Source organism: Pelodiscus sinensis, chromosome 3 (assembly GCF_049634645.1).
Source record: "Pelodiscus sinensis isolate JC-2024 chromosome 3, ASM4963464v1, whole genome shotgun sequence".
Taxonomy (NCBI): domain Eukaryota; kingdom Metazoa; phylum Chordata; order Testudines; family Trionychidae; genus Pelodiscus; species Pelodiscus sinensis.
This window is the reverse complement of record NC_134713.1, coordinates 162037753-162109841: the sequence shown is the minus strand read 5'-3', so window position 1 is coordinate 162109841 and position 72089 is coordinate 162037753. Positions and strand designations below refer to the sequence as shown.

The window sequence follows — 72089 nt, the reverse complement described above, 5'->3', positions numbered from 1 at the left end:
TCACCACATCCAGCTGCAGGCTGAGCTGCTTGGCCAGTCTCTAGCTTCTTGCGTTGCTTCTCTGTTCCTTTTGGCTCTCTGAGCACTGCCAGTCTGCTGCTCAACACAGGGTCTGCGCTCCTTGAGCAGTGTGTATCTGGTTCAGCTGCTGCAAAACCTACCCCTCAGCACACAGCTTGCACTCCTTGGGCTGTCTCTCAGCTCTCTGTTTGCTCAGAGAGAGCCAGAACAATCCCAGCTCACAGGGAGGATGGGGCCTGGCCTCTCCCCTTCCTCACTGGCCTGTCCAACCTGTCGATCAGGCTGAGCTGGAGTGTTGGCTGCTTTCCATTGTCTCTGGAGTCTGTCAGCCTCATGAACCCTTCCCCTTCTGAAACTGGGAGCTGGCAAACCAAACACTCCCACAGAGTTTTAGTAAGGGGTAACAGTCCCCTTACATACGCTGTAGTTGGGAGGTGAGATTCCCAGCTGAGGTAGTCAGACTAGCTCAAGCTAATATGCTAAAAATAGTAGCTGGGCATCATGGTACAGGGGGCAACTCAAACCTGCCGTCCCAAACTCCAACAGGCTTGCGTGCAGGAAGCTAGCCAAAATAGTCACCTGTGAAGTGGTGGTCTGCCCATTGGCTTGAGCTGAGCTAGTGCACATCTGTCCACCCATGCTGGGAATCTCACTTTCCAGAAGCTGTGTAAACATATCCTAAGGTTGGCCATGTGAGCCTAGTTCAAATGCAAGGCTTCCTGGCCATTCTTCTGCCCTCCCAGATCAAGACACCCTCTCTGCTGCAAACACTCCCCCACCCCCAACCAGGGATTGCATGGGGATAAAGTAGGAGATGGCTATGCTAGCTCTACACCTGTTGTGGGGGATCCCTAGCAGGGGTACAAGAGTGGAGCTGTATTCCCTTTGGACCACTGGGGCAGCACACAGAGGGCAGAGTAGACCAAGGATTCTGACCTGTTAGAAAGAATAATTAAACTCTACTGCTAACCAACTTTCATCTTGGGTAATTCCATTCCATTCCCCTCAATTCTCCAGGGCCTTCAATGGAAGAAGTTACTTTTTTCTTCCTACAGAAGTGTTGCTGGTACATTATGCCCTAGAGGTGACTATATTTCAGTGGTAGCTGAGCGATTCCATTACATACAGCTTAGGGTTCTTTCCAGATGAAAGATGCTGTATCAAGGCACGTTATGTATTTCAGTAATATGCACTTAAGTGTAAGTTCTGCATTGCTAGAAATGATTCCCGTCTCCAGCCAGCTGCTCCAAGTTACTAAACTGATAGTCAGCAAGGGCAATTCTGTACTGGGCTTATTTCAGAGACCCCAACTTCTCCCAGCAAACTGTACTTTGTCAGACAAAAAGCCTGCCTAGCTACAGTACCTCAACATTATCATAAGGCTGTCGACAGCTTGTCTATTCCATGGTGCGCAACTGCTGTGAGTGGCAGGGTAGTTTTAACATCCCTCGCAGTGACAGGGAAACTCAACCCTTGTTTTGGAATCACTATGAGAAGACAACTACATACAAAAAAAAAAAAAAAAAAAAAGACACACACTGGGAGGGAAGCCAGCAAGCAAGAGCCCTCATCACCTTTGGTTAATCTCTAACAAAAACCTTTGGTTTCCTTGTTTGGTGGGCTCTATCTCACTGTCTGGAAGCGGGTGACCTCCTTCATCTGAGAAGCTATCCCAGGGGCTTGCGCTAATGATCTTTTGGAAAGTCTGCAGTGCTGGAGCATCAATGAGCTGGCTGTCATATTTTAACTCTCGCTCCCTCTTCCCCTTCAGTTTAGAAACCTGGGAGCTGTGGGAAAAAAACTGAGCTAACTTCCTGTGGTCTCCAGGATACAATACTTGCAGCTGGAGAAAGCAAACCAGCAGCTACTTATAGCCCCAAGAGTTGCTGCTTGGTCAGCAGCTATAGTGATGTGTTCTTGGTTGAGTGGTTAATTTATTGGCTGTCAGAAATTACAAAATAAAACAATAATCCCAGCTGTGTTGGTGACACCGCTCTGTTCTAATTCAGTTGTGTCTACTGCAGAGATGGTCATTAACGTGATTTAGTGGGGCTTGTCAGTTGGTGGATTCATTTAGGACAGGAAACAGTTCACAGGAGATGCAGGTGATGCAGCAAGAGCATACCAGAGAGCAAGTGGAACTTGGAATTTTTTTATTATGAACCAGAGCGGAAGCTATTCACTCTGGTTACATCTACCCTACGTGCTTTACCGGAAGAGGCAATGCAAATGAAGCACAGATTAGCATTTTCTCATGCTTCATTTGCATAATATTTTCCAATCTGTTTTTGCGCAAGAGGTTTTTGCAAGTAAGCAGTGTGGATGTTTCCTTTCTGTGCAAAAACCCCTTTTTGCGCAAGATCCTTATGCCTCAAAAAAGGAGATAAGGATCTTGTGCAAAAACGGTTTTTTGCGCAAAAAGGTAACGTCCACACTGCTTGTTTTTGTGCAAAAACTCTTCCGATCCATTTTTGTGCAAGATCTTATGCAAATGAAGCACGTGAAAATGCTACTCCATGCTTCATTTGCATTGCCTCTTCCAGCAAAACCCGTAGTGTAGACATAGCCTCTGGGAATCACACTGTCTGCTGCTTTGTTTACGGAAGCTTCCAAGTCATAACACCCTTTTTAATATTTTACAGGGACTTCCAGACCAAGGAAAATCTCATCTGTTGTTTGTGGGAAGATTTTGTAATCTAGGTGCTGGCGAGAGATGAGTCTGTCCATAACAAGAGCGACATAGTAAAGGATCCTTCTCCAATGGAGGTATTCCTGAAACTGTAGCTGTTTGCCATTGTGTGGCAAACTACTTCTCAGTTCTCATTTGCTTTATCACCATCTGCTACAACAGTGCTAGGGCATCTAGGAAGATTTTACAAAGTCCCCTTGGACAGCCATCCGTTCAATAGGCTTTGTTTTTTTCCCCATGCATTTAGCAGTGTTTTGTAATTCTTCCTCTGCATAGAGCAGTGATGGGCAACCACGAAGTGTGTGGGCTGCAGGAATGGCCCTCCTTCACCTCAATGGGCTGCAGCAGCAGCCGCCCATGGCCCACTGGATTTCTACTTGCAGCCCTGCAGGCACCCTGTCTATCCCCTCCCCCACATACCTCTCCCGCACTGGGCACGTGCCTCTTTGTCTGCTCCTTTTCCCCACGTGCCTCTCCCACACTGGGAATTCCTACACTTCCTATTCCACCATCTCCCTCCCAGTGCTTTCGGAGCATGCAAATCACCTGTTCCACACTTCATCTCCGCTCATGCTTCTCCCTTCCAGAGCTTGAACAGCCATGACCAGCTGATTTACGGTGTTCCACATCTGGGAGGGAGGGAGAGGAGTGGGGACGGAGTGTGAATCAGCAGAGTCACAGTGCTCTGCAAGTGCTGGGAGGAAGGGAGAGGAGTAGGAAGTGCCCCAGTGCATGGGAGGCACATGGGGAAAAGGAGCAGACAGAGAGTTTGGGGGCCACAGGTTGGCCCATCACTGTCTTAGGTTTAATGAGATGATCCTTCTATTCATTTGCCAGTTTTAACGTGTGGGGGGACGTCTCATTTAAATATGTGACCGACCAGCCATCCAGAGTGTGGTGTATCTGTCACTGGCTCAGAGGAATGTTTATAATGTTCCTAGAGTGACTGTATTGTATAAAGAGAAAAAAAAATCTATAATTAGAACAGGAATGAAAGGCACTAATTTAAAGGACTACCACACTAAACAATTAATTTAATGTAAAGGGATACAACACTGAGCAAGATATTGATAATAGATTCCACAGTTTTTATACACTACAAGACATAAAGCTCCTAAACTAAATGATACATAATTTGGGGATAGCATGGGAAGATTAGTCCTTTAATGTCAAGCAACTTAACACAGACAATATGCCAGGAACTAATAGGCACCTGACCACCTTCTACAATTAATTTAAACTAATATCTTAAATAAAACATTTTCTGGAAGCACTTAATCCTGGCTTTACCACCCTGCACTCTGGAAGAAACCTCACACCAGATCTCCCGCTAGCTTAAATTGATGTTGCTTCATTGAAGTCAATGCTGGTTTACATCAGAGGATGATCTGGCACAAATTATATTTTTCAAATCAGATCACTGGGATAATTTTCTTAAATTCAAATGCCAAAAATAATTGCCAGAATCCTAGCACTGCAACATAGAAGGTCATTTGTTATTCGTTAAGATGAATGAACGTTCTTGCAGTATAAGAATGGGTGAGGACCCTTTTTAACTGGATGTTTGCATATTGCCTAGCACAGCAGTTCTCAAACTTTTTGGGCTCCGGAGCCCATTACATGTGTAAAAATTTATGTGGTGCCCCAGCGGACCACTGATTGTATGTGTTGTACCTATCGATGTTTCCAGTTTGTCAACTTCGCTGAGCCCCTGGAGAGGTCTCATGGAGCTCTGGCTCTGGGGAGAACAGTTTGAGAAACACAGGCCTAGCACAACAAAGACCCATTGTATGGCTGTTGAAGTCCCACCATCTATGCAGGATCACATTTTGGAAAGGATTCACAAAGCACTGGAAGCAAACGCAAATGCTGTGCATAGGCCTGGCATAAAATGCAAGTTGGAATCATACCATCTAGTATATGGAAACTCAATGGCAGTAGTGGTCTCAACTTCCTAACCATGAAAAAAAAATGAACACCCCTGGTACCCCTTCTCTGAGGCCCTACCGCTGGTTGCTCCATTGTTCCACCCTCCATAACTCTCTCCCGCCCTCACTTTCACTAGGGTGGTACACGGGTTTGAAGTACGAGAGGGAAACGAGGGCTCCAGATTGGGGTGTGGATTCTGGGTTGGGATTGGGGATGAAGGGGTTGTGGGTACATGCGGGGGCTCAACACCAGAATAGGCAGTTTGAGGTGTGGGGGTTAGGATGTTCTTACTGTGGTTCACAGAAAGTCAATGGACCTAGGTACCACAAGCATGGCTAGGAAGACTCTATGGCCACTTTTGAGCCACATGGTGCCAGGACTGGTAGGGAGCCTGTCTTACCTCTGTGCTACCGATCAAACTTTTAACAGCCTGGTCAGTGGTGCCAACCGGAACCATCAGAGCCCCTTTTTTGATTGGACACGTTAGTCGAAAACATGAATCCTGGCAACCTTCTATGTCAGGAAGCTGCAGTCAGAAACATCCAATTTGGTAAAAGGCATATTTTTAAGAATAAGTGTAAATAACTTCTGGAAAAGATGACATAAGGATGGATCACTGGACATCTTTCAATCAAAACTGGATGTCTTTCTAAAAGAGAGGCAATAGTTCAAGCACACATTGTTTTGCTCAGTGTAAGCATCACTATGAAATTCTACAGCATGGGTTGGGTCAGAGACAAGACTAGATTACCATAATGCAGTGGCGTAGCTAAGACAGGAAAAGTGGGTGAGGACCAGCTGGCAGGTAGGTGGGCAGTGACAGGAGGCCAGGGTAGAAGGGATGCAGGACCCTGCGGTCGGTGGGCAGGCAGGATCAGGTACGCAAGAGGGATTCTGTGCCTGGAAAAAGGAGATGGGGGAGTAACAGCCTGTCTCGCCCCCACCATTCCCCCTTATCACTCAGCAGGCATGTGGACTGCTCCCATGGGGCAGAGGGTGGCCCCACTAGGTTTGAGCTCCATCCGTCTCTCCCAACCCCGGCTTGGTGTCTGTCAGCCTGGTCATATCCCCTTCCTGACAGTGCCAAATGGTGCTGCCCCAGCTAGGGTTGACAGGTGACTGGTTTTGAACCGGACAGTCTAGTATTTGAACTTTCTGTTTGGGAAACAAATTGAGAAAATATAAATGAGAAAATAGAAATGTCTGGTATTTTCTAAATAAGATGTAATGTAGATTGTGATGTCATGTCAAGTGTGTCCGGTATTTTTGTTGAAACCATCTGGCAACCCTAGCCCCAGCACTGCTGCCATCTGAAACCTGCTCCCACATGCACACCCCTGTGGAGTTAGTGTCGGGGCTGGAGACCGAGGCAGCAGCATAGCACCAGCTGGGCTAACAGACACCGAGCCGGGGTTGGGAGTCCCAGCCTGTGGATGAGAGGAGTTCTGGCCTGATGAGGGAGGGCCTGGATCCACAGTGCACTCAGGCTCATCCGTGGCTATGCTGTGCCAGAATGGTCCTTTTGGCATCAATATCTACAGATATTGCAGGCTGACAAGAAAGACTTAAGCCAAAGACCCTGTAATATCCCCATCAGTACCCAACAGGCCTTAGAGAAGAACAGTGCTGCACTTGTTTAATAAAAAGCGACACTGGTGCTTGGTAATGTGAGGATGAAAAGGTTTGGGATCAAGGGTGTTATTAAAACTTCCTTTTGATCTGACAGCATTAAATTGTGGTTTCAGGTTTGTATTATGGGACTCTGGCCTGCTTGTACCATTGTCACCGCATTGTAGAAATCCTTGAGATTTATTAAGTATACATGAAAAACAAGCAAAGCAGAAGCATAATGATACTCGCAATTCAAAGTTAAATGGTTCTTCAGTTTGCAAAAGCTCCCTTTACTTCCATTTACATTCAGCAAAGTCCCTCAGAGGGAACAATATGGTACCAAAAGCTTATCCTGGGGAAAAAGAAGGAGCTGATTCTCATTTACACTGCTCTATGAGGGAAAAGCAGGTCTTAAAGATGCAAAATACATGTTAGTTTATTTTAAGGGCCCTTTAGACCACCACAGCTATATACAAGGGACTTTGAGTAAATGAGAGCTGGGTCCAAAGAGCTGTCTACTGATGGATTTTGACTGGATGAATTTTGCTAAGATAATCTGGGCTTTTGAGACAAACTTGACAAAATGCACATCTACTGTATATTTTAGAGAGTTTGTCTGTCTGTTTAAGAACTCCTCCTAAACAGTAAGAGCTAGGAACACCAGATTTGGTATGCAGCTTCCTTTTTTCATAACTTAAAGCAAGATAAGGGTTTGGTTGTGCCAGGAAACAGGGTATGCTCAGAATGGGATTGCTTCTCATAAAACCACACAGAAAAGAGACAGAATCATCAGGCAGGTGAAAGGGGCTGGCAGGCGGTGGTGCCTAGTTGGGGACTGCTCCAATTCCGAGCTGATTTGTACAGGAACATTGCTGGCTGTTTCGCTTTATTGCTCCAAGGGAACGAGTACACAAACTTAATTGAGATAAGTACTGTGTAACATTACATCTACACTGCTGGTTTTGCCGGCAGTGAGTATGCAAATGAGGCATGGATTAGTACATTGCAGTGCCTCATTTGCATAATTTATGCAATGTGTTTTTGCCCAAAGGGTTTCTGAGGAAAAAAAAAAAGCAGTCTGGACATTTTCTTTTTGCACAAAAACCCCTTTTCCCACCAGATCCTTATTCCCCAAAAAAGGAGGTTTACTGATCTGGCAGGAAAAGAGGTTTCTGAGCAAAAAGAAAATGTCCACAGTAGGTTTTTTTCCTGGAAAAAAAAATACCTTGCATAAATTATGCAAATGAGATGTAACAATATGCTAATGTGTGTCTCATTTGCATACTCGCTGCCAGCAAAACCGGCAGTGCAGACATAGTGCCAATGTGCTAGTAAGGGGAAAAAAATCAAAAGACAGTTAATAGTTCACTAATGTGACTGTTCATGTTCTACAGAGGGGGCACTTTAAATATCCTGTTCCCATGTTCAGTCTGAGCCAGCACCTGCCTGACTTGCTCTAGCCTCCACTCACTACTTCTGCATGCTGAAGCAAAGCTTGCTTGTGCCTCAACTGCTCATGTTGGCGGTATTGCGAAGCTCAGTGAATTCCAAAGCTGGCCACTACTCCTCTTGTGCCTTTTGTGAATCAGTTAGACAAAAGGCACAAGAGGAGGATGGTAAAGAGAGAACACAGCACATAAGGAAAGGGAGAACAGGAATCTTACATTTTAAACCCCATAGGTAGCCCATCATTCAGATGGTATCACTGTGATTAGCTGGACGTTCTCATTGGTACCAATGTGGCCTAGATGCATCAGAATGTTCCCCCATAGTCCACAAGTCAAGATGGAATCCCTAAATAAACAGTGTACAACCCAAACCCTCCACATTCCCTCCTGTGGGTGAGGATTCTGACCTACCTTGGTCATAACTCCCTTCTAGAACATGCATGCTCTCCTTTATTCCTCCTCCAGGTCAGAATCCTCTCCTGCGCCCACACCCCCTCCCTGGCCCTGCACCCCCTCCTGAGCCCCTATCCCCTACCCCAGGACATGACTCCCCCCACACCCAAACTCCCTCTCAGATACCACACCACTTCCTGCATCTCATCCCCTACTTTGAGCTCCTTTCTGCACTCAGCCTCCATCCTAGACCCTATATCCCCTCCATAGAAAAGTGCAGCCTTTTGACCACTTACCAAATTTTTGGAGAGGCCTGCCCATCAAAAATCAATGCCCGTCCCTGTTCTAATCCAACCTCTTGCATAATATAGGCCATATAATTTCACCAAGTAGTTCCTGTGTAAGCAGGGGCTGAATTGCTGCTTGTTATCAGCCAGCTAAAAGGAGGGGTGGGTGTGCCCACTACAGTTGTTTAGCTCTGCAAGGTAATTAACTGTTAACTGTTGACATGTAAATACTGCTCAGGAAAGAATCCGAGGTGTGGCTATATAAATCCCATACAGCCAGGGCTGATGGAAGGTCAGTGTTGGAATGGAATGTGGAGAATTGTATATAATTTGGGACTGTTGTGGGGGTAACTAATCATGCTACTCCTAAATGTGGGAACTGTAAAACATGCCACCAGTGCTTGCAGGAGAGACACCACCATCATGGGAAGAGGTCTCGGAAGAACAAGCTTCCCCCCCGTCCAGAGTTGAGTGAACTGAGCTGGGGGAAAGGGCTTGAATCAGCCTGCTTCACACCTGCTAGGTATGAGCTATAAGACTAGCCCAGCCTGCACCTTTCCCCCTTTGTTTTAAGGACAGACCTAAAGCAAACTCCCTGAGGAGTCTTTTCTTTTGCTAGTCCAGTGAAAGCTGGATTCATTTGGCAGTCCAGCTGGTGGCTAAAGAGTTGAAATCACTGAAGACTGAAATCACTGGTTTGGCTGAGAGCCAGACCTATTGCAGCCAGTGAAGTGGCAGGCGAGGAGAGGCCATCAGCGGCGTGGCGTGGAGCGGTGGCAGGTGCCCAGCGGACCAGGATGAGACAGCTGGTGGAGTGTGGCGGAGTTTCGTATAAGGTGCCCCCTATCTATCCTCTCACCACCATTTCTACCCAGGTTGGGAGGTGAAACCCTGCGGGTGAACTTTGAGACTCTGGGTGGCATGGATCAGGGACAGAGACTTTTGGGGTGTCAGACTCTTTGGACTCGGGCGATTCTTGGCTGGGGTGGGGGCTTGGCTCATGTTTGGGTTATGAACTCTGTTTGTGGTGTTTTCCCCAAGTTAATGCTGTATGAATTCTCTCTGTTTCATTAAATGTTTCTTTCCTACACTCAGACTCAGTGCTTGCGAGTGGGGAAGCATTGCCTCTCAGAGGCACCCAGGGGTGCATTGCCTCTCAGAGGCACCCAGGGGTGCGTGAATTTCCCAGATTACTGGGAGGGGGCTCGAGCCGGTTCTTTGTGAGATTGACCCCAAGATATTGAACCCAGCCCTGGTTACTGCCAGGCCTACCCGGCAGAAGGGTTACACCTGTATGAAACTCATCACAGATAACTAAGTCACACCATATATTTTTACAAAGATATCCTCCTCTTGATTTAAAGACTGCAGTGGTGGTGATGGAGAATCCACTGTAGCCCTAATTAAGTTGTTCCCAATGTTAATTTTATTTTTATATTAGCTGGAGTTACCCGGTGTTGCTCAGGGCGGGCGATGGGATCCTGCCAGGGGTGCCCCATGTAAGAGGTAGAAGGGGGCAAGCATGAGACCTAGGGTGAGCGGGGCAGCCCAGCTCACACCCGGGGCTGCAGGTGCCGTGGGGGCAATGACCCCACTGCCCACCCCAAAATTTTCACCCCACTACCTGCTGCACCATGGGGCTGTGCCGGGGGCTCCCATCTCCCATGGGCTGCGGTGAGCAAGTGCCGGGCTCCCCGCCACATGACCAGAAAGCTGCGCTAGACCCCGGGCTGCTTCCAGCACTGCCGATGCCACCAACTCCACCTCCCAACTGGGCTCGCCCCACTGTGCCCGCAACTGCCTCCTAGCAGCGGCCGCGAGTTCCAACCCACCACTCGGCAACCCTCGGCCACCGCTGGAGGGGAGGGGCCTGGGCCGAGTGACATCATGGGCGGAAGGGAGGAGAGGTCTTCCCCACCCCGGACGTGCCTGCGCAATGGAACGGTCTGGTAGAGTTGAGTTCAGCAGCTGCCGCTCGGAGCACCGCCCCTTCCCTCGTGCCTCCGCTACCGGACTTAGTGAGTGACTGTCCCTGCTGCTTCCCCTAGGAAGCTGCTTCTCCCCACACTGCCAAAAGTACCTTAAAACCTTCTCCTGGAGGAAAGGTTACCCCATGCAAAGTTTGGTTGTGGTAGCTCTTATAGTGCCCAGGTTATTAGCGCACAAACATTCTCCTTTACATATTAGATATAACCAACGTCATGTAGGTACTTGTAACCCATGTTCAAGTCGCTCCTTAAATCTTCTCTTGGATAAGCTAAATTGAGAATCAAAAGAGGCTCAAAAATCTCTGTAAATTTAGTTTTTTAGAATTGAGTCATTATTGCCACTCTTTTATGAACCCTTTCCAATGTGTCAACTTCCTCTTTGAGGTGTGAGCCTTCAGAATGGCCATAACAGTCCAGAAACAGTCTCACTAATACTATGTACAGTGATACATACATTTCTGTTATTCCCCTACTTATACATCCATGGATCCTTTTTGCTCTTAGTCATCACGTCCCACACAGAATTCATGACCAACTGGTTATCCACCATGGACCTGTAAGATATTTTCTGAGTTACTGTTTCCAAAATGTGTGCTTTTTTCCCCCATGTGGATCAGGATAATTTTCTATTATTTGTAGACGTTCTCCCTCTTACTAAACTCAGAAACTTGGCAAGACATCTTCGCTCATTTGGATATTTGAAAGAAAATCACAAGCAACGATGAACAGTTTGCCAGCTCCAAATTCCAAACGATTGAGATTCAGTATAATTTCAAGCATATTACTTCCACCTCACCAGCCAAAAGAAAATGGCCTGATGGAAAGAGCAATATAGATTGCTAAGAGCTGGCCCATGACCACATACCAAAATTCATGAAGTAGACTCTCTTTAAAGTATTATTGACCACTCCTGCTCTACCACATGAGCTAAAAACCAGCAGACTTTCAACTAAGGGTGTAGATCAGACTCATTGTTTTTCTCTCTGTAAGTGGTCTCAGTGCCACTAGACGAGACAGTACACCAGACCCAGTAGATGTGTGGGTTCAGTTGGATTTAGTGCATCTTGAAAACTGATCAAGTATTTGGTAATGAAGAAAGAGGATGCATTATTAGCTGGCTCCAAACTCAGTTGGATTAACATAGATTCATAATAGCAATGGGTGTTCATGCTGTTGCCTTAATGAAGGGAGAAAATCGTGCTGAGAAGAGTCCTAAATCCATGGACTAGACCACCACACCTTTTTGATTTGATAATCCAAATAAATCAACTGGACAAAACCATCCTCAAGCCGAGATGATGAGAAGATCTGGATAAGTGCTATGGAGTTAGTGATTTATCTAGTTCTATCATTTATTGTTAAATATTCTCTCGTTTGAGATTGTTTATGTAGAAGAAAGAGGGAATACGAGAGGGTATGGGTACTGTGGCAGGAAGGTACTACCGTGGCCAGTATCCCTAAGAGGCTAATATTGTTTCCTATATGTTAGGAAGAGTCCTTGTTCAGTATTAAAAGAAAATAATGTTTTGTATTATAAGCAGAACATTTGATTGTGGAAGAGTTGACCAGCGTGGTGAACTTGGCACGTAGAGAGGAGGGGAGGTAAGCTACTGTGTACATGTAGGAGCCATTGCTATAAAAACCTCTGAAAAAAATCGATCAGGGATTGGTTCACCACTTGTGCTTTTTGCATCCATTGCCACTAAATAGATGCATTGTTTATTCCCAAATCAATTGCATTTCAGCTCCATTTCATTCTAATCAGATAGTCAATAATGCCTGGATAGTATTTAGCAGTTGGGTAACCACTAGCTCTCTATTTTTTGCTTCAACTGCTGTTTGGAAACTAACATTCAGTTTCTTTAGCACAATCTACTGCAACCTTATTTAATACACCAAGTGGCTGCCTTGTCAGTTGCAGCAGAAAGGTTCATACAAAGGCCCATTTCTATTTTCTAAGAACTTATGCAAATTGAGACACCTGCTGGTGTGACATTCTTTAAAGTTAATTGTAGGGGGAAAGCTGAAATGACTGGTCTCCAGATTTTTGCTCTTACTGTTTTCCCTTTGCTTTGTTATCCTCAGAAAGGTGGATACTGGAGAATTAGAAACTGAGGCTATATCTACACTACTACAAGGATCGACACTCTGAGATTGATACACTAGGGAGGCTACGTCTAGACTGGCCCCATAAGACGGAATAGCCATGCAAAGCAGGTAAGTCAGAATAGGGAAATCCGCGGGGGATTTAAATAAACATGTCCGCCGCTTTTTTCCCGGCTTGGGGAAAAGCCGGAAAAAGCGTCTAGACTGGCGCGATCCTCCGGAACAAAGCCCTTTTCCGGAGGATCTTTTATTCCTACCTGAAAGTAGGAATAAGAGATCCTCCGGAAAAGGGCTTTATTCCGGGGGAATCGCGCCAGTCTAGACACTTTTTTCCGGCTTTTCCCCAAGCTGGAAAAAAAGCGGCGGACATGTTTATTTAAATCCCGCGGGGGATATTTGAATCCCCCGCGGATTTCCCTATTCTGACTTACCTGCTTTGCATGGCTATTCCGTCTTATGGGGCCAGTCTAGATGTAGCCTAGCAGTCTATTTAGTGGGTCTAGTGAAGACCTGCCAAAGGGCAGGTCTACACTAGGAAATTATTTCAAAATAACTACATTTGAAATAACAAAATCAAAATAGCGTGTCCCCACACCGGAGAGCCTTGAAATTAGTCCAAGGCAGGGTCCATTACTGTGGACATGCTACCTTGACTTAGAGCTCCAGGAAACGCTGCGGAGTAGTTATTTTGAAATAGCAGAAGCGGAGCATCCACATGCTATTTCGAAATAACTATTTTGAAATAAGCATTATTCTCTGAGGAAAGCAGGAGTACAGATTTGGAAACAACTAACAAAATAACGTGCTTGGTAGTGTGGACGCTCCACTTATTATTTTGAAATAAGGTGCGTTATTTTGAAATAACTCCCTAGTGTAGACCAGGGCTAAGAATTTAAAAAGAAAAAAAAACCAACAGTAGCAATGTCTTGCATAGTATATAGATCATGGTTTTATACAACAGATATGGTCCCATCCCCTTCTCCTTGTCTCCTGTACTGGTATAAGCTGCTGGCCAGACAGGGAGCATAAAGAAGGAGTAACATTACGACCTGAGGAGAAAAGCAACAATGATCTCATGGTGTGTATAAATGGGTCATCTCAAAGATCCCAGCTACATTATATTCCACTGTGGATTTTACAAAGGTAACATATCATGCTCAGTGTTCCAGACACTCTGAGACAGGGTTACACTGTATAACAAGGCAGGCAAGGGCATTCAGAGGAGTTCTGAAATTGAGAACATTTGAACACGAACAAGAAAAATCACTCCAAGCTCAGCTAAGCACTCTAGTTTTGATTCTCTTGAGACTTATGCAAATTTTTGCATTAATTTTGTTGCCGGGGGTGCTCAAATCTCCCTCCTGACTTCTACACATGTATTCTCAATCTAGGATCCAAACAAAGTCAAGGTGAAATTCATCCCAGTGCCGCAGGTTAACAAAGGGCAGAACAATCTTAATAGTCAATTGTACTAAGCTCTCAAATTATGGCTAACGTGACACAAGCGATCCACAGGCCTGTTGCTGGCCTCAATGTGCCAGGGTGATATTTATGCTTAAAGCAGGACTCAGTCCAAATCTCCAGTTTTCCCCCTCTGGCTTTGTATCAAAAGCTGCTGAGACCAGTAAGTTTTCTGCAGTTTTAATGAAATGGACGCGCTGGTCACAAATCCCACCCCAAAAATAACAACTGTCCCAAGGTGCAAAGCTACATTATTGATCCTAATCCTGGAAGTTCTAGGGTGTTGAGTTTCAGGATGTTGGTTCACACCATTATTAAGCTAGAGCTGCCAGCTGCAGCCTTCATAGTTAAGAATGAGATGAATTTTACACTTAAAGCAGGGCTTCAGTTTTTGTTATTTCTGAAAAATAATCTGTATTTTGCCCCCAAACTGCAGTGCTTTCATTTTAAATGAATATAGGCAAGCTCACATCTCCAGTTCACATCTGGGCTTGAACTGCCCCAGGGTTTGATGTGTGTTCCAATGCTGGGTTTTAATTTGAGTAATCTCACCTAGGACTGTTTGCAACCCCCCTCACAGACCTGAGCTGAAACCTGGAAAATATCCCAAAGCTCCTTGTTCAGAAACAAACATTTCAAAGAGTTTTCATTAAAAAAATAAAGTCTCCTGTCAGTTTCAGGGTAACTGCATCTGTATCCATCCTTCTTCTCTGTGGTGCACTCCAGGAGTACCCAGTCAGGTGTCAAGCCTCCAACCAGCCAGAGACCTGTGAACCACTCCTTTCAGACGGGAGAGTTTAAAGGCTGCATAGCCTGCTGGTGTACACTAGATACCTTCCCAGCAAGACAGTCTGCCCAACAATCTGTGCTTTCTCTGAGGCTATAACCAGTGTCCAACAGCAATGACAAGTTACCACAAGTCACAGTCTTTGGAGGGAAAGGTGCAGGTTGTTACACAGACAAGAACACCAACCGTATCAGCAGTCTCCCATTAGTCTTATGAGGTGCTGGTAAGCCAATGTCTTTCCAAACCTGAGGAAAGGGTTGGGGCTCCCCTAGATCCAAACTAGAGTTAAATAGAAGACCCTGTGTCAAATTCAAGTTTAATTTTTTATATCCAATGCCCTTTCTTTGCTTGAACTAGGATACAAACTGCCTATGAGGCTGTAACTTTCAGTGACCAGCTGTAATCACCTCTCTTTATTATAGATACTTGTCTCTTCAGATGTTTCTTTCTTCCTACGTGAAGTATGTGTGTGCAGATAGTGATAGCTATAGCTAACCAGCGTGAAATCTATATTAGAAGTTCATTAGTGCCTCTTCCCCACAGCTGCTTAACTTAACCAATTTTAAACTAGGCTGTATTTACTTTGAAAGTACAATTCTGGAGTGGGTTATAAAAATATTGCTGCTGATATGATAAAGAACATTAATACATTAGATTCTGTAGTTTAATCTTTGTGCTGTCGAAAGCCCACCTGCCCACAGAGACTATATTGGAATCCCAGAGTTATTTTCCTTCAGGCCAGATTTTGGTAAATGAAGAACTCTCCCAGGGTACATGTTTAAAACTCAACTAAGCACTTACATTTCAATATTTATTTTTCAGCTTGGTGAATAATAGTCTAAATATGAATTGTAAGCCCATGCAGAAGCAGTGCAGCTGTTAAAGGATAACATTTTATGAATTCTTGGAAGATATAGAAATATGGCTAGAATCAAAGTGCAATTTTGGAGCACTGGATGGCCTGCAGAGGTGAGGGTACGGGGGGGGGGGGGGGGGACACAGAACCTTCTCTTTCTAGGTCACTGAACGGAATATAGCTTAAGTTAGCAGTTATTGAGAGCTGTTGCCCTTGGCTACCTGCCTCTGCAGAATTGTTGGTTTTCAGACATGTTCCCAGGGAAAAAGCGATCTACACCATGAAAATCCACCTCAGTTCATACCTCTTGGCACAAGAGAGAGGGGATCTGAATCCCATGAGGGAAGCTGGCTTTGCTACTACTACCTGAGCTGTATTGATTGTGAACTAGGAACTCTAGTCTCCAGAGCTGTTGATGTGGCACCTCTAGCATACAGCGAATCTGCTTTATATATATTAAAAAAAAAACTATAAGAAAATGGAACTATAACTTATCTAATTGAGGCCATTTAGGGAGAAATTAAGTCGTCAGAAGGATTTTTTTCCAAATAGTTACAGATTCAGGACAACAATGGACATACCACATGATTTCAGAGGTACATTTAGGGTCTGATAAACATTAAGAAGCTCTAAAAGCGGCAAGGAGTCCTGTGGCACCTTATAGACTAACTGAAGTGTAGGAGCATAAGCTTTCGTGGGCAAAGACCCACTTTGTCAGATGCATGTCGTGTCTGATGCTTATCCATGCCTCTTGGGGTGGTATGTTATCCAAAAACAGGTGCCTTTATGAGATTCCCAGTACTTTCTGGTCTTTGATGTGTCAAACATTCTGGGGGAAGATTATTCTTGGCACATCAGCCCCCAGATGAAATGGGGAAGCACAAAACTTATTCTGAATACAGAAAACATAAACCTGAGTTTTGGAACCTTAGAACATTTGAGGTTTGATTTGAGTTTGGGGTGAATGGCTGCTTATTGCATCTGAATGGATTTGCACCTTCCTAAGACAATAGAGTTATGTGTGTACCAGACTAATAGGGGCTACTGATAAACACAAATGGCTGTGAGCCTTATGCGGATATGCTGGAATAGGAGACATTGGGAGCCCATGCAAAGGCTAGGAACAGCCACAGTCCTTGTGCTCTGGAAAAGCAGGGATTGCTCCATCTGTCAATTTCTAGGGTTGCATATTGACCCATAGCTCTGCTCCTGCACTAGCCTACAGCATGGAACGTCCACAGGGAGGGGACCACCCAGCACCATCCATTCTGAAGGAGAGTGCAGCATAAGTGCTCTTTCCAGACACGGAGCGGGCAGTGTGCTTTTTGAAGCATAACTCCCCTCTCCCGCCGATTCCCCTACAAGGTTCTGGAGCCCCACATTGGCCTCACTACAGCTGAGTCTCTCCTTCCTTGCATAGTCACTTACAAAGTGGGTTTAAAATGTTCCCATTCTGGTTTGGCACAAGCTGCAGTGTAATTAACACAAGCAGGAACCAAGACCCTATTTCTGCTCTAAGTTACAGCATTCATTACCCTGCTGAAGTTAATGGCACTGATTGTAGCTAAGTCCATAAGATCAGCTCCTCTGAAAATCAGATCACTTTTATAGGAGCATGGATTTAAGCATCTAAGTTTCAAATGGTATGTCTACACTGCATCCCTCTGTCAGCACAGGGATGCAGATTAGGCAGGTCGACATTGCAAATGAAGCGGGGATTTAAATATCCTGTGCTTAATTTGCATAAAGACGGCTGCCGTTTTTGCCGACTCGGCACTTTGTCAGAAAAAAAGCGGTAGTCTAGAGGGGTATCTGTCAAGAAAGAAAGCCTTTTCTGACAAATCCCTTATTTCTGGACAGATACCCCTCTAGACTGCCACTTTTTGCTGACAAAGTGCTGAGTTGGCAAAATGGCAGCCATTTTTATGCAAATTAAGCACAGGATATTTAAATCCCCGCTTTATTTGCAATGTTGACCTGCCTAATCTGCATCCCTCTTCCAACAGAGGGATGCAGTCTAGACATACCCAAAGTGTCCCAGTCCTGGATGGTGCTCCACATAGAGAATCCACCCCACATGGGCATAAGCAGGAAGTTCCCATGCTGAATTAAACCTTATATGCATGGGCACCAGGTTGTATAATTTCTGGTGATGCACCGAGCGGGTTCAAGTAGAGACGTACCATCTATGGGACAGAACAGGGCAACCGCCCCAGACCCTGTGCTTTGGGACAGAGTTACTTGCTGCTCCTGATTCCAGGCCCTTCCACTAACCCCACAGATTGTCCGGATCCCACATCCCCCTGAAACACAGCCCCCCCCCCCCCCCCCCCCAAGCGTGGCATCCAGGATAGTTGTCCTATTCTTTCCTATGGACAGGATGACTCTGAAAATATAAGCCCAAACACTGGTGGAGTCAAGTCCACGTTCCTGAATATTTGTGGAACATGGGCACCATGGGACCATAAAACTTGCCACCTATGCATATGAGTTGAACTAGCCCATCAGATTGAGAACTCAGGACTTCACTGCTATGAGGCACAGAATATATAGGATCTGGAACTTGGAGTATGTTGAAATGGGTGTGTAATACCTAATAATCTAAGACGGGGCGATATTTCATCCTCCGCATGTACCCATTCTCTTACAGATACAGCCTACATGCCCATATGGCTCTCTCAATCCTGGCATATGGCAGCATGTAACACCAATAGTCTATTCCTGTGGTTTCCACCTGGACATCCATGGCTATTCAAGCAGCAGCCAAAGGCTTGCATTGCTCATTTCTGAAGAGGGGGTGGAAAGAACCCAGAAGTTTTCCCAGGAAGAGCCCATCGAGCATAATACATTTCCAGACAGCAGGTGCCTGAAATTTATGGCACAGTAGATAAAGTGAATGATAATATTATAAAAGGATATTACAAAACCGTAGAGTTTACATGACAGTTAAAATATATGATTTGACACACCATATATTTTAATCTTCACTTTCTAGGAAAATTGTAATCAGAATCCATTACTTTTCAGAGGGAGTTGAAACATTCCACTGTAAAGTCATGCAGACAAGAGACAGCGGGGGAAAAGTGATGCAGAGAAGACAAGGTGAAAGGCAAGATTGTGAGTCTCCTAGAAGGGATGATCCCAAGGAGTTAACGAAGAACTACATTTTTAGGCCCATGTAACTGAAATCAGCATCTGGCCCATATGCTGCTGCACCTGCCTGTTAAATGCCATTCAAGCTCTCGGCTCTAGACCAATAAAATTGCTCATCATTCACCATTTGGATTCCAATTCAGAAACAGTTTGGAGAGCTGCACAGGACAGACAAGTTGGTGCATACAGGGAGAATTGGGAATTGTGAGTTGAGGTATTTGCCAGAACAAGAGCCACAGCAATGCAAGGTTGTGTTCCAGAAATGCCCTGGCAGACTGAGCCTTCCAGAACGTGGAAACCCTTCCCCACCCCCTTCATGCAATATCAGCAGCTGGGAGCCTGGCAGTGACTGGAAATCCAACAAGAACCTTGGACTGAGGGGTTGTTTTGAGGTGAAGGGGATATAACAGCGTACAGTGAACGGGATTAGAAATACAGACCGTGGAGGACTATGGCCTATCATCCTTCCTAGTTCCTAAGTGTCTTAACTTCCTTCATCACCACTGCACAGTGAGATGACACACCTCTGAAAAGAGTGTAACCACCACTAGGCGCATTTGAACCTGGGACCTCTGGAGCAGAGTATAGGAGCTTCTACCCTCTGAGCTAAAAGTCAGCTGGCTCCCAGCCCATCCTATAGACGTCTCTTGGTCTTAACTGTTGCTGTGGTCTAGGTGCAACTGCATTGCTCAGTAACCACACTAGGGCTATGTCTACACTCTTGCGTGAGTAATATGTAAATAATGCTAAGCGTGGTATATCACTGAGCCTCATTTGCATACCTAATGAGCCATGCATACCTAATGAGCCACCATTTTTTCCAGAAGAGGCTCTTGCGCAAGGAGCGTCTACAATGCCCGTTCTTACACAAGTAAAACCCTCTTGCGCCATGCCGTTCTTCCTGAAAAGTAGTAGGTGTAACGGCATTGCGCAAGAGGGTTTTTCTTGCGCAAGAAGGGGCAGTGTAGACACTCATTCTTGCGCAAGAGCCTCTTCTGAAAAAAAATGGTGGCTCATTAGGTATGCAAATGAGGCTTGGTGATATTCCACACTTAGCCTCATTTGCATATTACTCACGCAAGAAGCCGCGAGTGTAGACATAGCCTAGGTGTGTGAGTTACAAAAGCACCAGGGTCCCATGGCATAGTTAAGTCTTCTAATATCTCAGAGAAGCACTGGACATGACAGCTCCGTAGTGCTGGGGGGCTGCAGCAGTCACTTGGAACAGCCCCCCTCCTGTTTTCTGAACACTTTTTGATAAATAGATCATTTATACCAACATTTGAAAGAGCCTGTGAAAGAGCTCTGTAGGACCCAGATGCGAGCCCATATTAATTCCCTAGAGCACAGCCCATAGTGAGGGGCAATGAATGGAGGCATCACTCCAGGAGCATTGTGAGGAAGGAACAGTGGCCTTAGGAATAGTTGCCTTCCTGTTCACTCCTTGCTCTGTGGGGGGAGGGAACATTTGCTATAGTTTACTTTAGTACCTCCTCACAGTATTGCCTCGGATTGTCAATGCATTGGGAAGGTACAGCCTATCCTCCCCCACCTGCTTCAGGAAGAGGTTAAGTGGGTGTGTAGCACTTAGTACCTCTGTGCACCCACAAAGGGGCTTGAGTGGGCATTCTCACAGCACCTTACCCTCCTGTACCAGCACCAATACCACACGCAATCTAGCCCAGAGACATCCAGAAGAGCACGTTGGGATTTTGAGGTCTTTGGAATAGGCAGCTAGCTCCTCAGACTGCCTAGCAAGGGGCACCCAAGCAATCTTTGCTAATGGGCCAAGAGAGTCATGCAAGGTCTTTGTGAAAGAGCATGGAAGAATGGGAAGTCTCTCTGCCTTCCTACTATAAGGCTTCCTTCACTGAGACTAGTCATTTTCTAGTCTCACATCAATATAAATTTGGAGTGATGTGAAGAGATCCTACAAGCTAAGATATCAGCCCGTAGTACCCAAATCCCAGACCATCTTTCCAGATGGGGATTCCACGTGGGATGTGGACACCAAATATCGGCACCTAAGCCTGAAAAAAAAAAGTCAGGCTTCCCATGTGACTATAACTATAAAATAGAGGGAGCCTCTCCACTCCCTACACTTTTTTAAAATCCACCTAAATAAAATAGAGGCTATAGAAGTTCCAAGAAAGCAACATCATTCTCTGTAGAGGATGACACGTGTTATGCGGGATGAATGAAATAATAGATCCATAGGACCATAGGCGCGAAAGACAGAAAATACCCCGCTGCCTGCCAATGCTGGCCTGGTTTCAGCCCTGTCTCCAATTCATGAATGACTCCTTTGCTTTGGAAGCTAGGCTAAACAGGATCATATTACATTCTCCTTCTCTGTCAGAGACCAGCTGCTCATGGCGGAGTGCTAACCATTTCAGCTTGGCTTGGAACGCCATCTGCAACAGGGCTTGACCCTTGTCTGATTAATACCCATTGTTAAGCCTGCGCTTCCTTTCAAGCTTTGTCAAATCCCTGAGCATTATGCCTTCCCTTGCCAGATTCTCTTCTTGCCTTTTATTTCTCCAAACCTTTCAGTTCCCATTGAAGGGAGAGATCATTGCATAGGGCTTCAAAGCACATTTTGTTATCTCAGGTAATGCAGAAACACACTGCTAATCCTTATATGGGCAACTTGCAATACCTTTCACACCCCCACTCACCTATATTCTCCCCACTCTCTCAAACCCACCCCTTTGCACATATAGCCTCCCTCTCCTACAGTCCCCTCACTCTAACACTGAGCTCTCCCTCACTTTTACCATTCTGCCCACATGCACACACCTTACACTCTCCTGTCCCCTACAAATGTCTATCTTATTCACAATCACCTATCCCATCCTTCACACCACCTTTCTCACCTCCCCCACGTTCCTTATCACATCCACCCCACAGATGTTTACCACCCTTTTCTCTCCCCTAAATACACCCTTCTGTATCACACCACCCCTCTGGGGCACATAATCCCGCCTCCATGCTCTGACACACCCATCTCCACCAAAGTCACCCTTCCCCTGCACAGGTACTTGTATTAATTCCAGCTTATCTATGGGTGCCCTTGCTATGCCCTTTCACCTTCACTCATGCACATGGATACACTATGCGGCCACTTCTAGCAGCAGCCTCTCCTGGTGGAGAAGCTCAGAGGCTCAGGATAGGGATGTTAAACAGTTTACCAGCCGTTGTTGGTGAACTCTGGCGGCAGCCAGCTGTGCTGGACTGTAGCAGCCCTGGCTGCTGAGGGCCACGGCTAGGCCAGGTGGTGGGGGGGGCAGCAGGCCTTGAGTTAAAATGATTAAACGTTTTAACATCCCTAGCTCAGGGGGCAACAAAAATGGTGGAAAAACAAGAGCAACTGTTTGCCAAAGATTCTCTTGAGAGTAGGCTCTAGTGTGCTTTCCAGACACATGGCCCTGTGTTGGGGGCATTGTAATGTGTGGGCACATCTAAACTACATTCCTCTTCCAAAAAAGGAATGTAAATGAGCCTGATCGAAAATGCAAATGAAGCATGGATTTACAAATCTCACACGTCATTTGCATAATCGCATGAGAGCACTTTTCGAAAAAGGGGTTTTGAAAAAGAAACCACAGTCTAGATGGTGATCTTTTGAAAAATAACCCCTTTTTTGAAAGAACCAATACTCGTGAAAAAGAGGTGTACGAGTTCTTTAAAAAAAGGCAGGGATTTTTTTTTTTTTTTTTGGAAAGAACCCTGTCTAGCCTGTGGTTTCTTTTAAAAAATCCTTTTTCGAAAAAGTGCTCTCACGCGATTATGCAAATGAAGCGTAAGATTTGTAAATCCATGCTTCATTTGCATTTTCGATCGGGCTCATTTACATTCCTCTTTCGGAAGAGAAATGTAGTTTAGTCATAGCCACAGTGTCCAAGTGGGAGCTCATATGAGAGAGAGTGACATGCGGTGAGAGCCTCCTGTCAATAGCCAGCCAACTGGTGGGGTGGGAGACGCAGGACCATGCTTGTCCTTCTCTGCCCTCCTGCCCCTTTTCGGGAGGCCAGTAATGCTACCTGGGGCAGTTCTTGTGTAACCCACACATCTTCTGGCTGTGGTATACTGTCCCATCTGTTGGCACTGAGACCACTTACATAGAGAATAGTTAGCCTACTCTACAGCCTTAGCGAATGAGCAGCTGATTTTTAGTATAGATGGTAGGTGCTCATGCATTAAGCTCCAGAGGTTCCGGGTTCGATTCTGCCTGGTGATTCTGATCGCCACTTGGGTTTTCTCTTCCACAGAGGATGTAAAGAGGGAAGTTCCTTCCCCTTGCCTTTCCTCCTGCTTTGCACATCTGCTGGTCACAATCTGGAAATACCAGAAATAAACCGGGATGCTGTTCTATACTGCGGCTGCTATCTAGCCACCTAAAATGGTATTAATGCCTTTCCAACCGGGTTTTCCAGTCATAGACCATGGCATATCATTACTCTTAGTATAGTCATGGATAGATTTACATTCTGTCTGCAGAATGAGAGATACGCTAATATCCACACAGTGCTTTTGGCAGGCATTCCAACAGCCATATGGTCACAGAGAGGACATGCATTTGCAAACAATGCAAAAGGCACCCAGACAAATGCAGATTGCGGTAGTTTGTGAAACTTGGAGTAACTCCACTCAGTCCAGCAGAGTGATTCTTTAAAGTAAAGGAAAGCTACACAGACTCAGAAGAGCTGTTTGTGGATGACTTTGAGATCTTCAGATGAAAGGTGCTAAACTACTTTCATTGCACTGTGATTTCAACTGAGACAACACCAGCACCTCATGGAGACCATCAGAAATAAATCACTGTGAAATGTGACTGTCACTCTCTAAGGACTATCCTCAGCAAGAGTTACAACCTTCTGGTTGCTCACAGATAAAGGCACTACCTCTGAGAGGGAGGACTTCTGCTATCAGTGCTAAAGGGCCAGCACTTGCTCTTCATAGACAACCCACAACATCTGAATGTATGCAGGTATGGTTCCACTCACAGCTACATCCTGAAAATTATTTAAATGATGTGGGATTCTTTGTTTAAATCCCACCCCCCCTTGTTTCCAGATGCAACTTGCTCAGTTTTTACAAGAAAAATATGACTTTTTAAACTTTAATTAGTGGCCCTGCAAACTCTACCTGGGATATGATTACCAAGCCTCTAACAGCATCACCAGCAGTAAAGGAAACTGTAGGCAATACAGAACTCACAATCTGGTCAAGGATTCAGTGGTAACAATGGGATCCAACTCACTTTCCTATAGTTGTGTTAGATGTTTAGGGCTAACAGCTGCAATGACTTGGCTATGACAGTACTGTCAGCCACTGGGACTTGGCATTATTCAGTAGCCAGCAGGAGCACCCTTACAATAGCATCTTGAGCTAGACAGGTAACCCAAGAGTTGTTATTAATTATGAGCTTGGCTGATCCACACTGCTCCATTGCTTAGTCTCCTGTAACAGTACATTGCAATCTGGTGGGAAAACTGATTTATTTTCCCCTCAGAAACACCAATAGGCAATGAAATCAGATGTAGCTCTTAAGTGTCTACAGCAGAATATTCAATTAGTTTGCCGTGTACTCCTAATAATAATTAATTAGGGCATTATGAGCTCAATTACAGAGTCTGAAAAGTAGCAAAAGCTCACTAACAAAAATGGCAGACCACCTGAGACCAGTGACTGACATTGTCTCTTGCCTGCGTTGCTCTGTTCACAGCCCTCACTGCTCAGGCAAGGAGCTTCTGAAGCACCACTAAGATTTCAAAATGAGATGCTAACAAGCACACAAATGATGTACAGGCAAGGAGCTGGCATTTGCTGCTGGAGGGTGTGAGGCTGGTTCTAATTAGCAGGGGGGTGCACTTGGGGTGAACTTTGCTCTCCTCCAGTCATCATCTACCTGGCACACTCATTTCTCTCAGGCCTGTGTAGCCAGGCAGCTGTAGGAAGAGAGCAGAACGGCATATTGAAAAGCTTTTGAAAGGCAGCTGGTGTTTGCTGAGCACGCGATGCTCCTCTCATTTAAAACCTTTGCTCCCATTGGATGGAAGAAGGTGTAGATAACAGAACTCACGCTCATTCCCAGTGCCTGGGGGTCTTGTTTTCAGTGCCTCTTTGCCCTTTTGTCTTGGCTCCCCATGCCCCAGAGTTGTGTGCTTGTGCCTGTCTGAAAGGGCTGTGAAACAGCTTCCCTGTATCTCTTCACTTCATCGAGTCTGTTTCATTTCAAATCTCTGCTGAAAACCACTCTTCTCTCTTTTGCCTCAGCCCCTTCACTCCTCCCTCCCGCCCCCCCCCCCCCCCCAACTATTATTCATTCCTTACCTCTGCTCAGTATTTCTGGAGGGGGATAGAGCTTTTATGGGAAGATGTCACAGAAAGAAAGTTGCATTGTCCTATATTAAAGTAATGAGATAACAGGTCTCTGTGAGGAGGAAGTAGTGATCAATGCATTAGATTTTTTTGTTTGGCCAGGGGCAGGGAATTACGCCATTTCAAAGGAAGCATGGTATTGTTGCATAGGGATTGGACTTCAGCAGATGTTATTCTATTCCCAGCTCCTTCGGGTTTCGTGTGTGACCTGAGGCAAGTCATTTCCCCTCTCTGTTCTTTGGGTAGATATCTGCAAAACAGGAATAAATCATTGTATCTGTTTTGTCTGTTATGACTAAGCTCCTCAGGGCAGGGTCTGTCTCTTACTCTGTGCACATACAGCACCTCACACCATGGCCTCTGATCATAGATGGGACGTCTAAACATCATTGTAATACAAATAAGTAAAAAAATAATAGCAGCTTTTATTTTAAAGCGTAACTGTGGTTGAGGAGAAATTGCCTTAAGGATCTGAGAGTGAGACAAGGGTTAAGAAGCAGTAGTACCAAGGATAGAGAACTGAGCAATACGAAGCTTCAGTAACTGAGATTTATCTCCTGGTAAAGCTGACTGAATAACTGGTAATCAATAATTTGTCTGATGGATTTTGCCTCTGTTGTATAGAAACATCCACTCACAGGCTGATTGTCTCAAATTTCTTTATTTGATGGTATTTTCATTAGGGACCTTTAAATCTGCAACTTGCTATCCAAAGTGAGCGCTGTTTCATTATGCTAAGTGGCATCATTTCTGCTCCGTGATTGCAGGAATGCAGTAACCCTTGGCATCCAGATTCCAGTGCAAATGTTTGTGGAAAGCCAATTTCACATTCTCTTTTCACACGTTCTCAAGCACCTTCAGCAAGCTTAAAACTAATTTTCCATAGATATTTAAGCAATTAAATCTAACCAGTTTAAACAAGCTGATGGATGTCTGAAAGAGGCATGAATGAATCGAAGCCTTTTAGAAAGTCAAGAATCTTTGCAGATGGTTGCTGGTCATATTCAGCCATCTCTAATAATTATTCTTGATGTCTTTGCATAGTAGACCTCCACAGCAATCATCAGAAGGAAAGGAAGTCCTGGCATGCTGTGGAATTACTCACATAGTCCCCATTCAGCACAGTAGCAGTATACGTCAATCATAATTATACATTCATACTCACATTACTGGTGAAACAGAGAAGTATTATTCCTATTTCACAGATGGGGAAACTAAGGCACAGTCTACACTGTGGACTCTACACCTGTTCAGCTGCACTGTTGTGCCATAACCCTCCTATTGTGTATACTGAAACCCCCCTAAAGCATGTTTCAGAACAGGCAGATGTTAAGCTAGCTAGCATGCCTGAGGGTTGAGTGTAAATACAGGTTAGTTGCAGAATGGCCCCCTTCGGAGTTCATTCTGTCATACAGAGGCAGTTAAGGAGCAGGTACCAGGTCTTGAGTTTTCATAATCTTCCATCCATATTGCCATAATACAATGGAACCTTTTCTACTCTTACACAGTCTACAAGGGTCCCTTTCCCTTTGCACGTTCCATGAATTCCATGGTGCACTGACCACATCCAATCACCTTTCTGCTGCCCTCTGTAAAAGTTCAATAAGAGTAAAAATGGATACACAACCAACAGTAGTAGCCCACCAGTCATGCTTCTGGGTGAAGTACACAGTCCTCCATGGTTTTGGCCAAAGTGGAGGGAACATACTCCTCTCTTGGGAAATGTCACAGAAGCTGGAAGAATTGGGCTTCTGGCCTCCATTTTAGTGCAGAGAATGGATGAAACTCTTGAAATGGCTATACAGGAAGGCCAGAGATGCTAATTTGAACTCTTATCAGGTGACTGATGGAGGCTAGGGTACTGCTGACATCACTTAAATTCTCCTGCATCACATAAAGAATAAACAAGCCATGTTGATTCCAACATCCAATGTGGATGAGGGAGATATAGGAATCATCTGCAGCATGTGCTAGACAGGAAAATAAAATCTTATGAGGGAAGAATGTTTTATTCTCGTATTCCTAAGGGCTATTACAAATAATGGAGGGTAAGAAAAAGAAATTAAAATCCATAAAAAGCACTTGACAGCGTCCCTTTGTAACATCACCATTGATTTCTGAGAACCCGGCCCATGTTCATTAAGCTCGGAGAATTATAGCCACCCAATTTGGACCATGGCAATGTTCTCTCTTAAACAGACTTGTGATATATAATTTGGCTTCAGTTACCGGAATAGTGAGTGATTTCCTTTTCATGGTAGCTCCAATTTCACATATTAAAATTATATAGCTCTAGAGTGATGAATAATCCTCACTCCAAGAACTCTTTCTTATGAGCACTGAAATACTATGTCAGCATATAAGTCACATCTTCCCAATGGCTTTTTGATTCAGGTCATTTTCCTTTCCTTGTTTTCTACTTTTTCCTTCAGTTTTATTTTCCAACTCTCATCCCATGCTATGCCCTTCCATGCAGATGGATCCATTGTCCAATATTTCTTATTGACAGGAGAGATGCAAGCTGGGCCAATTTTCCTACAGCTGGAAAATTTCATTATTCTCATGAATTTGCTTTTAAAGCTGACATTTTAGACTACTGGGTACCAAGATGCATGTTGTGTCTCTGCAAATGGATTTGTATTCTTTTATTTTGACTGATATGCAGAACAAATCCATATATATTCAAATGTGTTAGAATATCTCCATCCTCTAGAACAGCAGGAATGCAGAATTCCCAATAGAGGTCTGTCATGGCTCAGTTCCCCAACCTTACACACTGCATGCAGAGATAGGGGTCTGGCTAGCAGAATAAACACTGCAAAACCTGTCTCTGATTCCCAGAGACTAACTTCTTCAATCTCAGTCTCCCTGAGATCCAAAAAAGACAAGATTGTTTCCACACTGCCACCACCCAAGTGATTATAAGAAAATATAAAAATAAACTTTTCCAGGGAGAGAACATTTGGGAATCTACTCCCCTAAATTAGAGATCTCCCAACTGCTCCCACCCTCTCTTTTGCTTGGAGTTGGGAAAACAGACAGAGGGAATCCACAGACAACAATGGACTCTACTTTTGTAACAAGGCACTTAATCCTAAGGACACAAAAATCAACCAATACCAATTAATTAGAATAAAAAGAAAACTTTTATTATCAAAACAAAACTCCTGTTGCAAGCATAGTAAATTGGCTAGGTGGCAAACAGCCACAGCTGACACACTCAGGAAGTCCCTGGGCTGTAATCCTTAGTACAAAAGAGGAAGACAAAATTAGCCAGATCATACATGATTTCCAAACCTGGAAAACAAACCCTGATGGACTATCTAAACTTTTCCCTACTTACACATTTCAAGAAGTCCGTTCTTGGAGAGAGTTTCTCCTTCAATACCTGGGAGAAACTGCTCTGATATCAAAGAAGAGAGAGAGAAAAACCCCTCTGTTCCAGTTTGAAATTCCTATCTGCATTGTTACTGGCTGATTGCCCAACCCCTTTTCCCCCACCGACATCTTTGCTAGGTACCTGAGTTAACCCCTTAGTCATCTGGTGCTGGTCAGCACTCCTTCTGATCATGACAAGGGCCCTTCCTGATACTGTCCTTGACCTCCTGTGTGACCTTCCACAAAGCTCTTCATCTCTCTATTTCTGTTTCTCCACTTCTAAAATGGAGAGAGCGTTATTTATCTTCTATTGTAAAGTGATTTGGATTTTACAAGACAGAAAAGATAAAATAAAGCTTTACATGCCAGCAAGGTTAACTCATCTTTCAAAATGGCACCAGACCTTGCTATAGCAGATGCAAAACCTGCAGACATAGCTCTACTGTTACAATCAATACTCGCCATACAACGCCTTTCAGGACTCATGGATCCTAGACAGATGACTATTACAACATGTGGTATACTCATTTTGTTGCTTAACTGCCCCAAAAATGGATATGTAGGTGAAACCAGACAATCTCCATGCTCTTGAATGAACTCTTACTGAAAAAATAAGACAAAAACACACCACATTGCCTGTAGCTGAACACTTTTCACAAAAAAGTAATTGTTTCATATCTGACCTTTCTGTCCTCAGCCTCAAAGGAATCCTGCACAGTGTCTTCAAACCATGATCCTAGAAGCTTAAATATGAAACTTTGCTAGGACACTACAAACCTTGGTCTTAAAGATCCTAGATTTGTGGCTTATTACAGCAATTTGTTACACACTAACCTCCCCTTTCTCTCCCCATTTTCTGTCCTGTAATTGCAGAGGTTCTAACAGACCTCTTCACCTTGATCAGTCCCTGAGAATGTGTTAACCACCTATACTAAGTCTATTCTACCTTGTATTTAGCTGTGACACGGAGTATCTTTCCTAGATATGAAAAATCTTGTCTCACCAGTGGAATTTGGTCTAATAAAAGAAGTTACCTTGTATCTTGGGACCAACATGGCTGCAAACAATTACCCTTCCAAGACAGGCAACTTTTTTAATACCACACTATTCTTTTAAGAGACCCAAGGTCTGATCCTGCTTTCATGAAAATGAATCAAAGCAGGGGTAAGTTCTTCATAACTATGTCCCTATTAGCCTTCTATAGATATTATGCAGCAATGACACCTTCATACTAAAATGTTCTGCTGGCCTTGTATAGCCAGAGTCACATCCACTGATTCCAGTATAAAACATATTACCTTTTAAGCCCTACAGAGCCCACACAGCTACAGAAGAGGGAACTAGATTCCACTCCAGCTCATGCCTCCTTTCAAGAAGTGTTTATGAAACTCCTTTTCTGGAGCCTTGTTTCTGGTGATGATTTCTGACCCAGAGAGAACCCAGCTGGTCAATCAGATCCCAGAATGATGTTTCAGTGCTGGCTTTTAGAATACTGCAGAGTAACATGCAATCTGAGCATATCTGACATTGAAATCATTAAGACTATGTCTACACGAAAAGTTAGGGGCCTGAGTGCTAGCTAGCACATTCTCATGATAGCTCAATAAGAGTTAGTGTGTGTAAAATAGAGGCACATAGAGTATAAACAGCCACAGCAGCTTGGGCAGCAGCATGGCTTAGCCATGCCAAGTACATGTAGACTGTACATATTATGGGAGTGGCTGGCAACAACACTCATTAAACTTTTCTGGGAAATTTCAGTCAAAATGGTTAAGCCAATCCTACTCAGTCTGGCAGGTGGATAGCTTATGTGCCTTTTGCCCATCCCTATGAAGCGCCTCCCAAATCCCAAGGCGGGAGCAGGGACTGTCTGCACATGCTCAGAAGAAACTTTGATTTTAGAAGCTATATTCCCTAAAGATTCTGTCCAGTCTGGTCATGAATCCACCTGGGCAGAGCAGAACTGGGGACAAGATGGCCCTGGATTAGGGGAGGACTGGGAATGGTAGGGCAAAGACTGGAATGAGAAGGCTAAGGAGTGGAGAATGGGATTAGCTCTGCAAGGAGAGCTGAAGTGGAACATGAAGCAGGGAAGACATCCTACTAGTAGAAGGACAGGTTGGAAATGACAAAATAGAGGCGCTCAAGTTTGGGGAGAAATGGGCTGAAGAATCTGTGCCCAGTAGAGTACACTCCCATCCTGAGCCTGATCTAGAAACCAGGATTCCAGAGTCTCACCATTCTTCTGTCAGCTGTTAAATCCTTTGGCAAAGTGTCCCTAAGTACTGGTCCACATACAGGATGACAACTTATTACAACAACCAGGTACTCTATTAGCACTAGTGGCAGAGATCTGTGCAATAGATCCGAAGATCTGTCTACATTAGGAACTGGCAGTGATATTGCCATCTTGAAGCGACATAATCATGCTATTTCTCATTGAGCTAGTATGCTAAAGATAATAGTATACTACAGCCATGATACGGAGGACAGTGGTGAGAGATGGGCAAGGCTGGCTACCCTGAGTATAAACCCACAAGTAGATATTCAGGCAGCTGGCTCAGGTTGCTGCCTGTGCTACTGCAGATACACAACAACGTTCAGCTCTTATGACGCTCCAATAGAAAGACTAGAACTAGCTCTAAGTACCAGCTTCAACTGTGGACATATCCTACATTTTCCAGACCTGCTGATGATCTTGTGAGAGTCAATATGATGCCATTTTATACCCTATGGTTGGTGCAATTACATAGACTTGGAACAAAAAGAAAGAGCTCCTAATTGGCTGACACACTGAACTCTGATCCCCATGAAGTCTCCACTGCAGGCAAATCACAGAAAGTTTAAAACAGGGAGCTTCTGAATTTTGCCAAGTGGCAGGGATACTGACAAGTTCTGAAGGGAGTTTCCTCCAACCTGCATTTAGCAGGATGGTGCCACAGTACAGAAAGCCATAAGAGTGAACATTAAAATGATCGGTTTCTCAGCCTGCGAGATATACATCAAGGGCTTTCATGCATACTCCCTTTCCACAAAGAAGAGTAGCTTCACTTTACCAGTACTCTGAGACATGCTGAAGAATGTCTTACCCAGCAACTCTCTAAATATAGAATGGTAGCACTTTATAGACTAGGCTTGGTTTTTTATGATAGTTTCTAATGCGGAGAGCATCTCCTTGATTTTTTTGTTTGTTGTATAGAACGCTGATAAGCTGGTTCCTTAGTGCTACCAGACCATTTGTTGTTTAAGTTTCATCTTAGACAGACTAACTCGGATACTCCTTGAAGCTTCTAAATATAGAATTTGTGATTGCTCTTGACCCTATCCAGTATCTCAGCACACACAGCCATATCTGACCAGAACAGGGCACAGGGTCTCTCTCCTCCTCCTCTTCCTGCCATAAGTATTAAGTGTTTGCCATAGCTTGACAGCAGCTGTATAAACAAGTCCTTGATAGTGAATTAAGGTCAAAGTGGCTGTGAGCTGCATTTGTGGGGATGAAAAGAGGCTGAGTAGTTAACTGTAAACACAAGCTTGGCTGTGTCTAGACTGGCCAGTTTTTCTGGAAAATCAGCCACTTTTCTGGAAAAAACTTGCCAGCTGTCTACACTGGCCATTTGAATTTCCGCAAAAGCACTGACTTCCTACTGTAAGAAATCAGTGCTTCTTGTGGGAATACTATTCTGCTCCCATTCAGGCAAAAGTCCCTTTTGCGCAAAGCTTTTACGCAAGAGGACCAGTGTAGACAGCTCAGATTTGTTTTCCGCAAAAAAGCCCCGATTGCGAAAATGGCGATCGGGACTTTTTTGCAGAAAAGCGCGTCTAGATTGGCATGGACGCTTTTCCGCAAAAAGTGCTTTTGCGGAAAAGTGTCTGTGCCCATCTAGACGCTCTGTTCCGAAAATGCTTTTAACGGAAAACTTTTCCGTTAAAAGCATTTCCGGAAAATCATGCCAATCTAGATGCAGCCCAGCACTATGGTTTAACTAAGATTTCCCCGGCCAGCATAAGGAAATAGACTGACATGACACAGAAAGGAGACAGGGAAGGAGAGAGACAAAGTTGGAAAGAAACATTTGTTGACATGAGATATTTAAAAATATATATATATATTCATGGGAAATTCCCACAAGTTTCCATGGTGTGAATTCGGAGTGGAGAAAATTTTCAAAAGCACTTCAGTAGCTTAGGAGTCTTAAGTTATTTTCAAACATTATTGGGGCATTTATAAAGTGGCAATTAGGCTCTGAAGATTCTAAGTCACTTTTGAAAAGGGGACTTAGGCACATTAATAATTTGGGCCCAGATTTGTGAAAGGTGTTTTGTCATTGCTGCACTGAAGAAGGGCAACAGACTTGCTGAACCCCTGGGCAAGGAGGTAGGGGAGACAGGATCCACGTTCTAGGAAGGGGTATGGACTCAGAAGGGATAGGGCTGAGGGCAGCCAGCTCTCAGCACTGTCAGATGTGTGCCATGCCATGCCTTGCCTTCTCCCCCACTCAGCCTTTAGAGCCACCCAGAGTGTGCACTGCGGGGCTCCAATGGTGATTTAAAGGGTTCGGTGTGCAAGCCTCCACTGCTGCGGAGATACTGTCCTACAGAGACACTGCCCCTGCAATGCTGCTGAATGCACCTGGGGACAACATCTCTGAAATGTCCAAGAGTCTAGATACATCTGCTGGGCTTTCGGACAATGCAGGAAGACCCTCACATTCCATTTATGTACCGTATATTCCGGCGTACAAGACGACCTCTGATGTTAAAAAACATCCCCCAAAAATCGGGGGTCGTCTTGTACGCCGGGTATACATCCCAGGCGTGCCTGGGATGCCCCGCCGCCGGAGCCCCTCCGCGGCTTTGAAAGCCTCGGGGGGGCTCCGGCGGGGGGGCAGCCCAGGCACGCCTGGGATGCCCCGCCGCCGGCTTCCCCCGAGGCTTTCAAAGCTGCTGCGGCTTTGCTCCCGGTGCCTCTGGTCTGCTGGGGACCATCTCCAGCAGACCAGGGACACCGGGAGCAAAGGAGGCGGAGGGGCGCTGGGGTATAAGATGAAACCCTATCTTTTAATTAAAAAGATAGGGGGTCGTCTTATACGCCCAGTCGCCCTATACGCCGGAAAATACGGTAACTAGAAACTTACCTCATAAAAGCAGCATACAGAACTTTGTGACTATCTTCATATGGGTCCCTCTTTAAATAGGTAAAGAGGTCTTAGCCTCCAGTCTTATGGTGTACTGGCTCCTTTAAACAGAGATGATTTATTTTGCTAGCAGCTGACCCACTTCATTGTTGTTTTTGCATGATGCATGCCATCCATTTCTGGTAACTCTCTGATATTTCACCTACCAAATTTAACCTCTAGTTGTACCTTTGTGAATTACCTTCAGTAATTCAGTTAATTGTTTTTTCTGGTATTCACACCAATCAAATATGTGGTCGCCCTCTTCCCCAGTTTTGTTGTCTGTTAGCTAGCAATACGCATACATTTTATATATTACACACATATGCACGTGCACAGGGGGAGAGAGATTAAAAACTGATCAAAATACACTGAAGTCAATAAGAATCATTCCAGGACTTCAGTGGGCCCAAGATCTTCCTACATAAATCACTCACTCCAAAACTCACCTCTACATGCCTTCCACTTTGTTTTCTCTCCATTTATTAAAAGAAGCAGTGCAGAGAATTTGCCTCCTCAAAGCCTGCAAAATACTCTTTTCAAACTTGAGTATGTCTGCACTGCAGAGTTTTTTTCAGAAAAACAGCCATTTTTCTGAAAGAACTTCCCTTATGTCCACACTGCAATTGCATTCTTTCAGAAAAAAATCGGAAGAACAGAGAGAGATTTCCAATATTGGTAAACTTCTTTCTATGAGAAAGAAGCCTTTTTCCAAAAGAGCTCTTTCGGATAAGGCATGTGTGGAAGGGGAAGAGGGAATTCTTTCAAAAGAAGAGGAAAGAGGAAAAGACACAGGTGCCCTGATAGCCATTCCATCCATAGTAATCACAGATTAAATGTAAGACAGTGTCCATTCAGTGTGGGCGCTATCTTTCTAAAAAGCAGATCACTTTTTTGATGTGCTTTTGCTGTGTGAATGCTCTCTTTTGGAAGAAGTTTTTTCAGAAGATTTCTTCCAGAAAAGTTTCTTCCGAAAGAAGCCTGCAGTCTAGACATAGCCTGAGCTTCCTTTGTGCTTTTAAGTTCAGCCAAAGTCCTTCCCTAAAAAAGCAGCAAGATGTCGGTTTCACAGAAGGGGGGGGGAGGGAGAACAGACTTCTAAGCAGGAAACCCCAAATTTGTGAGCCATGTGGATTATGAAGATACATATGCCACTCATTCTACATCTGCAAAGGGTGAAGCGAGGTGAATATGAGATTTGTAATTCTTTGTAATTCCTTTTGAAGGCTTTACTGTGTGGATCTGCTGTTCAATTACCTATAGGGCAGCAAGAAGATTATAAAGGGAAAGAATTCTGTGTGTCATACAAAGGGACTTAAACCTGAAGAGAGAGTTAGAAGATTTAACAGACTGAGCAGTGTGGTATCTTAAAAGGGGACCTACAGAATTTTCCCATATGGATCTAATGGCTTCAGTTTAATTCAAGTCACCAGTTTTCAGAGACTTGCATGGGGCAGAAACTGGCCCTCCCTTTCTTCACCCTGCCTTGTCTTTCATGTGGGTCATACAGCATGAACCCCGTGCACTTGCTATATGGGTAAGTATGTTCTATCACTTGCTTTGATACAAGACAACACGGGCTTGGAAGGAGCAGGGGGTTAAATTCCAGTCTGGCTTTGTTTCACTTGTGTGAATCACCATTGTCCTGGAGGGTCATTTTCTAATATTGCCAGAATTGTGAGCCACTCTTACAGTGGCACAAGATGCTTCAAGTTCTGAGGGATCCAATGCTTAGATTTTGCTTTCATTCCCAGGTCCCTTCAACAAGCTTACATGCAAAGCTGCCCTATTTTCCTGGGGCTGATTGTATGTAACACCGACTGTGTCTACACTGTAGGCTTCTTGCGGAAGAGATCATCCACACTGCAAAAGCACATCAGAAAAGTGATGCACTTTTGCACAAGAGAGCGTACAGACTGCATGGACACTCTCACAAGAAAGCTCTGATTGTCATTAACAGAATGGCCACCAGAGCACCTGTGCTTCTTTCAATAGGCTGGTTTTGAGCATCACCCCCCCCCCCCCCCCCCGTTTCCACAGACACCTTTTTGCTCAAGAGCTCTTGCACAAAAAGGTTTATTCCTCATAGAAAGAGGAATACTTACACTGCAAAACCCCTCTGTTCTGTCAATTCACGGTAAATTTTCTTGTGCAAGAACACGCTTGAGGTGCGGACGCTCTGTGAATTTTTGTGCAAAAACTCTGCAGTGTAGACATAGCCACCTACAAAATGGGTATGAGTCAGCTGTGACATTGTCCTCTACTCCCAGCCAATCAGGATTGTTTCTGCGTAGTAGTTCACTAGCTGGGAATGTTGTCCATCACTAGGGATATAAAATCCCATTTAATTGGTTAACCTGCCCATGGCAGACCAGGGCGCATTGTAGGTAGGAGCTGCTCCAGATGACAAGAGCGTCTCCTGTTAGTGGTGGGCTCCCCATGGGCCTGGAGCAGCTCTCTTCCCACAGAAGCTGGGGAGCTTCTCCAGCCCCCACCGGTTAATGGCTAACTAAGCATCGCCCATGAGGGTTAAACAGTTAACCTTTCACACCCCTAGTTGCCACCTAGCTGATATCTGACCAGCCTAGCTAATTTTTTTATGGATTTGCCAATTGCCAGAAAAATTTAATCTGCCAAATTTTTTTAAGTGGCTCTAAAGATTTGAATTATCACAATACACTGTGATATCTAAATGTTAAAATGTGTGTGTCCCACTAAAGGTTGCAGCAGTGTTCCCATTTCCGCAGTTTAAGTGATAACAGATCAAAATGGTTGAAAAAAACAGCAGCTGCCTGCTCACTGACATGCGAAGCAGCATGTGTGCATGTGATGAGAGACACAGCAAGAGAAGGTCCAAGTCATGTGAGAGTGAGCAAACGTGTGATTGTGTCAACCTCTCTAGATCAGGGATTCTCAAGAGTCATTGTACCATGGCCTCCTTCTGACAACAGAAATGACTGCATGACCCCAACAGAGAGAGATCAAAGCTAGAGCCTGCCCAAGCACTACTGCCCTGGGCAAGGGGTTCAAAGGCAAAACCCAAGCCCCGTCACTCAGGGGCTAGGCCGTGGGGCTCAAGCTTTGTCTTTTGCCTTGGGCCCCAACAATTCTAATGCCGGTCGAGGCAACTCCATTACAATGTGGTCACAATCCACTTTGGCAGGGGTGGGCAAGATACAGCCCACAGGCTGGATCCAGCCCACCCAACCTTTGGATTTGGTCCACAGACTGCCCCACTGGACTCTCAGACTGGCTGCATGCCTGCCTCAGCCCCAAGCTGCTGAAAGCAGCTGACTGTTCCATGTGCCTCTGTAAAGCTCCACATGCCTGGATTGAGGGCGTGGGGAAACATCATACGCTGCCCCACCCCCAGAAGAATCACCACAGTTCCCATTGGCTGCCTTGAAAACAATCTGGAATGCCCCCCCGTCAAAATTATTGCCCAGCCCTGCACTTTGGGGTCCTGATCCACAGTCTGAGAATTGATGCTTTAGATATTTTTGGTGGTTGTTGAAGGGGAGGGTTGTGCAGTTGCCCTGTGGTTGGCATTCTGGTGGCCTATGCTCTACCTAAACTCCAGTTCTTAGAGCTAAGTAGGGGAGCCAACAGCCATGCCTGGGCCCTGAGGAAGGTGGGGGAGGGGAGAAGTGACTTGATTTGCAAGCCCTCAGCGTATGGCTATGGCTATCCTAGCGACTTCTAGGGGAGTGCTATGTGTGCAGGGCTTGTAGGATAACATATTATGTAAATATATTTGGACTGCTTCAGCATGTCCATTAGGGATCACAGCCCACCGCAGCAGCTCCCTATACATAATTCAATGTCAAGATACAAGCACCACTCCCATATCTCCTAAAGGCTCGTTGCCCTTTGCACAGTCACGGAGGATTAGCTTCGCCTGTCAGAGCTCATACAAGCTGTGTCCACAGCAGCATTAAGTACAGGAATTGGGGGTCACATCCCTTCAGTTGACTCAAGACCCCTTCCACTCAGCTGCCTGTAGGTTTGTTTTAATAACTCATCTGTTTGAGTATCATTAATAACTCAGCTGTTTGAGTATCATCATTGGAGCCTGCGATAAGATAGCAGTCGGCTCGCAAACCAAAGTGACTCACTCCACAAATTATATTTGCCTGTACTGTTGCCAGAATAATGAGGTCGCTGCTGCAGGGGGAGCTCTGCACAAGGTGAGGGGGGAGGAAATGAGGGTGAGGCTGTAGAGAGGCCAATAAGGGGAACAGTGACAGGCCCATCCAGTCAGTGCAGTAGAATTTCCCTCCTGCAAACTGAGGTTCAAACCCTGGCACATTGTGTGTCACTCATGCCCATACATTGCAGGGGGAGGAATCCTCACATGTACCACACTGTTTGACAGGCTCTTCCCAAGAGCTGCCTGGGTACAGCACTGCAATGGAGGGTGTGGGTTACAATGTGTAGCACCTTTCATGGAATAGGAGATTCAGGACTCAGCTCCAAAGGAAACTCCATCAGGGCTGCTGGACACAGCCAGACCTGTGGTTATCCCCACTCTGTCTAGATCCTTGACCAAACACATACCTAGTATTATCACAGAAGGTCTTGGTAAACCTGGACCCAAATGAAGCAATCCCAGAAAAAACTACTGACTGCCCTTCATAAGGCAAGTATATTGGCCTGGCTGCAGCAGTGTGAAAGCACAGAGCAGGACTGAAGTAACGAGGCAGGTATCTGGAGGCAGCTTGCCCAGCCCCAGCTTGCACTGATCCTGGCTCTACTCAGTGCTCCCTTTCAGGAGCACAAAACTCAGTCAGAAATGTAATGTAAAAGGACACATCCAAGAGCAGAGTGATGCATTCCCCCACGCTGAGTGCAGGGAAGACTCAGAACATTATCATTCAAATTATGCAGCTACAACCAGCCATTCAGCAGGAGATGAAAGTGAAACCTTCCTGGTTAAGAACCAGCATTGTTCCAGAGGGCTCTCTGCAGTCTGCAACTGAAAACCCCTGGCTGGCCATTGCCAGCTGTGTCAAGCTCCCTGTGGCATTTACTAGCAATATGTAGATATTCAGGCTGGAGCATAAGTTCAAGATTTCTCCTTCGTGCAGGTCCCAGAACCCAGGATCCAACCTGACCCCAAACACCTGCACCTCAGTTCAACAGCCTCTAAGCCAGTAAATCTGTTTATAAGTGTGCGCATATGCAGCCCACAACATATTAGACGGGCCACAGGTTAAGAACCACAACTCCCACCCCCCAAAAAAGGCTCAAACTCCCATAGGCCCACACCTGCCCAGAACAGGGCCAGGAGCAGAGCCCTGGGTGCGGGGCCAGGCAACAGCTGGACAACAGCCAGTATGTGCATACAATGGCATATGAACAGGCAGCTGTGCCTCCCAGCACTAGACACCCTGAGACCAGCCAGAAGTGAAATGCCAGGACCTAAGAAGCAGGGCCAGGAGAGGAGCCACACCTGAAACTTGGGGTTGCTGCAGCACTCCAGAAAACCTTAGCTCCTAGCTTCTCCCAACCCCTCACTTCCCACCCCAAATAGACCCACTCTCCTGCCCCCTGTGGCACTCACCAGCCCAAATGGCTGCAAGATGCTCTCTCCTGGCCAGCCCGTCCTACCCCTTGCCAGACTAGAACAGCGTATTTTGGGGGTGGGGGTAAGCACATAAGTTGGGCCACATCTGTGTGCTAACTGGGCCATGTGCAGCCTGCGGTTTGAGAATTGCTGCTCTAAGCCAAGTCAGCTGATTTCTCAGAGCCACTCATTAGAATCCGGTCAGCACACTGAAAGGACAGTTAAGGTGATTTCCCAGGCTTTGATGGATTGAGCCCTCCCTGGATAGGGCTACACTATCTGTCCCTAGTGCTCTCCCTGCTGTTCATAAACCCACTTAGAAAGAACAATGACCCAATGGATTTTCCCCTAGCAGCAAATGGATTTTTTTCAGCCACACTGACATTTTCATATGGAAAATTTTGATTCTGCATAAAGGACATTTCCCATCAGAAAACTATTCTCCCAACTAGCTCTATTGCTAGGCTGCTCCAGCATCTGCAGCTGTCAGGTTCATTTTCATTAGTCCATGGCTCTTTCCCAGAACAGTTCTCTTGGCCCAGCCCACATGGTTCTGGGAGAAAGGTCACTCCTGCATAATACTGGACCTAGAAGATGCTGGAGAGCAAGGCTGGTTCCAGCTGGGCCCCATCTTCCTCCCTCTCCTCATGCTGCAATACTTTCTGCAATGGGTTGTGTGACTGCTGCTGGTTTCAATTTCTGTGGCCAGGTCTACACTACTGGATAAGTTTGAATTAAGATATGCAATTCCAGCTATGTTAATTGCATAGCTGGAGTCAATGTACCTGCATTCGAACTTTGGCACTGTCCCTAGAGCAACTCTTTTTCCCTCATCTAGTATCTCGTCAACAACCAGTATGGTCGTGAGCTGCTGAGGCCTCTTTTCTTACAACTCAGCTCTCCAACCAGGTCACAGTAGGTTTCTCCCCTTTCAGAGTAACAACAAGCTCAAAGTGTCCAGCACCAGAAATGCTTCTGCTCCCTCTTGGGCTACTCCTCAGACCATCTTTGAGGGGCTGTTTTCAGCCCCACCCTAAATTCAACAGTCTATAGATCAAGCTTGTACCCTTTTGTTGAGGGCTAGTAGGAGAACCCAGTGACCACCCTCTGCTCTAGGGTTGTCCTCTCTTCAGGTTTTCCTCAAGATTATCCCTTTTTTGACTCAGACTCCTAGGGCTGGAAGAGACCTCAGGAGGTCATCGAGACCAGCCCCCTGCCCAAAGCAGGATAGCTTTTTTAAAGGGGCTCTGTTACACCCAGCCAGCTATCCAGTTGTATAGGCTGAGGATCATCCTCAGTGTCCCTGGCTTTTGTATCTCAGAAGTAGCAACCCTATTCTGCTCTGAGGGGGAGGGGCAGAGGAGGGTATACCTGGGAGGTCGACAAATGCCTTTGATGTCGACTGCGGAGCGTCCAGACTACCACGCTAAGCCGACAAACAGCTGATCGGCTCAGTGCAGCAGCCATTTAAATTTAAATGAAGCGGCAATTAGTTAAATCGCCGCTTCATTTTCCTATGCTGGGTAGTCTAATCTACATGCCTCTGTCGCCAGCGGCATGTAGTCTAGACATACCCATAGAGTCCTGCTAAACCTTTGTTCTCCTATGTGGTGAAGTAGACACACCAAAACAGTCTTCTGCAGTCAAGATTTGAAGCAGACAAAAACATTTCTCTCAAACTTTCCCTTCAGACCTGGAGTAGGTCCCAATTATAGTCTGGGGATATAGGGGGCAAGTACTTAATTTATCACAGGTGACTCAGCCCTGAAAATCACCCACCCTTATAATTGGTGCATGCAACTAATTTTGCTCCTTCCTATACTCAAGAACACAGTGTTAACCTGCTTCTTTCCGATCTGTAATGAGGGCACAAGAGAGGTGTCAATAAGCAGGCAGGAGACAGAGAGGGTGAAAATATATGGAGAGCATGGATTTGAAAGGATATGCCTGAGTCTGGAGATGAGTAGTGAGAAACAGGAATATGGATGCAGGAGAATGATAGGGGGAAAAGCAAGGAGAAAAAGGTAAGTAGCACCCTGGGAGTAGGAGACTGACATAGCAGGAAGAGAAGATGAGGACAGGAAAGTATCGGGGGCTAGTGAGAGCAGAAGAAGAGGTGCCTCAGTGGGAATGGGAGTGAGAGAAAGGAGAGGTACAAAAAAGGAGGGAGATTTAGAGAACATATAATTATAACTTCCTCACATGTACCAAGGGCTGTTGATAGAGAGTGGGTGTCTCTTCCCAGTAGCCAAAGGCATAGCCTGTATTTTTGAACATCTAAAATTCAGCCTGCAGTATTCACATACAAACTAGGTATGTCAATGGAAGGGAAAGATTTCCCCTACAAGATGCAGAATACAAACCTGTTGCTTACATGAGAGGCTGATGGAAACACATCTTAGGACAAACAGACCCCACATGTATTACTGATTTAAAAACTTTTGAATTTTAAGTGGATCTCAAGATCTCTGTGGGGTCTGGTTCATGATGCTTGATCATTATCAGATGACAGGCTATTAGGCTAGATAGACCTATGATCTGACCCAGAATGGCCTTTCTTTTGGTCTTAATGCTGCTACTACTACTGGTCCAACTCCAATGCTCCTTTCACAGGAAAGGGTGGATTTGATGGTTTTCTCCCCATGAAATAATTTGGGGGAAAGTTTTTTAAATGATCCATTAGGATGCTTTCTAAACAAAACACTCCTTTTTTACACTTCAGTTAGCCCTTCATTTCATTTCAAAATATAAATGACTTATTTAAAAAAAATATTTAAAGGTCAAGATCAGAACAAAGAGCTTTGATTGACCCCTACCATTTTTTTGCTGATTGTTGCTACATGAAATCATTCTGGAATTTGTGGTTTTGTCCCAATTTGGGGCTTGAATATTTTTAATCACAAAGCTTTTTTGCCCTCATGGGAAAACCATTTCCTACCCAGCTCCAGCACAGACACCAGGTTACATCTACACTACAGTCAGATGCCCTCAGATGACCTGGGCCAGCCAACCAGGGCTGAGGCTAATAGGCTGTTTAATTGCAGTGTGGCCTTTCAGGCAGAAGCCCAGAGCTCCAGCAGCAGCCTGAGACAGAACCTCTGACACCTCAATTAAACTGCCCATTAGCCTCAGTAAACTTGAGTCAACTGGTGGCTAAGTGCAGTACAGGCATACCCTGGCTCATATAGGTTATGCAGCCCTAACCATTACCAGAGTTCCTTCCTATGACAGCTATGCAAGCTTTACTTGTGCAGATCACCTGCTGAATGCTACCAAGAACTTCTTGAAAGGTAGTCAAGGAATGTGTTCTGAACAATGCAATTGAAAAATATTAGCTGTTAGATTTTAAAGCCTAGACATATGAGCTGTCTGCAGTTCATTTCAGTTTTCCCCAAACCACCAATTCCTTGGAAAACCTGTGAATTTTTGCAGTATTTGCTAAAAATAGGCCTATTTTATGAGCAAATAATCCTTGACATTGCCAAAATCTGTTTCCAATACATGCAAATTAGTAAAATTTTACATTTTCTATGTGAAAACCAGCATTTCATACTCCCCAAGGAAAAAAAACTTTCAAAAATTACCACTGAGACAGAATTTTTAAACTTACTGTGCTCCTAGCAAATGTGGAGTTTGTAACAACTCAGATTGAGGCAGGTGCTCCAGGGACCAGAAGGAAGGGCTAAGTTCTGACCACAGAGCTATAGGTCATGCTTATCAAATGCAGCTGGAGGAGGAGAGGGGAATGTAGGGAAAAGGGTCCCATTGTGTTGTATGCATTACAAACCAATAGTGTGAGGTAAACTCTGCCTTGAAGATCTTATCATCTGATTAAACTAGACAAAAGACTTATAAAAGATAACGTTGTAGGTCAGGAGTTCTGTGGCACCTTATAGACTAACTGAAGTATTTGAGGCAGAAATCAGGCTCATAAACAGGGGGTGCAAATGCACCCCCAATGGTCCCCCAAGTAAGTGTACTCTGGCCGGCCAGGGGAAGGCAGAAGCAGTGTGCTGCCTGAGCCTCCCTCCCCCCAGCTCTGGCCAGCCAGGGGAAGGCTGTGGCTGATTTCCCCACTTACTTGGAGGGGAGGGGTGGAATGTATTCACATCCTTGCAGTCCACCTTTACCAAAAAAAAAAAAAGCATCCCCCCCCCCAAAGAAATTCCTTCATTCGGGCCTGGAAATAGAACCCCAGTTTCTTGAATCCCACACCAGTGTCTCTCCACAAAACACTTGTGTTATGTAAAGTGTAAAGTTCTTCAAAGAGATACACACTTAGTGGCTGGTCCCCTGTGATATTTTTAGTGCTTAATTGTTTCCCTAATTTCCTGAATGAGAGGGTGTGGGAAGGGAGAAAGGAAATGGGCCAGATTTAAACAGATGATATTTTTGGGTGAGATTTTATGGGAGAAAATACTTACAATTTTTACACAACTGTGAAAAAGTTAGTCAAAAATAGATGCCTCTTGAATGGAGGGGGAAATAGCTTCCAGTCCTGCAGACTGTCATTCCACTCTGCACTTCCTCTGTCATCTGATCCTTTCCCCAGCTTTAGATCAGTGTCTTGCTTGTGAGCACGTGAGAAGTTGGGTTTAGCTGTCAGCATTCAATTCTGCCCATGCTCATCACAGAAAATATGGAGATGCATTGGCCCATGTGGGCAAAGCAGAGCCTGGTCCAAATCCTAACACACAGGGAGAAAGGGGGGAGAATCCAAACCCTGATTCAGAGCTGAATTTTGCCTCTGGCCTTTCTCTTCAGAAAAGGCACTGGGCTGGTACTCAGGAGATCTGGTTTTGATTCTTGGCTCTGACAATTGCTTTCTGGATGACCTTAAACAAAGCACTTAATCTCTGGACTCAGTTTTGCACCTGTTAAAATGGGGATAAACTTTCTTCCTCTCATCTTGTGTCCTATCCATTTGGATTATAAGCTCTTTGGGGCAGAGACTGTCTCAGACTGAATACAGCTTCTCATGCAAAAGGGCCCTGATCAGAGCTGGGGTTTCTAGGAACTAGTATAATACAAACAATCAATAATAATAATAAACCAAACTAAATCATCACACTTGCACACTCCAGACTTAAGGGATGTTTGAAATTTGGACCCAGGTTTTGTGATCTGATCCCATCCACAGTGCAAATCTATATGTGCCATGGATAGCATGTGCCATGGAAGAGCCATTATAAACCTGGCCAAACAAATTCTATGGAACTTTTCTGACAATACCAAAACATTTCATAAAATGGAATTGTTCTCCAGCCCATCCTAATTATAATACTTGGCCAGTCTGAGCAGAAGGCCACTGCTATTGGGAGTGACTAGGATTCCTTACTATGAAATCACTGCCAGTGCAGCTGCAAAAACAAACAACACTGTCCTGCAGGCAGCTTTAAGGAAGATTTGGTGACTTATTTCACAGAGACAGTTAAAATCTCACTCATCAGTTTTGGGACATCTCACTCATTCAAATTGTCACAGTTCAGTAAGCCTGGGATTTAAGTGCTGAAAATGGTCTGGCTTCTCAGCAAAAACTCCCTGCTAATTTCTCAGAGAACAGAGAGAGCAAACCTTTAGAATTGCAGAAAATTGCAGAAAAACCCGAAACTGGGATAAGCAGCTTGGATCTTGTCCATCGGATGCAGAATTAAAAACAAAACAAACAAAACAAAAAACCAACAACACTGCAGTGTCTTTAATTCTAACCTCTATCAGCCAGTGCATTATAAAGAGCCTCCAGATGCTGTCCACATTCTGGAATAGTTCTGACCCAACAATTGATATACAGGCAGTCCCCGGGTTACATGGATCCGACTTACATCGGATCCCTACTTACAAACGGGGTGAGGCAACCCCGCACTAGCTGCTTCCCCCCCAGCAGACCAGGGAGACGTGAAGCTAGCGCCCCCCCCCCCCCCGCAGACCAGGGAGACGCGGAGCGGCTTTTCTCAGCAGACACCTCAGCTTGAGAATAAAGGACTGAGGGAAGTGAGGTGTGGGAGAATAAAACTGAGCTCTGGAGAAATGTTTGGCTAGAGTTTCCCCTACAATATGTACCAGTTCCGACTTACATACAAATTCAACTTAAGAACAAACCTACAGTCCCTATCTTGTACGTAACCTGGGGACTGCCTGTACTGTACCTGCATCAGTATAATAAATCTCCAATCTAGAAAAGGACATGCAGGAGTAAACCTCATAGAGTAAATGGGTGCAACCTCTGTTACTTGAGTGGGTGCACAGCCTGGCTCGCTACTGTCTGTACTTATGGGTCAGAACCAGCACAGCCAGAACAACTGCTGATTAAGAGCTGTTCCCAGCTGCAGATCCCTCAGAACAGTAATAAAAAACCTTTCTTTCAGGTACCCCTCCATTTCTATGTTGGCCCCCATTTTTCAGCCTCTCTTAAAGATGTGCCTACCATTCTGCTGTTGACTTCTATGGGAGTTATGGATATTCAGCAAAGATATGCCCTCTCAGAATCTCCCAGACATTGTAAAGACATGCTGTCCCCATCTGTATTCTTCTCTGCTTCCGTCCCTGTGCGAGCTCTTCCCAACTCTCCATTTCAAGCGCTTCCTACCCTTTTAATACACCCTATGGGCACTTTCTTGAGTGAGTTTCCTCATGTGGAGGCCACACTCAATCAGCCTGTGGAACTCCTTGCCAGAGGATGTTGTGAAGACCAGGACTTTAACAGGGTTCAAAAAAAGAATTAGGTTAATTCATGGCGGTTAGGTCCATCAGTGGCTATTAGCCAAGATGGCCAGGACTGGTATCCCTGGACTCTGTTTGTCAGAAGCTGGGAATGGGTGACAAAAGAATGAATCATTTGATGGTTGGTCTGTTCGTTCCCTCTGGGGCATCTGGCATTAGACACTATTGGAAGACAGGATGTTGGGCTAGATGGACCTTTGATCTGACCCAGTATGGCTATTCTTATGAGGCTGGTTAACATTATCTGCACAACTCACTCCCAGTAATTTCTAATATAAAGATATCATTTTCAAGTAACTGCCTGAAACTGAAGCACATTAGAGATTGGGTGAGCTTCTGAAAGTACTTTTCCTCCTGCTGTCCATGCTAAGACTGAAAAAAAAAAATGGTAGGTCCCCCAGCTGGCTTCATGGGGAAACCAGTGTTAACAAGTCTGTAGTGGAAATGCCTTTAAATATCAGCAAGTGAAGAACAGCTCCACAATGTGGAACGTGATACCATCTATGTTCAGGGAGTCTGGGCTATGCCATAAATGTCAAAGGAAGAGAGTGAAGATTACTTTGCTGATTCAGGGCATTACTTGCATAAGGGAATGCTTATGAAGTTTGGAGTTGTTCTCTTCTAGGTAGCTAGCATGAATGAGGCCCGGAGTAGAAGCGAATAAAAGTTTGTGGTCTGTGTGAAATGAGCTGGTGAGTCTCCATTCACATCCCAGTAGATAGGAGTCCAATAAAATAAAATTTACCACCACATTAAAGCTAATTGGCCCCTTTCTTGGCAGTCTGGGGAAGGAAGCCATGGACTGAATGAGACTAGGCTGTACCAGGACAGATCTGAGTGAGACATTGGCAGGTTTTACAATGGAAACTTGCTCTCTGCCATTCCCCTATTGTACCTGCTCTGTGGATAAACAGAAATTCTTTTCTCAAAAGTGTCAGTATGGGTTGTCTATTGCCATACTACTGCTCAGCTTTCACCTGGTGCCTTACAGTCCTGATTCACCACTAAGCTACTCCTGTTGAGTGTTTGTATAAATATGTTGAACTCAATGGGCCTGATTCATGACTTCATAATGTCAGCTGCCTGGCAGTCTAAATCTAGTGACATCACTGCACCTGATTCTGCGAAGCAGTGCTCCTATCACACAGTGATGTAAAATGAATGGCATTACTCTGATTTACAACTGGAGCTTTGTAGCAAGGAAGCAGACCATGAAACTTTAACATCTAACTAATTAATCATCGCCACACCCTCCTAATGCAGATATCTTCTAGAGCTTGTGGAATGGTACACAGAGAAATTAACCAATAATTGTTATGAATAACCACAGAATATTCACTCCGCCTTTAATCAAATTTGTTTTCAGATGATCATTCATTAGTGAAAATGCATCTATTATTTTAGCATCTATTTTAGCATTTATTATTATTTATCTGAAATGCCTGCCATAAAACATGTTATTTATTATTAGTTCTTTGCTACTCAGGATTGGTCATTCATAATTTTTCTGCTTAGAATGTTTGGCAGAAAGTTGAAACAACACCATGTGACTTTGGCGACCAGTTACACACTGACTAATTAATTAATAGTAGACATTCAAAGAGAACAGTGATTCAGTGAGCTTCCAGTTAACACTGTAAGACAAAGGGTGTGGGTTCCATCACTTTAATCTTTCCTTAACCTTGGGCAAATCACTTGGTCTTCCTGAGCCACTGTTCCTCATCTGTATATTAGGGATAATCGCACTGTCCTAGCTCCTAAAGACACAATGAGGAGAAATACATTAAAGATTGTGAGGTGTTCAGATGCCCAGTTATTGGGGCTGAGAGATTACTTAAAGCAGAAAGATGAATGATTTGCTGGCTGAAGTTTATTTCCATAACTCATGCAGTGAGTGCTTTATGAATAACCATGACAGTCAGGATCATTCCATAAAGAGAAAAAAAGGGCTAACGTCAATAGCTTATTTATATGTAAGAACTGAGCTTGTGTAATGGTTATTATCCCCATTTTATAGATGAAGATACTGAAACAGAGAGATGAGAGTTGTTGAAAATCGTAAAAAGAATTGGTGTCAGAGCAGGAATACAATTGAAAAGTACAGCTAAGAAAATACCTGATTTTTCAATTTAGTGCCCAATATAAACACCCAAAGGTTTCATCTCAAATCAACTCAGAATGATAATGATTTTTTCTGGGGGGAGAGGGGGGGGAGGTGTGCCAAACTCAACCTTATTTTGCAAATAGTTTCAGGGCAACTTAAACTGTATTTTTCAGCAAATAAACTATTAGTCAAAAAAATTCACCCACTTCTACTCAGAAATTTCTATCTCACATGCCAGTAATCAGGTTGCTTAACTACAGAGTCTCTCTAGTCTGGGTCAACCTCAGAAGTCTGGAGCATTGGTTTAGATAAGAATGCAAATGTTTATCCCAAAAGTTAGCAAAGTGATGCTGGGAACCTGTTTTTTCACCAGATTTCCAATCATTCCTCTCTACAGGCAGTCCCCGGGTTACGTACAAGATAGGGACTGTAGGTTTGTTCTTAAGTTGAATCTGTATGTAAGTCGGAACTGGCATCCAGATTCAGCCGCTGCTGAAACTGACCAGCGGCTGACTACAGGAAGTTGCTCTGCCCTGGGCTTCCTGGAATCAGCCGCTGATCAGTTTCAACAGGCTGAATCTGGATGCCAGTTCTTACATACAGATTCAACTTAAGAACCCCAGGCATCCCCAAGTCAGCTGCTGCTGAAACTGATCAGCGGCTGATTCCAGGAAGCCCGAGGCAGAGCAACTCTGCCTCGGGCTTCCTGTAGTCAGTGCTGGTCAGTTTCAGCAGCGGCTGACTTGGGGACACCTGGGGCAGAGCAGCTTGGGTGCTGCTGGGTTGCTCCAGTAGCACCGCTCCTCGGCGCTACTGGACCAACCCAGCAGCACCCAAGCTGCTCTGCCCCAGGCGGCCTGATTCAGCCGCTGCTGAAACTGACCAGCAGTGGCTGAATCAGGACGCCTGGGGCAGAGCAGCTGGGGTGCTGCCGGGTTGGTCCAGTAGCGCCCAGAGCGGCATTACGGGACCAACCGGCAGCGCCCCAGCTGCTGTACAACAGGCATCCGGAGCAAAGCCGTGGAGCACGGGGGCAGCGGGACAGCCCAGATGCGCTGCGGCTGTCCTGCTGCCCGCGTGCTCCGTGGCTTTGCTCCCCGTCTCCCTGGTCTGCTGGACTCCCTGGTCTCCCTGGTCTCCGCGGCGTGTCTGGGCTGTCCACTGCCCACGTGCTCCAGGGCTTTGCTCTGCTTTGCTCCCCATGTCCCTGGTCTGTTGGTCTCCAGCAGACCAGGGAGACGGGGAGCAAAGCCACGGAGCACGCCGGCAGCGGGACAGACGCGGCGCATCTGGGTTGTCCGCTGCCCGCGTGCTCCGCGGCTTTGCTCCCCGTCTCCCTGGTCTGCTGGAGACCAGCAGACCAGGGAGACGGGGAGGAAAGCCTCTGAGGACGCCGGCAGCGGGACAGCCGCGGCGCGTCTGGGCTGACCGCTGCCTGCGTGCTCCCCGGCTTTGCTCCCCGTCTCCCTGGTCTGGGGAGATGTGGAGCAAAGCCACGGAGCACGCGGGCAGCGGACAGCCCAGACGCGCCGTGGTTGTCCCGCTGCCGGCCTCCTCAGAGGCTTTTCTCCCCGTCTCCCTGGTCTGCTGGTCTCCAGCAGACCAGGGAGACGGGCAGCAAACCCCGTTCGTAACTGCGGATCCGACATAAGTCGGATCCGCGTAACTCGGGGACTGCCTGTACAGTCTTATTACCCATATCCGAAGAACAGCTTAATGACAGCTAAATGTACAATCCTCCATTAATTTAGGCAGTGCTACAAAATTAACATTGGAATGGAAGAGGTTAGAAGTTTCTGTCACAGAAACTATAGAAACACAGGGGTAGAAAGGACATCGAGACATCATCTGGTCCAGCCCATAAAGGTAAGCCTGGGACAAAGTAAATCTAGATCATCCCTGTGGGGTTCTTATCTAAACCATGTGAAAAACCCACCAGTGGCAGGGATTCTCACAGTAACCTGTTACAAGGTGTGACGTAGTGGGGGTACTTGCTGGGCTGTGGTGACCCCTGCTGTCTGGAGCAAGACCCAGCAGGGAAAACCTTACTATGCAAAGGTAGTGCCAAACTTGTTGAACCAGTGGCCAGACACCCCCCATAGAGAGGAACAAAGGAAGGTGGAATGCTGCCCTGGCTGGGGGGCAGGGCTGGAAGGGAATTTAGTTAGTTGGTTGGTGGCTGTCTGGGAGCATGGAGGAGACAGCCTAGGGAAGGGGCTGGAGTTTAGGGGCCCAGTCTCCCCCATCTCAAGGGGGCCTGAGGCATCCTAGCCCAGCTCTGTGACCAGATTACATCCGTGCTGTGCTGTATCCTGGCGAGGCAATAAACTTCCTCTATTCCACCGGTTGGTGCGGTCTGTTTGTGCCATTTCGGGGTGCAGGAAACGGGGGACCCCAACGTGCCGTCACACTGGTGTCAGAAGTGGGATGCACTGCACCCCGTGGATGGAGCTTCCAGCGGCGAGTGACAAGGCACAGTAGAAGCAAGAGCCCTGGAGCCAGGCGTGCTGGAGACAGAGCGAAGCGGTTCCTGGGAATCGTGGGGTGCTGCAGCACTAGACTGGTGAGTCTGCACCGAGGGGCCCAGCGGGCAGATGGCCTACGCCCGACTCTTGAAGGCAGAGCTGGTGGGGCTGTGCAGAGAGAGGGGCTTGCCTGTGCGGAAAGCAACCAAGGCCCAGCTGATTGCCCAGCTAGAAGAGAATGACCAGCCACAGGGCCAGGATCTTGTCCCCAGGGGAAGCAGCCAGACCCCCCCTGAGAGTGTGTCAGGCTCAGAGAGGGGGAGGAGTGCTGGAACCCACCGGAGAGATGAGACAGCGTCTCCCGGGAGGCCTGCAAGTAATAGCCCATCTAGGGCAGGAGCTAGCCCAGCGGAGCTGCGGCGGCTGGAGATCCAGCTGCGGATCAAGGAATTGGAAGTAGAGGACCGAGAGAGGGAGCGCCAAGATCGAGAGAGGCAGCGGCAGCATGAGCTGGCCATGGCAGAGCGGAGAACCGGCGGGGCACCGGCTGCGCCAAGTGCGGATGGGCCCCAGGGTCCCAGGACTGCCAGATGCTTGGAGAGGCCCGTGGTGGCCCAATTGAAGGACATGGGTGACATAGACGGGTTCCTCAGTGCCTTTGAGAGGGCCTGTAGACTGCAACGGGTTCCCCCAGCTGACTGGCTGCAGGAGCTCATCCCCGCACTGAACCAGGAGGCGGCCGGAGTGCTCAGTCAGCTGGAGGACCTACAGCCAGGGGATTACAACCGAGTCAAGGAGGCCCTGCTGCACAAGTTCGGGCTGACCCCCGAGATGTACAGGAAGAAGTTCCGGGGGGTACAGAAAGGGCCACGGGAGACCTATGTGGACCTGGCCTCCCGCCTGGCGCAATACTGCCGCAAGTGGGTGTCTGGAGTCGGAGCCCAGACTGCAGAGGAGCTGCTCAAGCTGGTCATGATGGAGCAGCTCTATGAAGCGTGCCCACCCAAACTGAGGCTGTGGCTCAAGGACCGGAGACCAGAGAACCCCCAGGAGGCCGGGAGACTGGCGGATGAGTTCACGGAGAGCCGGTCCGGGTGTGAACCGGAGTCCCGGAGAGAAAGAGAATCGCGCAGAGACCGGTTCTCGGCAGAGCAACGGAGAGAGACACCTCCGAGGCGAGCCCCAGGGACCAGGACCAGTCATCGATACCCCAGAGAACCAGCCAGGCCCTGGACAGAGACAGCCCAAAGCCTAACTTGCCAGCGCTGTGGGCAAAAAGGCCACAAGAGGGCTCAGTGCACCAGGTCCCAGGACCGGGGACTTTCCAGGGTTAACTGGCTGGGGCGGGAGGAAGGGCAGGCTGCCCCAGAGGCAGGGGCTGGCCGGCAAACCTCAGCTCAGAGAGAGGGGAAGGATGCTCAGTGCACCTCCCCTGGGAGGTCTGATTCTCAGGAGGCGGATTTCTCCGTGTACCGGGTGGGGACAGGACGGCCCCTGCGGAGCGAGTGCCTCATACCCCTGGAGGTGGATGGTAGGAAGGTGACGGGCTTCTGGGACACGGGGGCGGAGGTGACTCTGGCCCGATCCAACATAGTGGCCCCAGAGTGGATACTACCCCACACGCAGCTGACCCTGAAGGGCATAGATGGACCCCCCGTTTAAGGTGCCTGTATCCCGGGTGCATCTGAAATCATAGAATCATAGAATCATAGGACTGGAAGGGACCTCGAGAGGTCATCGAGTCCAGCCCCCTGCCCTCAAGGCAGGATCAAGCTCCGTCTACACCATCCCTGACAGATGTCTATCTAACCTGTTCTTAAATATCTCCAGAGAGGGAGATTCCACCACCTCCCTTGGCAATTTATTCCAATATTTGACCACCCTGACAGTTAGGAATTTTTTCCTAATGTCCAATCTAAACCTCCCCTGCTGCACTTTAAGCCCATTACTCCTTGTCCTGTCCTCAGAAACCAAGAGGAACAAATTTTCTCCTTCCTCCTTGTGACACCCTTTTAGATATTTGAAAGCCGCTATCATGTCCCCCCTTAATCTTCTTTTTTCCAAACTAAACAAGCCCAGTTCATGAAGCCTGGCTTCATAGGTCATGTTCTCTAGACCTTTAATCATTCTTGTCGCTCTTCTCTATACCCTTTCCAATTTCTCCACATCTTTCTTGAAATGTGGCGCCCAGAACTGGACACAGTACTCCAGCTGAGGCCTAACTAGTGCAGAATAGAGATGGACTCGAACTAAGTCCTTACTCATGGAATGAGGTGTAACAGTTAACTTGAACTAAGGACTTAGTTCGAGTTAACGTTTGACTGCCGTATGTAGCTGCGGGCAGTTAGTTTGGACTAGAGAGATTTAAAAATGGCGCCCGGATGGGAAGATGCAAATAAAGCCTGGGATATTTAAAGCCCGGGCTTCATTTGCAACTTCAAATGCCTACATTATCCTCCCTAGTTCAAACTAGGGGGCTAGTGTAGACATACCCGTATAGATAGAGCCCTGCAAATCCACAAATATCCACTTTATAGTTGCAGGTATCCACATCTGCAGATGTGCATATCCCCAACTCATTTTTGCAGATATGGATGCTGATGCCGATACAAATTTTTTATCTAGAACTGTGCAAATTTGTGTATATCCGCTTTATATCCATGGGTATCCACATCCGCAAATTCAGATATCAGTGGCTCATTTTTGTGGATACAGATGAGAATACAAATTTTGTATCCAACAGGGCTTTACATATGGACTAGCAATGCGAAGTTCAGATCAGAGTACAAACTTCTCCAGCATTCCAGGCTATTAGAAATCTGCATTTTTTCTTTAAGTGAAATAATAAAACAAGTTCCTTTACAGGCAGTCCCCAGGTTACATGGATCCGACTTACATCCCTACTTACAAACGGGGTGAGGCAACCCCACACTAGCTGCTTCCTCCCAGCAGACCAGGGAGACGCGAAGCTAGCGCCCCCCTCCCCCACCCTCAACAGACCAGGGAGACGCGGAGCAGACACCTCAGCTTGAGAATAAAGGACTAAGGGAAGTGAGGTGTGGGAGAATAAAACTGAGCTCTGGAGAAATGTTTGGCTAGAGTTTCCCCTACAATATGTACCAGTTCCGACTTACATACAAATTCAACTTAAGAACAAACCTACAGTCCCTATCTTGTACGTAACCCGGGGACTGCCTGTATATATTTATATCAACTAGACTTTTGAAGTCATCTGTGGGTTTATGAATTAAATAGTCCTCTCAACAATACCTTTTGAAGAAGACAGGAACTACCAGCAAGAATTAACTTGGTTGTCAGACTGCAAGTTGGAATCTTTAAAATGTCTCCTGAATATAATAGCTTGCATTTTGTTAATTTTCATTTAATTAGCTCTGCTGTGATGCCTCTTTCTCTGAGCCTCAACATCTTACAATCATATTTAAATGAGGTTTCTTCAGAGTAAAAATCTTCACTGGTGACACAAAAAGAGACAAGCAGATCCCTGCTGTGAATGTAATGCTTTTCTTGATGCACTCCAACTAAGGTTCCCATTACTTTAGTCTCTGAACACCTCACAATTTTTAATGTATCTATCCTTACAATTTCCCTCAGAGGTAGAACAATGGTATTGTGCAGTTGGAGAAGGGGAGCAGAAAAATTAAATGCTTTTTGCACGGTTACACAGGCAGTCTGTGGTACACCAGATATGTGAATTTGGGTTCTTTAAAGGGCAAGCTAGAACCCCATCCTTCTCCCCATCCTTCCTCATCCAGTTGATTCAACATCTGGCTCACAGAGTTTAATTAGGCTGAGCTTTTTTAAGGCCAGGTAAGGGATTTGGTGGCTCCATTTTTAATAATAGTATTGAAATGCCTAGGAGCCTTAGTCATGACCTAGGACCTTATAAGAATTGGGCATCCATATCGCTTAGGAATATTGAACTTCTCAGCCTTACTACTCAAGGAGATCTTGGAGTCATTGTGGATAGTTCTCTGAAAACATCAACTCAATGTGCAGCAGCAGTCAAAAAAACTAACAGTATGTTGGGAATCATTAGGAAAAAAATTAGACAATAAAATGGAAAATATCATATTGCCTCTATTTAAATCTGTGGTACACCCACATCTAAAATGCTACATGCAGATGTGGTTGGCCCCATCTCAAAAATATTTTGGAATTGGCAAAGGTTTAGAAAAGGCAACAACAATTATTAGAGATACGGAACAGCTTCCATATGAGAAAAGATGAAGAAGATTGGGACTTTTCAGCTTGTTAAGAGATGATTAAGGGGTGGGGAATATGGTAGAGGCCTATAAAATCATTACCAGTGTGAAGAAAGTAAATAAGGAAGTGTTATTTACTCCTCATAATATAGGAACTAGGGGGCCATCAAATCAAATTAATAGACAATCAGTTTAAAACAAACAAAAGGAAGTATTCTTTCATACAATGTACAGTCAACATGTGTTAACTCTTTTCCAGAGAATGTTGTGAAGGCCAAGACAATAACAGAATTCCAAAAAGAATTAGATAAGTTCATGGAGGTTAGGTCCATCAGTGGCTATTAGCCAGGATGAGCAGGAATAGTGTCAGAAGCTGGGAATGGGTGACACAGGATGATTCCCTGTTCCATTCATTCTCTCTGGGGCACCTGGAATTTACTACGGCCAGAAGACAGGATACTTGGTCTGAATCAGTGTGGCCATTCTTATGTTCTTAATCTAAACTCTGTCCATCTTACCTTGGAGAAAAAAAATCCACTCGGTAGTCTTTTACTTGAAACACATTCATTCAGCATTCAAGTGTGTTTTCTTTTCTCAGTGACATTTTGATTTTGTTTTACACTCCTATTTGTTACACCATTCAGACCAGCTGGTGGACTATATAGAGTGTAAAAATGAGAAATCTGATAAATCCTGAGTGATTCATTCTTCACTGAAGTGGAAGTGGATCTGGTAGTGGAATGTGAGATCAGTGTTATTTTTGTGTATTCCTTTCTAGTACTGGATGAATGTAGTCTTATCCTTGGCACTTAGCGCTAACAAATCTAGAAAAAAGGCTGCTGAAGACGTTACACTGTGTTTCATTAGGCACACTTGCAGATTTCTTTCCTGTGAGGTAATTCTGGGGCTCGATTTTTTGCCCTATACAAGTGTAAATGATACATCTCATAAGGACAGAAGAAGCCACCACTTCTGTTTATATCTGGAGTTTTAGAATTATAAGTGAGAATAAAAAATAAAATGGAAAGCAAAGGTGGGCTTTGATCCTCCACTGAGACAGCATGAAGAAAAAGGGGCCACATAGAGCAGGTTGCAGCTCTCTTCTACAGGGATGTCCCACTATGTCCACATTGAAGCAGACCTATCAGTGGATTGCTCCAGAAGTGCACTGGAGGACTTTATAGGAGAGCTCGACTCCACCATGCTCCCTCTCATAATGCTGCCCATGCCTTGTCCCTAACACGCCCCCTCCAAGGGTGGGGGCAGCTGACTCAAGAGACAGCAGAGCTACTTCTGTCAGATGCACACAGATGGAGAGTTCCCCTGCAAAAGGACCATTTTCCACCAGCTTAAGGCCTCTTTGTCCTGATTACACAGCCCATGGTTACCTTAGAGAACTGGTGAATCCAACCCATTTAAGCTGATTCTCCTCTTACTAGCATCGGTGTAAATTAGGAGCAACTCCATTGCGGTCAGTGGAATAGCCCAGGTTAAAAACCAGTGTGAATGAGAATAAAGCTATCATTCACAGATAAGGTTGGTGCTGAAGAATGGTATGTTCCAGGTGGAGGGGAGTTGTAAGATGTGTATCAGTACTGAATGATTGCTGTTACTGAAACCTACCAAGAAAGTGGCATTGTATAATCTATGCACCTGATTCTCAACTTTCTTCCTTCTGTGCAAAGGGAGTGTGAAGTGCTCTTATTCTGACCTGATAGCATTCTCTATGGTTTAGGGTAAATGCCATTGATTACACAAGGAGTAAGGCACAGAGAATCTGGTCCAGGGAGTTCCCACAGTTATGGGTTGCTTTGTTACAGGGTGGTGTCGCTTGTTCAGTATTCTATCATTCCCTGGTTTCGCTATCTGCTTGAGAGCAGACAGAAGAGCAGAATTGGACAAATTACTTGGAATCAGAGTTCACAGTAAATTTCCTGATAAGTAGCTTCCCAAATTCTACTCTTGTCTGTTGTAGACAGTGGGCTCCATTCTTAAGGCCAGATTCCCTGCTTGAATAAAACAGCTTGACGCCACTGAAGTCAGTGGAACTATGTAAAATTTCACTAGCTTAGATCTGGCAATGTTAATTAGAGTGACACTGGATTTACAACAGTGTAAATGAAATCAGAATCCTACGGTCAGTGACTGGGACCTGGGCAGTCATGCTTAGATGTCTGAGCAGGAGTCAATAGTTGGGAATTGAAGCCCAGGGTCAGAGATAAGGGCCAAAGTTAGAGGTCAAGAATCCAAGCTGAGGCACAGAACTAAGTTCTCTGGAGAAGGCAAAGAAAGGGCAAGGTTGGGTCTAAGAACGTAAGAATGGCCATACTGGGTCAGAACAAAGGTCCATCTAGCCCAGTATCCTGTCTGCCAACAGTGGCCAATACCAGATAACCCAGAGGGAGGGAACACAACAGAACCAGGAGACAGGAACTATCACAGCTATCGGCAAATGCTTTGAGTAGCCATTGATCTCCTGGGCTTAAGAACCTTCCTACCAATCAGGCAGTGTAGCCAATTAGGCAGCCTACTACAGACCAGTTGTGCTTGTTAGGCTGCCTAGAGAGCAGCTGTGCTGCAGGCCTTGCCACCAGATATTCGCTCTCCAAGGGAAAGACTGACTTGGATTTTACAGAGTGACACCAAGTGCATTCATCTGCGTTATTGGGGAGCTCTGGCCCAAAAAGTATGAGACAGGCTGGAGAGAGAGGGTTCATATGGAGAGTGCATAGTATGGGCTGGAGACCATGACTGTGCTGGCTGTGCCCTTAGTCCATCATAAGGTCACCAAAGGGAATGAGAGCTTGTGTGTGGAGGGGTCACGATGAAGGACGTACCATGGGAGAGCTTGAAGGTCGGAGGTTTTGCTAGCACTTCAGCTGGTTGCTTATGGGGCTGGTGGGGTGATCCAGAGATGGGATGGAGTGTGCAATATCCTCTCAGAAAGAGCTGGTGCTGATCCAATACATCACGATTGATGTACCACACTCTCTAGCTGCTACTGAACCTTCTGAAAACTGCTCATGCCCCATTCTGGACTGGCCTCTGGGTATAACACCACATCGTGACAGAAAAATATTCAGCCAAAATAGACTGAAACCTACCCACTAGAGCTCTGCATTGGCTATCAGCTGGCATATCCCTCTCACTAGGACACAGTTGCTTCTTAACCTCTTAGCCCATCACCTTAGGCAATGGCAGGTCTCCGGACACCCCTCCACTCCATCCTGCATTCCTGTCATTTCACACCAAGCTCTGCTTAACTTTGAGCTCACTGAGTTCCCATTGTTTAGTCATCATAGAGGTGAGGTAGCTCAGCCTTCTGCCCCCACTGGTAATCTCCACAGGATCAGGACTTAGGTCTCATTAATCTGAATGCAAATTGCTCTCCCCTATTTCCAAACAGGTCTTCTGATCTCCTGCAATTGTTGCTGTTTTTTTTCCCTGCTAGCATGCAGGCAGTTAGGTAAGCGCACAACAGATAAAGCTAAAGCTAATTGCAAGGCATATAAAACAAAATAGATGTGCTGGGAATCTATATATCCATACCCTTGGGCATTCCTATGTGGGCTGCATAGCTAAATACCTCAGATAAGTTGCTGGACTGGGAATACATGGAGGAGACAATAATGGATTTCTAGCTACAAACCCAACAATAAATAAATAAAAAAGGCAGGCTGCTGCTTTTGTTCATTATTCTTATAATCTTAGGTTAACAAAAACTCAGGTCTATGATGGGGATAAAATATTCCCCCTACCGCCCCCACCTGCCTCCCAATTACAGCTTAGGATTAGTGTAGTGAGTTGCCGAGGGTGGTTTGGCCAGAACTCAAGCTCAGAAATCATTCATCCTTGACAGACGCTGCAGTGAGATAGAGCTGCAGCAAGTGGGAAATCTCAGTGAGGGGCTGGCCACATGCCCAGAGAGAGAAAGCAGCTTCTGCTTTGTCTAAGCCCCATTCTTAATCAGAATGGTGAGCTCTGCCTACTCCCTCCTTCACCCCTGCTGTGTGTCCCTGAAGAATAAAACTGGGAAGCCTAAAGGAAGAGAGCTAATGTGGACATACGATGCCAGAGGAATCCTCAGTTTTTGATTCCTGCATCAGCGGTATCTTAGGAGTTCAGCAGGTCACTGAAAGATTTACAGAGACTGGCAGTTCTCATCAACCAAACAGCTTGTTCTGAACTCGAACAGCCTGAATCAGAATGATACTGAGCCACCCAGGGGATCTCAGCACTTCTGAGGCCCTGGGCCTACATGATTAGACAATGCAAATTGTATATGAAAAAACATACCAATTTGAAAATCATTTTACACATTTTTGTTCTGTTGGTTTCCTCTTAATTGAAAACAAAAGGGATCCTGGAAAGAGCACAGTTCTCTCCCTCAGTAACATACTGCATGTGTATGCAGAATGGTAACTACTCCTGGTGACAGTCAACTTCTAGAACTTTAAAGGTGAATTACACAGAAAATACAATCACAACAGCTACATAGCTCAATGCATCACACCTTCTTATCCCTTGCTCTCAATCTGTCACTAACCTAACCTGGGCTTATTAATTACATTCAGTTCTTAGGCTTCTGTGTAAGAGTTTTTTTGAGGGGTCATTTTAACAGGGAGGATGTTGGACTGTGGATTGTGTCCCCAGAAAGGTTTGTTGCTGAACTCCTTCTTTCGCTACACATCAGAGAAAAACCTGGAAGTGGGTCTGGCCCACGAAAGCTCATCATCTAATAAACCATCTTGTTAGTCTTTAAAGTGCTACATTGTCCTGCATTTTGCTTCAGCTACCCCAGACTAACACGGCTACATCTCTACCACTATTCTATAAACTCTCAGGCCTTGTCTTCACAGCAGCGTCAATCTTCTACGGAGTGATTGATTGTCCAGAGTTTGATTTAGCAAGTCTAGTTAAGACTCGCTAAATTGAACTCAGAGGGCAACCCTGCTGGTGGCCAATATTCCTGCTCTTGTGGGGAGTAAGGGAAGCCAAAGGGAGCATTTGATCCTGTCAGTCTCCCGCTCTGGGGACAACACCAAGCTCATCTTAATGTAACATTCTCTTGTTAGTGTTCTATCACTACAGCATGTTTCAGTCCAAACTCTTTAGAAGAGACGATTGCTATTTAAGGGCCCTTTTTTACTGAGTAGCTCTGGCAAACAACCCAACCTCCCAGACAAGGGGAGTTGGTGATGCTAATGACAAGGTAATGAGATCTTATTCAGTTGCTTTCTTCCTCCCCTGTAAGCCTGTCACTTCTTTATGTTTGCCATCAGTTACTCTAGATTGATATATTAGCAGTTAAGACAGGAATGCTCTTTAATTTGCTCACACCCAAGACAGACAAGATAGCTAGAAATGTCATTATTTATTCATATTTATAGACAGAATTGTGAAAGGCACTTTCAGGTATTCAAAATAATTCTATACGCTTTAAGGGCTATGGTATTAAATACTGCTTGTGATATGAGTGCCTAGTCAAATGGACCAATGAAACTGGAGCTCCCATGCAGAGAGTTGAACATAATGGAAAAGATTAATCTCCAGTATAACTCCATGAACTTCCACGGAAGCTGCAGGTCACTCTCATTCAGGTGCCTCAGTAGGGATTGAGGTACTGCTGCATTCATTTAGATAGAATATATGTGGCCAAAAAAAAGTTAACATAACCCAGTCGCTGTCCAACATGAAACAGTGTTAAACAAGATCAGGGCTTTGGTACACAGGGACCTCAACCTCCTTAGTACCCTTAAAGATGTACCATTCAAAACCCTTTTAACCTTTTATTACAGATACAGAAAATAAGGGGGGAAAGTTAAAGTACTTGAAATGTAAAGTATTCAAAACATTGTTCCTTTTAACAACATCCCCTGTTCACTTTCCCATTAGTGGGAGAAAGTATTAGAAAAACCAAACTTGTCTGACAGTCTCTTAGGTGGCATCCAGGATGGTAATAGCTGTCCTTTGGGAAAGATGAGTTAGGTCAAATGAACTTGAACTGTTGTGTTTGAAGTCCAATCCTGTGGTGTTTAAAACTTAGCTGGAGTTGGTAGAGGAGGTGACGTAATCTGGATCCCTCTCTCTGTCATGAGCTTGTCCTAAACCTGAGGGAGGTCCTCACCAAAAAGGTGATAGGTCCCAGCAGACTGTATGGAGTGCAGCCATGATGATGAAAGTAGCATCTGTCTGTTCTTCGGATTTTTCTACTGAAAGTCCCTTTCTCTAAGCACCCACAAAGGGAACAATGGGTGGAGTGGCAGATCCTTCATTTTACCAACCAATAAGGCCTAATAGCTGATGCACCATTTTTGGTTCCTCAATTTGCAGATCCACCGCTTTGTTGTTTACCAAACATAATTCAAGATGTATGTTAAAATCATACCAGCAAGCCTTTTTGTTTAAATTAATTTGGCATTTGTCTCCGTCTTACCTTTTCTCCATCAACCATTGCTGTTATAGGTTACTGTGACATTTTAATAACTTGTACATACTTTCTACAGTTGAGCTTACCACTAGGGTAAATTTGTAGACCCAACTGTTACAACAGACCCTTATTTGAAAAATCTGCTAGCATAAAGACATCTTTTTGCGACTGTTCCCATCAGAAATATCCTCACAACCATTGTGAAAAGCTCTTATTATTTAGATAAGAGAGAGTTGTCAGTCAATGAATCTTTGCAGACAATATGCAAATAGAAGAATAAACTCCTTCCATTTATAGAGCTACGGAAAACACCTGTCTACACAACTCAGAGAACCATGTAACCCTTAATGGAATGTATCTTTCCAACACCCCTCTGTGGTAGGGAAATACTATCCTAATTTTATAAAGGGATATTGAGGCACAGGGTAGATAAAGTTATTTACTCAAGATTATCACTCATGGAATATGTGACTCAGCCAAGAATTAAACCTCGGTTCTATCTAGTGCATTATTCCTAGACCATCCTTCTTCCCATCAGCTAATACATCCAGAAACAATACTGCACAGAAGCTAGACGATTTAACCAACCATCCATAGAGCCCAAATAGCTAATTCTCACAGAGACCAACTCACAATCATCAGCCCACAGAGTAAAATGTGTCCATTTGCCAAATAATAATGAATAATGAAAACAATTCACGACAGTCATAATGACCGGTTTGTAGACAGTTTTCCTGCATAAGCAAGGTTGAATTCATCAGATGAGTGGTTCACAGTGAATAATTTCAAGCAGCCCTAACAGATCAGCCCTTCTCTGAAATATTCAGATCAATGGGCAGAAATCTTCAAAGATAGAAACCAAGACTCTTGAGCATGACACAATACTGAAGTAAGATCCTGCTTCTCCTTCAAACCATTAATTTACAAATACAAAGCAAAATAAAAATCCTGCAAGGAAATGGATATGCCTCTATAGGAACTGATAATGGAGCTTTTCCCAATAAATAGATCTAGCATGAAATCCAGTAGGGCCAGGTAATGTTCCTATTCAAAGATGAACAAGAAATGGTTTTCTCTTCTCAAAAGTTTGAGGTCTTAAGCAGTTCTCCTTCTACATCAAGGCAAAACTGAGAATTTTGAAATTTTTCATGTAAAAAAAATGAGCAAAAACAACAGACTATTGGCTAGGACCTTACCTAGGAAGAGGCTGACTGGGTTCAAGTCCCTACTCCAAATTGGGCACAGAGGGAATTGAACCTGGGTGCCCCATCCCAAATTAATACACTAACTACTTGCCCTCCTCCCATCCCAATAAGCACGTTCTCCTTCTCTTAATCAGTTATATTCTTGTTCCTCTTTGCTTTAGCAAACAAGCGCACCACAATTCCAGTCTCTAATTTCTCCTCTTGCTAGACAGTTAAAAGCTTCAAAGTGATGCCAAGTTCTATTACTCATGGCAGCTAGCACACATTAGTTCAATCAGAGCTAGCACGGGTATTTCTCCTTGAAGTGGAAAACATATCCCCAGCTCAAAACACAGACATACCTAAGCTCACACGGGCCACAGGGGAAGCAACTTACAGCCTTGTTTACATTGGTGCAGAGCACCTACAGTTCTCCCTTAATTCACTGGCAGTAGATATCAGACAGTTCCTCTGAAAACCAGGCCACAAATTTTTGTGCCTCAGTGTCTCCCTTTGTAAAGTGAGAGTAGCACACAATGAGTGCCCAAGTATGTCACGAGACTTAGTCACTGCTCATAGCAGGGCATGGAGGGCCTTGGTTGAGAGGGCTTTAGAAATGCTGAGGATTAGACACAGGGGTGGCCCGTCCATATAGGCAAACTAGGCGGTTGCCTAGGGCACCAAGTTAAATGGGGTGCCAAATGGTGGCGCAATATCATTGAGGGGTTTGGAGGTGGGGGCACCGATTGCATGGTTCGCCTAGGGCACCAGTTGCTGGCAGCTAATCTAGGGCCACCCCTGATTAGACATGAATGTGGAGTCTGAGGTGGTAGAAGGCACCTCCGAAAATTCTTTGCTCCCAGAATGCTAAATAAATAAATTAATAATGGGCCATGAAAGAAGTTTCTGTCTGAGAGGCCACATGCAATATGAGAATGCTGTAAAATGGGGTGGTACGCTTGTCAGGGAGGGAATGAGCAGATTGTATATGTAGCTGTCTCCAGGAGATACAGAAGGTGCCAGTGCCATATACGCTCCCAGCACAAAGAGATGTGGAGCTGCACTGAATGACAATAGCTCTCATCAGTGTAGGATGCAAAGTGCCTGAGAACTGATTAAAAAAAAAAAAAGGCAGCCAAGCTTTTCATTTTTGCAAGTGTATCCCTTCATTATATTTTCCTTTTAAAAATATCTTTTAACCACATTTACTGCCAGCCACAGGCTGCTGACTTGGAAGCTCTGGAGATTGGAGACTTCTCCAGTTATTTGTAGTGCAGACAAGGGCAATGCGAGCTTCTATCAAGCACTACCCTGGCAACGTGCCTCCTTGAGAAAGGAAAGGTGGCCACTCTCAATGCTCAATCCATCCTTGACCCCTCTGCAATGGCATCCATGAACGTAACCCGGCCTTTTTGTGGATATCTTTCCTCCAGAAGGGGACAGAACTCAATCCATTCATTTGGCATAAGACAGCAAGCAGCCAGCCGCTGGTGAGTTATGCTGCTTTTTGCAACAGTGGCCTAATGGTGTGTTGTGTGGTGGTGAATTACAAACCCCTGTTTATATTGCAGTAGAAGTATTATTATTTGTATTAAAATAGTGCTTAGCAGCAGTAATCTAAGTGGCTTATTGTGCTGAACACTGTGCTAACACATAGTAAGAGACAGTCCATGGACCAAAGAGGAACCAACTAAATAAAGAGAGAACAGGAGAAAAGAATTATTATTATCAACACCTTTTTACAAGTGGAGAATGGAGACATAAAGAGACTCCCGAGGTCACACCGGAAGCCTGTGGCAGAACCAGAAACCATATCATTATCTTCTGAATACTTGTCTAGCATCTTAATGATGAGGTCTTTTCTTAAGTGCTTACACAACAGCTGGTTATGTTGTGTGAAAGGACATTGAGAGCCCAATTATAAGAAAAGGCTGCTTCAATCAGATGTCCAGTTCCCCCACTGGGACTCTTAAATCGGCCTTTACAATGTTGCCAATATCACGAGCCTTATATATTAGGTGTATTTCTGAGAGGCTTAGTTCTTGGAGTCATGTGGCTGGCTACGTGTGACTAGCAATGGTCAGGAGTCTCCTGTTTGAATGATATTTCCAGGGAAAATGCAGTTTTACATAAATTTCAATTATGCCAAAAATCAACATGAGACACATTGCCTCATGGGAGTTCTCATTTGGGATCCCATTCTCACCTGTGGTCTGGACTCCTACCCGACTACATTTCCTATAATGCAGTGCAGATCGTCTTCTGAATAGGTTGTCTGGTGCATCAGGTGTATTATGCCTGGGGGCATGACTGCATGTACATTGTGGGAGATATAGTCTAGTCCAGAAAGTTAGCCCATAGATAAAAATGGAGGCATTAGTTTTCTGACCTAAGATCCTATGAGTAATGCACCACAATGGGAAAATGCTGACTAATGCTGATGTGACTTGAAACAAAATGTTTTGGGTAAGATTCCTGGCTCAGCTGTGTGGCGCTGCCACTTTTAAGTCTTCCCTCCCCGCTTTGCTGCCTCTGTCATATAAAGGCAGCAAGGGAGTGGGGGGCGGGAATCGACTAGTCGATAGACTATCTGATAAGCAAATGCTTATCGGATAGTCAACTAGTCCTTAACATCCTTAGAGTCAATATACCGAGTTTCCCCACCATGCCCACAGTGGGAGGTTGATGAGAGCAAACACAGGAGCAGGGGCACCAGCTGCCAATGGGGCACCCTCTGAGTTTGATTTAAAGGTTCTTAACTAGATCCACTATATCAAACACTGGAAGATCAATTATGGTAGCATCAATCTTCAGCTGAGTGAAAACATGGCCCAAGTGTTACAGACTGATGGTAGATAGGTCGGAAGAACCAGGAACTCATAATGAAGATTATGCACGTAATAATATGATGACCATATTAAACAGAATAGATCTGTCTGCAATACGAACACACCAACATTGCTTTGAGGATGAGACATCTATTGTTATTCATAACCCTCCCTTATCCCTTAAAATAAATATCAACAATGTCTTTTAAAATTACAAAAATGCTATTTAAATGGCCATACTCTACTGCCATCTATAAAGATCATCAAGACATAGCCTTGTAAATCACTTTCAAGACATATGTTTTAAATGCCAAACCATGGGCTAGATACTCAGTTATGGCCCAATAGTACTCAGCAGCGTTGGGGCAGAATAGAAAAGAGAGGCTCAGAAAAGTGCCCTCTATATTCCCCCAAGCCTGGATCCATTCTGCACTGGAGTAGTTCCCCCAGGACAGGTTAGAGCAACCTAGTGGCTCCTTTAACTTGTGCCAGCAGCCAACAGCGCCAAGAAGCAGTTCTTGCAGCCAGAGATCAGTGGGGTACAGGGAAGTGTAGAAGAATGATTCATCAGGTGGCACACCCCCTCCTGGCTCAGCAGGGCTTGTGAGACTTAGGATCAGGGGTGGTTGGATTGTATTGTAGATGTTTAGTCTAGTACTGGAGGCTCAGATCTAGGACCCTGCAAGCAGGGAGGGTCCCAGAACTGAAGCTGCAGTCTCATCCTCCATGTCTACACTGTAATTAAACAGCCCCTGAGCCCGATTCACCTGACACAGGTCCACTGTGGGTTTTTAATGCAGTGTAGAAATATCCAATCCTGCCATCTTGAACATAAGCTGGTGGGTTTCCTGGGTGTGGAAAAGCATGAATAGTCTTTTTGTGAGAAGACTGAAGTGGAACTTCAACATCCTTATGGAGGAAGGATGGTATGCAGGCAACCCACCAGCGTAGGCCACAATAGCCAGGGGTTCCATTCTTTCTCCAGGAGAGACTTGCTAAACAGGCTCATGCATCTCACTTCATCTCTCAGTGCCTCAGTTCTCCCTCTATCAAACAGAAATAATAATGCTTCTATACCTGCCAGGAATGCTGTGAAGTTAAAGATTGTGAAGCACTTTGAACGCCACTGATGAAATGGGAGTTACTGTATGTGGGAACCCCCTTAAATTAGTGGGTGAGAGTTTATTTTCATTTTCACCAATTAAAATCTGGATTTCTGTGGGTAGAATTAAGACATTAGCCATGTGTCTTCCATTCCCTTTGTCTGCCCTTTCATTAAGAAAAGGCACGTTTTCATTTATGCATAACAGAATCCAGTGAGAAAATGTCATCTTGAGGGAAAACATGAGTATTAACAGTCTCTTCATACCCAGTGAACTCTGCTAAAGTCATATTAATCCACTGATTAAAGAGCTAGTCTAAAGCTGGTCAAAATTTTTAAGCAAGAACTTCTACCTGGACCAACATGGGCTTCATTTGTTGTAGGATATATGCATTTCTTTTCCACTCTTGTAGCTGCAAACCAGCACAGGTTGGACTTCTGTGGTCCAGCATCATCAGAACTGGACCAGTCCCTAACAAGAGAATTTTCTGGACCAGAGGAGGTCTCCTGCCACCAGCCCTCAACCCCATTATCTGCTGCTGGCAGGCATCCCTGCCTTGCCCTCACCCTACCCTCAACCTGGCTCAGCTGTTTGCCCAGCTATTGCTGGCTCCCAAGGTGGCACAGACTCCAGCTCCTGCTGTGGGGCTCTGTTCCTGTGCTTCTGGGAGCAGCCATGGGGATGGGGCTCTGACCCTGGCCCTTTGAAGCCGCAGCCTTTGCCTCACACAGCCAGGGAAAGCCATGGGGCTCCGGCCTCACACAACCTGGGGAAGCTGTGGGGCCCCATCTCTAAGCAACTAGGCTATGACCCCGGCCCTGCGCTCCTGGGGTCTGCTGGAGGGCTTTAGCCCTGATCCCACACTGCTCCCAGCCAGGATGCCAACTCTGATGTCCTGCCCAGATGGCCTTCCTGCCCTTAAGGTCCTAGACTCTCTGCTCCAGGAGCATCCATGGTCCTGCTGGACCACAGATGTTGCCGGACCAGAGAGTCCCGGATTTTGGAGGAACAACCTGTACTATATCTGCAACACCTTGTTTTGTTCCTTGGAGGAATAGTCATTTTTTATATAACATACTTTATCCAAATCAGGTCTTGTAGCTCCCAGTCTTGCACATAAATGTCTCCTTATTAGTTTTTCAGCCCACGTACGTTTTGTAGAACTACACTATGTGGTCTTGTTTGATAAAATACCAAGAAAGAAGCTATTTTCTGATTTAAAGATAGTTTATCTCCCTTGACAGTTTTCATGGCAGTTTTAAAAGTTCTAACAAAACATTTGACTTCCCCATTAGAACTCAGATGGCAGGGGGCAGATAAAACATGTTAAATTTTATTAACCTAACAGAAAGTTATTGAATTCTGGTGATGTAAATCCAGGTACATTCTCAGATATTAATTTTTGAGGTAATCTGAAAATGAAGCCTAAAGCCTAAATGGCACAGCCTGTGTTAAAGAAAGATACACAGAGAATTTATGGTCATTTTGCCTGGGTTCCTACCCAGATCAGAAAGTTGTCACCTAACAGAAAGGCCAGTAATCTCAATCTGGATTTGGTCCCCTAGATACTATGACCATCTTCAGGGATCCCAAACAAACCTATGGTTGTTCAAATTAATGTGGTTTTCGGTTAGAAATGGGTTTCTCCACAGATTTCCATACCAACTCTCCTTTGACTAGCTCTTGTCGGCGTCTCATTATTCAGTATGTTGCTGACACGCATGCTCTCTAGCTGTTGTTTTCATGTGAACCATACCTGGATAGTTTCCATAGATTCTTTTTAAAATCTGATCTAATTACTCTTCCAGGTACCTGGCCAGATGCTCAGCTGCTGTAAATCCACATAGCTAGGTTGACATCGGTGGCATCATGCCATTTTGCATCAGCTGAGGATTTTTGGTCCCATTTAATTTTATTGGAAACCCAATAAACTTCTGGATGTTCTTTTGATTATCCCATTTTTTACTGTATCAACTGACAACTAATTGCTCTGTTCTGAATCACTTCCCTCAGTAACACTTTCCCCTCACTGTCATTTGCTGTATCTATTTGCTTGGTTTATCCATTATTTTCCCTGAATTTAATTTCTTCTTCTTAGCTCATGTTCATGCTTTTTTCCAGGCTGCCTTGCTTCCCACACGTCCAGATAATGTGCCCAGACACTTGGCATATGTGACATTTTGCATTTTTATAATAGCATACATCAACTGAGCAGTTGTGTTTACTGCAGTAAGAACAGAGTTGCTTTGAGTTTATCTTGTGAATTGGGGCACTGCACATTTTTAACTCATTTGCTTGTTTCTCAACAATCTTAGGCTTGACAGCTATGTTCACAGCCTTGCTTGGTGTAAGGTCTGCTTTTGCTAGTAGCTCCCTTTTGTGTTACATATGAATGTTGTATCCCACACACAAAATCTGTCCCATAAAGCTCCCTTTAACATTGTCAAAAACTGGCAACTCGCAGCCATCTTTCTTAGTTCTGCTAAGAATAGTATCAAAGGTTTTTTGTTTCTTCTGATGAAATGTAAACAGTTCAGATGAGATCTTAGGCTGATATAAGTCAGCATAACATCACTGACTTCCAGAGGGCTACACTGATTTGCACCAGCTGAGAATTTGGTGCATAAGCCAGTATCAGTGACTTTTGCATCATGTGTATTTTAGCAAATGTACATATTTTTATTAATTTTTGACTATGGAACATTTGGGGTCACTAAGGCTATGTGTACACTATGGGATAAGGTTCAATTAAGATACACAATTTCAGCTACATTAATTTCGTAGCTGAAGTCGAAGTACCTTAACTTGACTTTTCGCACTGTGCACACTGCATAAAGTCAAGGGAGAACACTCTCCCTTCGACTTCCCTTACTACTTGTGGAAGCAGGACTACCAGCATTGACGAGAGTGCCCTTTCAGTTCCAATTGGCATGTCTTCACTAGACCCACTAATTTGAACCCTGGAAGATCAACAGCAGCAGCTTCAATCTTCTCTGTAGTGCAGACATACCCTAAGGTACTAAGAATGGGTCTGATTCTCCACCGCCTTGCACCGTGTGTAATCATTTACACCAGGGAATTCTGATTTGGCAGCATTTTACAGTCATTTTGCACAGGGGTAATTCACTACATTTGTTGCAGGGCCACGGGAGATTCAGCTCCTATGGTCCAGATGCTGGTCCCCAGCTTTTCTCCCTTTGTACCTTTCAAGAGAGGGAAGCAGCTGCAATCACAGCTGGCAATTCACTGAACATGGGGGAGACCTTAGCAGGCACAGAGCTAGTCAAGCTGCTACACTCCCCAACCTTGATATAAGGTCCAGACAGAGAAGGGAAGGGTCTGGATAGAGTGCAGCATGTTCATATGACCCCTATGTATCAGATGGTCCTTTGGTGCCAGAGCCAGCCAACCAGCCATTGAAATTTAAAAGAAGCTTTAGGCTACTCCAGACCCAGAGCCAGAACTGGTTTAGATGATGGCCCAAGGTTTGGGAGAGCCATAACTAACTCCCTGGTGCTCCCCTCTTAGCTGTGGCTCTGATCCTATGTGCTTTCCCTCCATATGCAGACAAAGACCACAGACTTGGTTATCACCATATTATTCTAGTTTTATGCCAAACGTTATTTTATGCTAAATCTTTTTCTTTTCCTATTGTATTAATTACAAAAATGTTCCAATAAGGATAATCTTTCCTAGTATTCACCCCCATCTAATCTTTTACTATCTCTTTCCCCACTGGCTGTTACTTCCCCCTGTGAGATGTACCAAGCAAAATACTTTGCTGCTTTTTCACAGCTGCCTAGTAGGTACTCAGGCGGATTGTTTCTCCAGGTTATTTCTTTCTCAGGACACACAAATCAGCCATTTATTGACTCTTTAAACTTAAGCTGTTCAAAGTATTTTCTTTTCTTTGTTTGTTTTCTCAATTTCCAGCCACAAGAACAGCAGTTGTAACAACATCGTATTTTTTGTCTTTCCAAAGCTTTTTATTTTTCTTACCATAGCAATGGGATTCCCCCTTTCATGCCTTTTTGACAATTTGTTGTTATCCCACCACTCAGACCAAAGGGAATTGAGACTGTTCAGGAGTTACAGCTTCATTCTGTATGGCCACACTGCATGTTTTACTAGTACAGATGGGGTTGTCTGCAGTATGGCATGTCTGGTAAACCAAGCTATTGCATCATTGAAGATTGCTTTTGACAGGCAACCCCATAGAATTATTTATACCACGAAAGCTAAAAAGAGCCTGGAAACTGAACTCTAATCTTATACCTCCAAATGTGACTCACGAGGGGGCAGGCCTGACCTAGGCAAGCAGGCTTTAAAAGCCAGAGGCAGAGTGAGCAGGAGAGCAAAGCGGACGGGGGCTGCAGACAGGGAAGTTTAAGAGGGAGTTTGACAGAGGGAGACCTACGATGGTCAGGAAGATGCACAACACCTGTGCCAGCACTGCTTCTGTCTCCTCCACCTGCGTCTGTAGCCAGACAGAGCGGCTGAGCATGGATGCCTCTACCCAGATCCTGGTGTGGTTTTGCAGGGACTGTAGCTTGCAATTCCCACTTACTGATATCCAGGCTGGGGGGACCATCCAATGTGAAAGGTGCCTGCTGGTGGACAAAGCTGGTCCAAGGTACGGGCTGACCGGGCTACCGCCTGGGGCGCCACATAGAACTGCCGGGCCAGGCGGGGGTGTGGCCACACATGCACCGGGAGCCCGGGGGTGGCACCACACTTCCAGAGCCTGGGGTGTACAAATGGCTCAGGCCGGCCCTGCTGGTGGAATCTCTCAGGCAGCAGGTGGGAGTGCTACAGGAGGAGGTGGCTAGCATCCGAATCCATAAGCAATTCCTGGACAGTGTTCATGTAGAGACAGCAGAGGTAGCTGTCCCAGTACACAGGACTGCAGACACACCACTGGTGGAGGAGGAGACAGCTCAGAGTGGACACTGGCAGCTGGTTACTTGTGGCAGTAGGCAGTGCTCCACCCCTGCTCCAAACCCTCCCATTGTGGTACTAGGAAACAGTTTTGCTCTTCTTGATACAGGAGATAAGGAATCACCCCCTACAACAGAGGAAAAGAAGCCTCATACCCCCAAGGCTGGGAGGTCTGCTGCCACAACTGTGAATAGGAAACGTAGGGTAGTAGTGGTCGGAGACTCTCATCTGAGGCGGATGGAGGCACCCATCTGTCGCCCTGACATGTCATCTCAGAAGGTATGCTGCCTACCAGGGGCCCGTATCTGAGATGTTACAGAGGCGCTGTCAAGGATTATCCAGCCTTCTGACTATTACCCCATGCTACTCATCCATGTGATCACTAATGATACTGCGAGGTGTGACACTGAGCGGATCAAGAGTGAATATATGTCTCTGGGAGTATGGGTGAAGGAGTTTGGAGTGCAGGTGGTATCCTTCCTGTCAAAGGTAGGGGCCCAGGCAGAGACAGGTGTATCCTGGAGGTGAATGCCTGGCAGTGAAGATGGTGTCTCCAGGAGGGCTTTGGCTTCCTCGACCACGGGATACTATTCCAGGAAGGACTGCTAAGCAGGGATGGCATTCACCTTTTGAGGAAAGGGAAAACTGTATTTGGATACAGACTGACTAACCTAGTGAGGAGGGCTTTAAACTAGGTTCGACAGGGACAGGTGACCAAAGCCCACGGGCAAGTGAACATGGAGATGGGTCGGAAATGGGAGGGAGTGTGGGCTATAATAGCAGAGAGAAAGGAGGGACAAGGCAGAACTGGGAGGCAAGATCAAATCAATATCTTAGATGCCTATATACAAATGCAAGAA

The 72089-nt window shown here is 45.3% G+C and overlaps 1 long non-coding RNA gene across 3 annotated transcripts; it reads right to left on the bottom strand.

Annotated features, from left to right (window-relative positions):
* Positions 1 to 25179: 25179 nt before the first annotated feature.
* LOC112544577 (uncharacterized) lies at positions 25180 to 57984 on the bottom strand. Of its 3 annotated transcripts, XR_003087922.2 has the most exons (3): positions 44809 to 44954; positions 43659 to 43921; positions 25180 to 25363 (listed from the first exon to the last, which is right to left on the bottom strand). It is a non-coding gene; the product is annotated as an uncharacterized LOC112544577 (long non-coding RNA). The 3 variants fall into 3 exon arrangements; XR_012902386.1 differs by lacking the exons at positions 43659 to 43921; positions 44809 to 44954 and adding an exon at positions 57851 to 57984; XR_012902385.1 differs by lacking the exon at positions 43659 to 43921.
* Between the last annotated feature and the right edge of the window lie 14105 nt (positions 57985 to 72089).